At 37.0% G+C, this 72089-nt stretch overlaps 1 protein-coding gene, 1 long non-coding RNA gene and 1 other non-coding gene across 3 annotated transcripts; 1 reads left to right on the forward strand and 2 right to left on the reverse strand.

Moving 5' to 3' along the window:
- Window positions 1-2011: 2011 nt before the first annotated feature.
- Window positions 2012-4721, reverse strand: LOC141601790 (uncharacterized). The gene is made up of 3 exons (XR_012524367.1): window positions 4350-4721; window positions 4193-4255; window positions 2012-2117 (listed from the first exon to the last, which is right to left on the reverse strand). It is a non-coding gene; the product is annotated as an uncharacterized LOC141601790 (long non-coding RNA).
- Window positions 4722-16679: 11958 nt separating this feature from the next.
- LOC141625500 (small nucleolar RNA R71) lies at window positions 16680-16786 on the reverse strand. Its single transcript, XR_012535283.1, has one exon. It is a non-coding gene; the product is annotated as a small nucleolar RNA R71 (small nucleolar RNA).
- Window positions 16787-27013: 10227 nt separating this feature from the next.
- Window positions 27014-31741, forward strand: LOC141608716 (uncharacterized). Its single transcript, XM_074428062.1, has 8 exons — window positions 27014-27241; window positions 27462-27621; window positions 27767-27852; window positions 28517-28626; window positions 29344-29409; window positions 30241-30350; window positions 30433-30498; window positions 31235-31741. Exons 1-8 carry the CDS (start codon window positions 27147-27149, stop codon window positions 31634-31636), a joined length of 1095 nt encoding a protein of 364 aa, XP_074284163.1. The 5' UTR covers window positions 27014-27146; the 3' UTR covers window positions 31637-31741.
- The last annotated feature ends 40348 nt before the right edge of the window (window positions 31742-72089 follow it).

Below are 72089 nucleotides of genomic sequence, written 5' to 3' on the forward strand. Positions count from 1 at the left end.
TAGGGGTAAGATTCGAAGTCAAATCCACAAGGATGTCAAAGATAGAGTTTCATAGGTTACCAACATCAAATTTTAAGGAGAAGCATGATGAAGCGAGGAAAGGAGGTGTGAACGGTAACGCTTATGGTCAAAGAAGAAAGGGGATTAGACAAGAAGGAAATGCCGGGTATACAAATCTCAAACAACAACATCATCCCAAACCGTTCCGAAAATTTCCTAACCACAAAACTTATAACCGCATAACACCCAAAGACTTCATCAAAACACTTATGTTATTTCATCCTAAGTTATTCCATGAAATGAGGTACTTTACTACAAGTGTGATCTCATCACTCCAAATCCTCAAATATCCACAAACAACTTCCACAAGATCAAGGTCAAGGTTTCAAACAAAGCTATACTCATATCCAACCAGTGTCATCTATAAGTTTCCCAAAATGGTAGAATCCTCAATCAAGGATCCTAATTCCAAACTCTAAATTCCCAGAAAGGACTTCTCAATTATTCCACAAGGTTCTCATAGAGGGTAAGGTAGTAACAATTCAATCTAAAACTCCTTTCATAAAAGTTCACTCTACTACACACTCTTTGAGAAAGATGCCTAATCACTGAAGTTTGAAAAATCCATAGGATCTCGAGTCCTTCTATCCTTTTACTTATTACGGATTCCCAAAAGCGGAACTACACTCAACTACATCATCATCCCATCATCTCAAGTACTCAATACCACTTCAAAGTTTCTAAAACCATAAATTGAAACTATGTCCTTCAACTTAACAATTGGCGTCAACCATACCATTATCCTTTCTAGTTACTAAAACAAGCGCGAAGACTTCTGAATAATGTAGCTTAGTCTCACTCTCATACCATACCTCAAATATTAATCAAGATCATTTACTTAGACAAACTAATAATCCCACAATTAGCATTTGTCATATGGTAACATACACATTAAACCCTCATATCCAAAGCAACTACGAAAGCCAATCACAAACTCGACTTACTTAGTCAATCCTACATCCTCAAATCCACCATTCAATCTCATCCATTTTAAGTCAAGTACTAGGCACTAGCATCCCAAGACACGTCTCACTACACTTCCCAAGCCTTTCCAATCCCAAACATAAACAACAAAGCCAAGTTCTATAACCTTAGTAACATAGGCAATTCACACCTACACACAGAATTCCACTAATCAATTATGCTCACTTTATGTCAAGAAACTAGGTATAAGAATTACCAAGTATGTCTCACCACACTACCTAAGTCTCTCTAACATCACAACCACTAAACCAAGATTATGGGTCAAATACAAACAAACTCCACAAAGCCAAAGTATCCAACCAAGATTATCATCCCACAAAAGAAAGAGAACTATCTAAAAGGCGTCAAGGAGGACAAGTAAGGAACAAAGGACAAGTTAGGAGGGTACAAGAGTAGCTTCCAAGGAAAAAAAAAGAGAGTTTAGAAGAAAGATAGCCACCAAGAGGTAAAGAATAAGGCAAGGAACACAAAGACGGAGGAATATCTTCGAGGAAGAAGAAGCATTCTTCAAAGATTGAACAAACCTTCAGTTTCCGGCACTAGGCACCAAGTCTTGATCTCCACATAGGTAAGTTCACGGTCATTGATCAAAGGGCACAACAATTATTAAATGACAATGAACAAACATGTTAGAACCTAACAAAGAGCAAACACACTACAGACTACCACCTTTGGTCCTTAAGTCTACCCATCTCTCATTCATTATTCAAGGTCAAGTTCAAAATTAAATTTGGGGTACACGTGTGTGCGTCAGGAGCAACAAAGGCTCTGATACCAACTGTGAACCCCCGCTATAACGCGGAAAATATAACTTATAAATTCAAGCGGAAATTAGGAATTTTTTTGAAACTTTTAAAGTTTAAAGCGCGGGTTCATTAAAACCTAAAACATAACTAGAGAATGCGGAAATAAATATTTAAATTATACAAACATGGTAGTCAAGGTGAGGGAAAATATATCCCTCGAATGACAAATGATAAAAGGTGAGTCGAAGCAATTCTACTAAACCGACTACTAGTCCAAGGTGCTCGCTAGCTCACACGTCTAAACCCCACAAATGCATCTTCACAAACCTGTCATTCATGTAAACATGAAAGCCACAATCGTGGGAGTAACTCGGGTTCTCCCACCACATTATGTCAAAACGAACATAACAAAGAACATGAACAAATAATCATATTAGATAAGTTATGAGTGAATCGACTTATAACTAAACATGGGATCATACGTGTTTAAACCAACAAGGATAAAAGAAATGATGGAATAAACAAGTAAGTAAGGCATAAGCAACAATAAAATAAATGGAGAAGAAAGACAAGGAAACAGACACGACCACTTAGCCACGAGCACGTATTTCAAGGAGATATGACCAAAGTAACCATCCAAATAATGCAAGACATTTACTACTCTTAGACTATAATTTCCCCGGGTAGGACTACGATAATGATACGGTCCTAGTCTAAATCTGCAGATTCTCGGGTGTACATCCCGATTCGACGTGCGCCAAAGACAAACACCAAGACTCGGCTACTCATGGAGACCGAGTACCCCAATCGCCAGAACAACACGAAAGTGGCGGAAAGACTAAGATAAGACTCACTTGCCAGCACAACACAAGTGGCCCAAAACCACACTTGCCAGAACAGCACAAGTAGGCCAAACCCGTACTTGCCAGAACAGCACAAGTTGGGCGTAAATGCATGTCAAGCACATACGATGGTATTATGGCATTTCTACACGAATACGACTCACAAGTGTAAGACCAACACAAAGTGTAGACGGAGTATCCGACTCAGAGGCTACCTTGAAAGCATGTCCGAGATACCACACACAAGACTACATCCTAGACTCCAACCTCCTGGTATGACGACGATCATATCACAACTAGAGGGCCTATGGCTCACCCCTAGTGTTCGATAGGACCAAGACTCACACAACCGAACAATACTAGACATTATTAAGAATACAACTCACTACAAGTAACTATTTATAATAAATATCTCATACTTGCATTATGTTAATAAATATTCCATTTTATAATTTAACATGCCGGTTTAATACAATATAATAAGCGATAATGACTAATTTACGTTATGTGAAATCTACAGGATAAATGTGACCAACTCAAGCGACTCATTTATGAGCCCATCAAACAAGTCATAAAAACCCAATACTTGAAGTCACAGGAAATCCATCAAGTTAGTCATGCAAAGTCCAACCATGTAATCATGTGAAGTCCAACATTTAAAACATAACAAGCTCAAAAGAAGGAAGTATGTAAATTCCCCATATAAATTATAGTGAACCCACTCTATAAAATATAATGAGCGGTAAAGATTAAACGTTTCATTTCTCATTTACATGTTACTTGAACAAAGTATAAATAACCGATAATAAATCAATTAAATTAATACGGAACACGAGGCAAAACATAAACAAACCAAAATCCGAACCACCCATAAGCATATACGAGTCAACAGGGGAAAACTTTGGTCATGATACGAATAAAAAGCATAAACAACCATCATACACAAAGGATATATATATTTATAGAACTTGAAACGGTAAAACGGGCGCCATTTACTCATACGGACTCCGAATCGAGTGATTCAAGTGGCTAAACCACCTAATTTTTCGATGCCGTTCCATCTATCACATTTTCAGTGGCATTAGAGCTTGTCCCGGTCAGGTACGACAGGTATCCAGGCCAACACGGGTGGTTTATGACGGGTTTTTAAGCATGATTAAAACGTTATTCATCCATACAAATGATCCACATTCATACATGTATATACAATTGAGTCGGGCACAAGAAAATTAACTCAAACACATGTAAATCACACCCCAAAACAGCATTTATACGCCCAACAAGACATATATAAAAATATTGAAACGGTCTTAAGATAGATTGTTAAGCATGTAAAAGATGAAATTCACCCAATTAAACTACCTAGTTCATAAATATATTCCACCATGAATCCAAAGCTGCAACCTTTACTCAAATTAAACATGGAAAACATGTATAAAAACGTTTCAACCAACACCACATGAACAATTCGTAAAGACTAACAATTTATATCAACAAGGAACAATACACAACATACAAACACACAAATTGACATAATACCGAGTAACCCATCACCGTTACCTCATTAGCTCTTCAATAAGCATGTTTCCAACCCAAAGCTACTCCGGTTGCCCAAATCCGCAACTTGGCACACAAATAAACGAAATTAACACGGGTACTCGTGCCCTAAAGGTCACGACCAGAGGAGAAATATGGAGAAAGTTGAGACCTTTCTTACCTAGAAAGATGGAGGACGGAAAGAGGAGAAGATAGATGCGAAAATCACTTGAATCGGATAAAAATTGAGCAAGTTATGGGTGTTTTAGTGGAAGAGGTGTAAGATGCAAAAATGGTGTTTGTGTTTGTGGTGGTGTTGCTGAACTTTGTTGTTAGGTGGAAGAAGATAGGCTTTCAAGCATTTATATGGGTGGAGGGAAGAACATAAGAGAAAGGTCCATAGTTGCCTTAGGCCCAAATTGACATTTTGGGTCGATATTACACTAGAAATACGCCTTAAGCTTACTACAACTCAAGACGGATATTTTTATCAACATTAATATTATTATACATGTAAAGTCGTATTTTATAAAAACGGATTTAAAAATATAAATAAAATAATAAAATGGCTAATTAAATTATAAATGCCAACACGGAAAATTCGTGGGTGTTACAGTCAACCATGGCATCAATATGCGGCAGCGGGAAGGGATCTTTTGGGCATGCCTTGTTGAGATCGGTGAAGTCCACGCATACTCTCCACTTCCCATTCTTTTTGGGCACTACCACTACGTTTGACAGCCACACTAGATACTTTATATCTCTTATTTTGTTTGCTGCCAGAAGTTTGTCCACCTCCTGGTTGATTACCTTGTTTCTTTCAGCTGCGAACTTTCTCCGTCTCTATTGGATAAGCTTGCATCCTGGATCTACAGTCAGCTTGTGTGTTATGATAGATGGGTTTTTTCCTACTATGTCGTCATGGGACCATGCGAAACAATCCATGTTGGCTTGCAAGAACTTGATTAGGTGTTGCATGGGGTCGCATGTGCACGCTGCCCCTACTAACACCGTTATTTCAGGATGCAGCTTATCCAGGTTGATTTGATCTAGCTCCTCGGTCGGGGGTTCGATGTACTCATCCTGGACGTGCTGCTTCTGTAACTGCTATGCTGGAGGGCTAGCTGTGCATTTTAGTGCCTTCTTATAGCATCCCCTGGCTTCCTCCTAATCTCCACATATCTTTTCTATTCCTCAGGGTGTGGGGAACTGCTCACATTGATGATATGTTAAGGGGACCGCTTTCATCAGATGCAGCCATGGTCTTCCATGAATAACATTATAAGTGGATGGTCCATCGATGACCAAGTACCTTACTTGCTTGTTGATTCTTCCTGCGTAGGTTGAGATCATGATTTCTCCTAGTGAGTTGGCTGTTTCCCCACTGAATCCCACTAGTGGGATGGTCTTCTTCTACAAGTCCTTCTCGTTGAATCCCATGTTTTCTATGGTTTTCAGTATTATCAAATTGACTGAGCTGCCAGTATCCACCAGGACCTTCCTAACTGTGCAATTGGCCATCGACAATGTTATGATAAGTGCGTCGTGGTGTTCCTGACTATCATGGACATCTTCTTCATCGAAGGCGACAGCAGGCAGGTCGTTGTGGGAAACTTTGCAAGAGGTTTTTGGCCTGTCACCCTTAGTCTTGGTAGCGTGTCTCTTTGCTGCCGAATATGTCAATCCGCTTAGGTCTGAGCCGCCTGTTATCACGTTTATTATTTTGGTGAATGTAGGCCGTGTGGAGGGCTTAGCCTGTTTTGTGGAGCCTACCTTATCTTACTGCTTGCCCCCACGTGGTAATAGGTGGCCCAGTTCTCCTTGCTCGTATAGGCGCTTGATCTCCCTGCGCAAAGTGTAGCAATCCTTCGTAGTATGTCCGATATCGCGATGGAACTCGCTCTTTTTTTTGTTATCCTTCCTCCAAGCTTGCCCCTCTATTGGCGGCCTAGGCCATCTCACCCCGTCTCCCATTTCCCTTAGTGCTTTCAGAATTCCCACAATACCGGTTGTGAACCTGCAGCAGGGGTCACTGTCCAGGACACCTCACATCAGCAAGCAAGCCAAGGCAACACCACACCCATCTCAGGAACCAGCCAAACTGAGCTAAGTTTAGTGGCCAATAAGTATGAGTACAAGCCCAACCACCAACTGTCACCATGGCCAGCTGGTTAGTCACTGAATTAGGCTCAGAAAAGTCCTAGGAGTCCAAGGAAAAATCACAATGCAAGTCCCAGAAACCCAAGCTGGACAGATCTGCAGCAAATGACAAACAACAAAAGCAACCTTTTCATTTCTGGCTAAACCATGAGGAAAAATCACTCAAAGAACTTTTGGCTTGTCTCACCATCTACCAGATACAACCTAGAGCCATTTTTAATGCCAAGGACTCAATCGTTTCGTCCTCAAATGCCTACATTCAACAGAAAAGCCAGCAATGCAACAAAGGACCACAGCCTGTCACTGTCACCTGCATTTCTCTTTTGTTTTCATTCCAGTTTACAATTAAGAGCTTTTAAACCATTGTAATATTGTATTTGGACTCTTACCAGCATGTGAGGAAGGATCCTGACCCTTGGATGTAGTTTCCTTTCAAGTTTGTAACCTAAAAAGGCCTATATAAGGACCTCAACTCAGACTGTTGTAAGACAGCTGTTTTATGAATGAAACCTGAGAAGTCTCTCAAATTTAAACCTCTTAATCTTATGCTTAGTCTGTAAATTAGAGTCAGGCTTGATAATAACATGTGCTTAGACTGTGGTTATTGATTAAGTACCTGTTAGTAGAGTCTAAACTTTCCTGTGCTGAGACTGTGGCTAGTTTAGCTTTGCTGTTTGCTTCAGTTGAGTCTTTCCTGTGTTAAGCTGTGGAACTTCTTAACTCAAGTATCCAAAATTGTTAGCTTAATTCCCTGTGAGTATTCTGCGGGTTTTCAGTTGATAATTATATCCAAAGTTCCCTCCTTTCAGTCACTATCCCAGAACTGCTTCACTTACAGTCCATTGTGTCTGTCAGTCAGTTCAACTGAGTTTTAAAAATACTTTGAGTCTTCAAAAATTCCTGGAACTTTACTCAGAGTTAGTTCTTATATTAAAGTAAATTACTACCAAGTTTCATGATTTTAGGAGGTCATTTTACAATTTTAGTAATTAGCACAGGTTTATTGCATTCCTGAGAAATTGTCTTTGGTTTGCTGGTTTGGTTGCTGTATTTGTCTAAACCCTTGGACATTACACTGCAAATTGGTAATCAGAGCAAGGTCATAACACAATTCCACCTTGTGTTAGTCTTGGGGACGGAAAGTGAGTTCATTTTTACCCTAACTACAACAAAACCACAAAAATAACCCATGAATGAAGAGAGATTTACTGGCATTGAGACCAGGGTGGAGCAGATAGCAGGAAGGATTAATGAGTTGGTAAATGTTGTTAACACTCTTGCAGAAGGGATTCCTAACCATGATCCAAGGAGACCACCCCACAGAGGCAGAGGCAGGGGTAGAGGCTTTGTTGGAGCAGGAAGAGGACAACAATACTACCAAGATCAAGAGGAAGATATCTCAGATACTGATGAATCTATGGCAGAGGGCATCTACATGGAAAGAGACAAAGATATAAAGGTAGAAATTCCTGATTTCCATGGTAGTCTAAACCCTGAAGATTTATTAGACTGGATTAGAACTGTTGAGAGAGTCTTTGAATTTAAAGGATATACTGGACAGAAAGCTTTCAAAGTTTCTATCCTTAAATTCAAAGGTTATGCCTCACTTTGGTATGAAACCCTGAAAAGCCAGAGAATTAGAGAAGGCAAGGAACCCATTAAATCTTGGCTAAAACTTAAAAAGAAATAGAAGGATAAGTTTATAGCTAAAGATTACACACATGACATGTTTATTAAGTTAACCCAGCTGAAACAAGACCAACAATATGTTGAGTCTTATCTTAGGAGCTTTGAACAACTTACCCTACAATGTGAGATCACTGAAAAGCCTGAACAGAAGATTGTTAGGTTTGTTGAGGGCTTAGATCCTAAAATTGCTTTAAGGGTTAGAATGCAGCAAGTCTGGTCCTTTGATGAGGCAGTCAACCTGGCATTGAGGATTGAAAAGATGGGAAAAGCCAAGGTCACTGCTTCCAAACCCCTTACCAGACCCACTTTCAAACCTTTTTCTGGGGTTAGGATTGGAGAGATCCCAAAACTTGCAACCCAACCAACACCAGACAAGGGGAAGAGTCATGTGAGTTCTAAAACCAACCCACCTGTGACTGATGGGAAGATTAAATGCTTCCAGTGCCAAGGGTATGGCCATTTTAGGAGAGACTGTCCTTCTAAAAGAACCTTGACAGCAATGGAGGTAGAGCAATGGGAGAGGGAAGGTTTGGTTCAGTATGAGGAAGATGAGACCCTGATAATAGAGGAAAAGGAGACTGAAGAAGAACTAGAACAGGAGCAAGTTGTGGTCCATCCTGACACAGGTCACAGCTTGGTCTTATGAAGGGTCATGCATTCCCAACACTCACCTTTGGAAGCTGATCAAAGGTCCCTGATATTCAGAACCAGATGCACAGTCCAGGGAAGGGTTTGTAACCTGATCATAGATGGGGGAAGCTGTACGAATGTGGCATCAAATGCCATGGTTAACAAGCTCAACCTGACAACTGAAGAGCACCCAAACCCTTACAAGTTGAGATGGTTGAACAAGGGAGCAGAAGGGTGGACAAACAATGCTTGGTCCCATTTTCTATTTGGAAGGTGTATAAAGATGAAGTCTTGTGTGATATTGTCCCAATGGATGCCTGCCACCTACTCTTAGGGAGACCATGGGAGTATGACAGGAATACCACTCACCATGGGAAGGACAAGATCTATAGTTTCAGACACGAGGGTAAGAAGGTCACCCTGACCCCATTACCACCTAACCAAAGGAACTATGGAAGTCCAAGTATGCCAGAGAAGGGCAATGGTGTGCTATTTCTTTCTGAAGCAGCCATGATCAAAGAAATGAAGCAAGAACAGCCTATCTGGGTGTTACTATCTAAAGAAGTGAGCAAGGAAGGGAGTCCTGAGACACCTGCTGAAGTTAAGCCATTAATTCAGAGGTATAAGGAAGTGTTTCCAAAAGAGCTGCCTAGTGGGTTGCCACCATTAAGAGGCATTGAGCACCACATAGATCTCGTTCCAGGCTCAGTGCTTCCTAACAGGCCAGCTTATAGATGTGATCCAGCTGCTACCAAAGAATTACAAAGCCAAATTGAGGAACTTATGAGCAAAGGATTTGTCAGGGAATCTCTCAGTCCTTGTGCAGTCCCTGCTCTACTTGTTCCAAAGAAAGATGGGACATGGAGGATGTGTACTGACAGCAGGGCCATTAACAACATTACTGTCAAGTACAGGTTCTCAATCCCCAGGTTAGATGACATGTTAGATGAGCTCAGTGGTGCCATGATTTTTTCTAAGATTGATCTCAGGCAAGGGTACCACCAGGTCAGGATAAGAGAAGGAGATGAGTGGAAAACTGCCTTCAAAACTAAACATGGACTGTATGAATGGCTTGTGATGCCATTTGGTCTTTCTAATGCACCAAGCACCTTTATGAGACTAATGACTGAGGTGCTAAGGCCATGTTTAGGCAAATTTGTAGTGGTCTACTTTGATGATATCCTGGTATATAGCAGCAGTGAAAGTAAACACCTGAAACACCTTGAAGCTGTGTTCAGGATCCTCAAGGAACAAAAATTGTTTGGCAAGCTGGAAAAATGCACTTTTATGGTTGAAGAAGTGGCATTCCTAAGGTACATTGTCTCTGGGAGGGGAATTACAGTTGATCAGGAAAAAGTTGCAGCCATTCAATCATGGCCAACTCCTAAGACAGTCACTAAGGTGGGGGGGTTTCATGGATTGGCCTCATTTTATAGGAGATTTATCAAAAACTTTAGTTCGGTTGTTGCTCCAATTACTGAGTGTATGAAGAAAGGAGAGTTCCAATGGACTGAGAATGCTCAGCAGTCCTTTGAGAGGATTAAGAAATTGATGTGTGAGACTCCTATCCTGAAATTGCCAGACTTTGATCAACTCTTTGAAGTGGAGTGTGATGCCAGTGGTGTAGGCATTGGTGCAGTCTTAGTCCAAGCTCAGAAACCTGTAGCTTATTTCAGTGAGAAATTGAATGGGGCTAAACTGAAATATTCTACCTATGACAAAGAATTTTATGCAATTATCAGGGCAGTCATGCATTGGAGTCATTATTTGAAACCAAAACCATTTGTGTTGCATTCTGACCATGAAGCTTTGAAGTATATAAATGGCCAACACAAATTGAGTCACGGGCATGCCAAGTGGGTGGAGTATTTACAATCATTCACTTTCTCCAGCAAGTATAAAGAAGGGAAGCAAAATGTAGTGGCAGATGCTCTATCAAGGAGACACTCCTTGCTGTCAACTATGGGGAACAAGGTTCTTGGTTTTGAATTCATGAAGGAAATGTACAAGGAGGACCCTGACTTCTCTGAAGAGTGGATCACACAAGTGGAGGGGCATAAGGTTCCAGGGAGCAGATATCTGCTCCAAAATGGGTTTCTATTCCAAGGGAACAAGCTCTGTGTGCCAAGGGGTTCCTACAGGGATCTCCTGATCAGGGAAATCCACTCAGGGGGCTTGGGAGGACATTTTGGTGTTCAGAAAACACTGGACATATTGCAGGAACAATTCTATTGGCCCAAAATGATGGGAGATGTCCAAAGTGTTCTCAAAAGATGCTCAGCATGTCAAATGGCTAAGAGTTCTTTCCAAACTGGTCCATATACTCCATTACCAGTGCCAAACAAGCCATGGGAGGATGTAAGCATGGATTTTATTGTTGCATTGCCAAGGACACAAAGAGGCAAAGATTCAATCATGGTTGTTGTTGACAGGTTCAGTAAAATGGCCCATTTTATGGCTTGCAAGAAAACAGAAGATGCTGCAAGTATTGCTGAGCTATACTTAAAAGAAATTGTGAGGCTTCATGGAGTTCCAAAACCAATTGTTTCAGATAGAGATACAAAGTTCATGAGTTACTTTTGGAAAACTCTATGGAAGCTGCTCAAGACCAAACTGTTGTTCAGTACATCTCACCACCCCCAAACAGATGGCCAAACTGAGGTCACCAACAAAACCTTGGGTAGGATTCTGAGATGTCTTGTCAACAAGAGTCTAAAAGATTGGGACATCAAATTGGCAGCAGCAGAATTTGCCTTCAACAGATCACCATCAACTGCTACTGGTCACAGTCCTTTTGAGATTGTCTATGGGATTAACCCCTTAATGCCTATAGACTTTTCCTCTGTGCCATGGAATGAGATGAATCATGATGCTAAGGCCAGGGCAGAACAGCTGCTGAAACTCCATGAAACTGTGAAAAGGGAAATTGAGAGAACCAATGAGAAATACATGAGACAGTCCAAGGTGCATCAGAAGAAGAAGGAGTTTGTCCCAGGGGATTTGGTCTGGGTTCACTTAAGAAAAGAGAGATTTCCAGCAAGAAGAAAGAACAAGTTAATGCCAAGAGCTGATGGACCCTTTGAAATTGTTGAGAAAATTGGTCCAAATGCCTACAAAGTGGATCTACCAGAAGAGTATGAGGTGCATGGTACTTTCAATGTAGGTGACCTAAGTCCATATTATGATGATGTTGAGGGGGAGGAGTCACCAGGCTTGAGGACAAGCCCTGTTCAACCAGGGGAGGTTGCAGCAGGGGCCACTAACCAGGACACCTCACATCAGCAAGCAAGCCAAGGCAACACCACACCCATCTCAGGAACCAGCCAAACTGAGCTAAGTTTAGTGGCCAATAAGTATGAGTACAAGCCCAACCACCAGCTGCCACCATGGCCAGCTAGTTGGTCACTGAATTAGGCTCAGAAAAGTCCTAGGGGTCCAAGGAAAAATCACAATGCAAGTCCCAGAAACCCAAGCTGGACAGATCTGCAGCAAATGACAAACAACAAAAGCAACCTTTCCATTTCTGGCTAAACCATGAGGAAAAAGCACTAAAAGAACTTTTGGCTTGTCTCACCATCTACCAGATACAACCTAGAGCCATTTTTAATGCCACGGACTCCATCATTTCGTCCTCAAGTGCCTACATTCAACAGAAAAGCCAGCAATGCAACAAAGGACCACAGCCTATCACTGTCACCTGCATTTCTCTTTTGTTTTCATTCCAGTTTACAATTAAGAGCTTTTAAACCGTTGTAATATTGTATTTGGACTCTTACCAGCATGTGAGGAAGGATCCTGACCCTTGGATGTAGTTTCCTTTCAAGTTTGTAACCTAAAAAGGCCTATATAAGGACCTCAACTCAGACAGTTGTAAGACAGCTGTTTTATGAATGAAACCTGAGAAGTCTCTCAAATTTAAACCTCTTAATCTTGTGCTTAGTCTATAGATTAGAGTCAGGCTTGATAATAACCTGTGCTTAGACTGTGGTTATTGATTAAGTACCTGTTAGTAGAGTCTAAACTTTCCTGTGCTGAGACTGTGGCTAGTTTAGCTTTGCTGTTTGCTTCAGTTGAGTCTTTCCTGTGTTAAGTTGTGGAACTTCTTAACTCAAGTATCCCAAATTGTTAGCTTAATTCCCTGTGAGTATTCTGTAGGTTTTCAGTTGATAATTATATCCAAAGTTCCCTCCTTTCAGTCACTATCCCAGAACTGCTTCACTTACAGTCCATTGTGTCTGTCAGTCAGTTCAACTGAGTTTTAAAAATACTTTGAGTCCTCAAAAATTCCTGGAACTTTACTCAGAGTTAGTTCTTATATTAAAGTAAATTACTACCAAGTTTCATGATTTTAGGAGGTCATTTTATAATTTTAGTAATTAGCACAAGTTTATTGCATTCCTGAGAAATTGTCTTTGGTTTGCTGGTTTGTTTGTTGTATTTGTCTAAACCCTTGGACATTACACTGCAGAACCCGTACTCGGCCAGCATGGGGAGTTGTTGATTCTCCTCCCTATTATCGATTCTGTTTACTCCTCTGCTGTATGGTTTGTATCTCTCTTCCTTCTTCCCAGTGGGCTGTTTCGTGCCTGACTTTTCCACAACTGATGTACTGGATATGCTTGGCGTACTCGGTATGCTTGCTCTGGCGAGCATATCCTCTTCCAGTCTGATTGCTGCTGTGACTTTTTCCTGAAGTGCCTCAAAGTTGTGGCATGGATGCATTGTCATCAATTTATATAGATATGAATCGTGGTGTAGGCCCTTCTGAATGATTCTACTGCTGTTGACACGTCACACTCTCGTACCGCCACCTTTTCGTTATTGAACCTGGTGTTGAATTCTGCAATCGTCTCGTTGACGCCTTGGACTATTCAGTATAAATCACCAGCGTGCTTTTGTGGCTTCCGGGTAGCAAACTGTTGAGTGAACGTGTTTACCAAGTCGGCAAATGTTGATATTGACCCGTTAGGTAGACTTACGAGCCCTCGGAGCGCTGGCCCTGATAATGTTGATCTGAACCCCTTGCACATGCAACCTTTCTATACATGTCCAATGGTTGTTGCTTTCATCATTTTTTGTTTGTATTGGCTTACGTGATCGAAGGGGTCCGTTCTGCCGTCAAAGAGTGTCATATTTGGATTATTGAACCCTTTCGGCATGGCGACAATCGATATTGCGTCCACGAATGGCGAGTCTGCGTAGCTATCAGGGTGTGCCTTCTCAAGTGGATGTGGCATCCCTGGTACCCTGCTTAGCATCTTCCTCAACTCCAGGTACTGCTGGTTTGTCAGGCTGTCAGGGTCTGCATTGCGGCTGCTAGCTGGTTGCTGCTGATTCCGGATGCTGCTTCCTGGCCAGAATTCTCCAGGGTTCTGATTTTGTCCGTTATCCAGGGGGGTTGATGTTTTGTGTGTCCCCAGGTGCCAGCCTACCTGCAGACTGCTTACGAATCCTGCGTCAGGTGTCTGGTTAGTCATAACGAAATTACTGGTTGGAGCATTACCTGGTATCATCTATGCGTTGCTGGCAGGCTGCCAGCTATCTGGTGTTAGATATCTGATGTGACCATAATTAGCGCATATTTAGCCCCCGAATTAGCCTCGTTCCCATGCTTTTTAGTGCATATTTGGGTCATTTATTATCTTTAGTTCTTTGTTTTGCATATTCTTTGAGATTTTGATCCCTTGGTAGGAAAGGAGTAAGAATCTTGCATTTTCATGGCAAAACGAGACTAAATTGATCGAATCCAATGACCAAGCATCAAGGAGAGACAAGATTAGAAGGCCTTTGTACATATTATAGTAGATGAGCAATGTTGAGAAAGGATCCTTGAGTCCCCAAGGAAATCCCCAAGGAATTTATGAAGAAAAGGGAAGAAAAGAAGAAGAAATGTTGCTGAGGTACAATCCGTGCGGTTTCTCCACAATCCGCCCGTCCTCCACAAGCACAATCCGTGTGTTTTCCTCCAGAGACGCTCAGATTAGCAGCCACCAGAATCCGCCCAGATTCCCCTGAAGACGCCCGTGTTCCACCGCCAGAATCCGCCCGTCCCGACTCCAAAACGCACGGATTCTCAGACAACGCAATTTTCGTCTTCTCCAAGCTACAAAGAAAGAAGCCCTTCCTTCGAAAAATACCGGCTCCTCCCTGCTCAATCTAAAAAGTGTAATTACTAGTTTAGCCCTTAGTTAACCCTAATGCATCCCCCTAATTTCCACTATAAATACCCCATTAGTCTAATTAGAAGAGCATGTTCTTCTTATCAATTCTTAGAGTAGTTAATATCAATCAAATCTCTCTTTAGTTTTGTAATCAACAATTAATCAAGTTTTAATACAAGTTTTATTTCCTTAATCTCTCTTTTGTTCATCCTTTATTTTGGGTAATTGAAGATTATTTGGGTTATTATTGGGAAATTGGCAACCTCTCAATCAAGCATCAAGTACTTCTTTTATCTTTGCTTTATTATTGGAATCATTAGTAGGTATAATCCTCTTAATCCCTTTTTAATTATTGTTAATTACTTTCATTTGTTCATCATGTTTCATTTTGTTGGTATGATTGACAACCTTGCTAGCATGATCAACATGATAATGAGTGAGTAGTCTCTTAGCTAGGGTTAATGGGTGATTAGGGGAAACCAACATGGGGAATGATTCATGCTTAAATTAATATGCTTTCATGTTTTATTTGCTTGCTTGTTTTGATCTCAACTCATGCACATGTTATGTTTGATGAAATGCGAGCCTATGAATCCTTGCATTTTTTACCCATCACCTATCTTTTCAATGAGACTTGTAAGACATAAACCAACTCGAGTCTCATTAGACCATGCATGTTGTTGAGTAGGGAAGATTAAGTCGACTTGTAGGTGTTGTACAATGTAATCGATTCGGCTCCGGGACCCAAACTCTTCTAGGATTGTAAGATATAACCCAACTCAATCCATCACAACAATAATTGATTGCTTATAATTTGAGAACATGTTTGTATGATCAATTCCCATGATTCCCCTATGACCCCATGACACCCTAGTGCTTTTTATCAATTGTTTACAACCCTTTTAATTCATCTTGCTTGTTTATTTCCATTGCTATTTTAGTTAGTGACCTTCTACATCAACCCAAATTGTGACACCCCTAAGACACCACTAGTTTCAATAGAAATCTCATCTCAATTCCCGTCCCTTGGGATCTGACCTTTACTTGCCTCTTTACTAATTGTAGAGTTGTTTGTGAAGCTATAAATTGTGTTTTGATTCGGACGTGACCCAACGACCACACTTATTCAATTGTGAACACGAAACGGACCGATCAAAAATGGCGCCGTTGCCGGGGACGGTGTTAACTTGATTTAGATTTCCTTATATTGTTATTAGTTGTGTCTTTCTTTGCCTTGGGGAAGTAAAACTCCTCAAGGTTTGTTCTAATTGTTTTCAAGTTGTTTGATATTTTGCATGTCTAGAAGGTCACAAGGTGATTTGTTACCTTTTGATCGTGAAATTGAAAGAACTTTGACAACCAATAGGAGACTTGCTAGGAGGAATTTGAGAGGTATTGGTGAGGTTGTAGATATTTAACCAACTATTGAGTTCATCAACCCTTTTGCAAGAGAAGGTGAGGAGAACCCATTACAAAATACCACCCAAAATCAACCTACAATGCCTAAGTTTTCATCACATTTCGTACCCACCGAGGAGAACCTACCCAATGGTATTCCCACACCACAACATCTAACCGGAAATTTTATTGCTAAATCCGCCTTTATCCAATTAGTCGAAAGGAGCCAATTTGGGGGGATGCCTAGTGAAGACCCTCATTCTCATATGGAAACCTTTTGTGACTATTGTGATGCGATTTCTCAAACCGGTGTAACTCAAGACCAAATTCGATGGGTCTTATTTCCTTTTTCTCTAATTGGCACCGCGAAACAATGGTTGAAGGGCCTTGATAAGGCCACTCTCGGAATTAATTCTTGGAAGAAGTTGGCTCTAGCTTTCTACAAAAAATTCTACCCACCGGAAAAGACTAACATGCTAAGAGCTCAAATTACGGGTTTTAAGCAAAGGGATGAAGAATCTTTGTATGAAGCTTGGGAGCGGTTCAAGGGAATTTGTCGCTCATGTCCTCACCATGGACTTAGCGAATGGTTCTTGGTACAACAATTTTGGAACGGTTTATATGAAGATTCAAGGAACATTCTCAGCATGGGATCAAATGGAATGTTCACCGAAGTTGATGACAATCAAACATGGAACAAAATTGAGGAAATGGCGGTCCATAACTCACAATATAGTAGACCTTGCAAGGCTACTAGAGGAGGAAAGCATGAAGTGGACTCCGTTACTCAATTGGGTGCTCAACTTAGTGCTCACATTGACACAATCAATTTGAAGTTTGAAAAAGCTATGGCTAGACTTGAAGAAGTCTCAAAATCACCAAAGCATCATGTTAATGCCATGATGGCATCTTCATCAATCCCAAGTGGGATATGTGAGAATTGTGGAACTTTGGGACATGACCAAAGTGAATGTAGGGGAACAATTGAACAAGTGAATGCTTTCCAAGCATATAAGAGTGGTACCCCTTATTCCAACTATTACAATGAAAACACCAAATTCCATCCAAATCTCTCATACAAAAGCCAAAATGTTCAAAACCCTCAAACAACATACACCCCACCTCCCATGAGAAACCAAAATCAAAGACCCTTTTACAACCAAAACCAAGGTTACCAAAATCAAAATCCATACAATCACCAAAATGACCAAGGTTTTGATGTTCAAAAAGCGGTCCTCCAAATGCAAAAGAATCAACAAGAATTTTTCACTCAAATGCAAAAAGATAGTCAAGCAAAAGAAACCACCATCAACAACATCCTAGCTCACACCAAGATGTTGGAAACCCAATTGACTCAACTAGCATCTTCAAGCTCACAAAGACAAAATGGGCAATTACCACCTCAAAGTAATCCCCCAAGACATGAAACGGTTAGTGCCATTCACTTGAGAAGTGGTACAAGGTATGAAGCACCGAAGAAGCAAGTTGAGGATGAAGTTGTGGAAGCTAGTGATAAGGAAGAAATTGTGCAAAACTCCAAAGATGGAGAATCATCAAAAGAAGAGATTTCAAAGAAAAATGAAGACAAGGTCAAGGAAAAGGAGCCCATTGTGATTAGACTTCCTTTTCCAAGTCGTCAAGCCAAGCCCAAATTTGATGACCAACTTGGAAAGTTTATGGAAATTGTGAAGAATTTGGAAGTCTCGATTCCTTTCACGGAATTAATCAATCACGTGCCGGCCTATGCGAAATACATGAAAGACATCCTCACAAAGAAGAAGTCAATCCGGAAACTTGAGACTATCGCCTTCACTAAGGTGAGTAGTGCAATACTTCAAGGGAGTTCACCTCCAAAACTAAAGGATCCGGGAAGCTTCTCAATACCGTGTACCATTGGCGACACCACGATCAACAAAGCCTTATGTGATCTAGGGGCTAGTGTGAGTGTTATGCCGTACTCGGTGAGTAAAAGGTTGGGGATGGGAGAGCTTAAATGCACCAATATCACACTCCAAATGGCCGATAGATCGACGAAGACACCATTAGGGATATGGGAAGATGTCCCCGTACGAATTGGGAAGTTTTTCATCCCGGTGGACTTTGTCATTGTTGATATGGAGGAAGATTCCAACATTCCAATCATTCTAGGAAGACCTTTCTTACACACCGCGGGTGCGGTGATTGATGTGAAACATGGCGAGCTCACTTTAGAAGTGGGAGATGAAAGTATAACTTTTAATCTTGACAAGACTATGAGAGCTCCTCGTTTGCATGAACCGTGTTTCATGATTGATCATTATAGCCGGAAGGATGATAGGAAGAAGTCGGAACTCCAATGGAAGAAGAAAATTGAAGATGCTCCATTCAAAGAGCAAGTGAATTGTGACAAGGAAAGCTTGCAAAGCTCATCAAAATCAAGCAAAGAAGAAGAGGATGGCCTCATTGGCCAAGAAGAAGAAATGGGAAAGTTGTCTCCACCAAATCAAGAGATTTTCAATGATCAACTTAATGAAGTTTGTGGTCTTTGGGACGACGAATTTGAAGGGATTTTTAATCCCTACATTGGTAATGCCATCGATCAAGACCGACAACAAGGGCCAAGGTCTATTGAAGAGCTTTATAACGATAATGAACAAGCTTTTGATTATTTATTCAAGGTGTTGAAGAACATCAACAACACCTTGAACATGCCCCCTTGACATCTCATCAAGAATGAGAGTTTGGTGGAGTCCTCCCTAAACCACCATTTGTAAATATTTCTAACTCCCTAACTCGCATTTCAATTCTTGTATTGCATTTTTTGTCATCTTTGGATTTTTATATACTTTGATCAAGATAATTGTCATGTTTGAGAGAAGTGAGGGAGGGACTAATGATTTCAATTGATGTGTAGTGCTTTAGCTTAGTGTGGGGATGGCAATTACCTAGGCTATCCATGCCTTAGTAGTGCACCCATAATGAAGAACACGAGATATGAAGAAGAATGGAAGAATGACAAGGGATATGCATTGTACACGGATGGAACTGAATCCGGGTACAAAGGGGTCGAATCCGAGCGGATTCAGGAGAATCCGCCCGTCTTCAGACAATCCGGGCGTGTTGGGTAGAAGACGCACGTCCCTCTGAGCTGAAATTTTGAAATATTTTTGACTGTAAGCGAATCCGGGCATCCTGAATCCAAATCCGCCCGTCTTTGAAAATCCGCCCGTCTTCTTGGCTGAGGAAAACAAGAAAAATCCCTGTAAAGGAATCCGCCCGTCTTCTGCAGAATCCGCCCGTCCCGTGTCTGCGAATCCGAGCGTCTTCACTGAAAGACGCCCGTCTTTAGGCGAGTTTTTCCCAACCCAGAAAAGGCAGAATCCGCCCGTCTCGAGCAGAAACCGCACGGATTGCCCCTGCAGTTCGAATTTTTCGGGCTTTATAAAACCCCTCCCACATTCATTCCTTCATTCCTTCATTCATAACACTACTCATAAACATCAAAACCCTCATCCTCTCCATCACAAAAACAAAATCCCTCAACTACATTCACCAAAATCAAATCAAAACATCCTTTTAACAACAAATCAATCACTCCTTTTTCAATAAAAATCAAAACCAAGCACAAAATCTTCAACCTTTGAGTCGATTTTTGAATTCATAAAGGCAAAGCCTTTCACCTTTAAATCGATTTGGGTACACTACAAATTGAAGATTTTTCACTCTTTTCTTGGTTAATTCATCAATGGCAAGGACTAAGGGAGCAACAAAGGCAACAAAGGCAAAGGCACCAAAGGAAAAGACACTTTCATCAAGGCAAAAGAGTCTTCAAGCAAAGAAAGCATTGGCTATGGTGGTAGCAAACCCAAACTTGGAAGTGCAACAACAACAACAACCTTCTATGGGAGCAACAACATCTACTACTCCGGAAATTGATCAACTTTTGCACTATCCGGAGGTAACTTTTATTTCCAAAACCCATAGAGACACTTTTGCCAAGTTTGCTAGAAAATCATTTCAATCCACCAAGTTTATTTGTGAAGATACCTTAGATAAGTTGGGTGTCCTTGATCAAACTAGAGCCTTCTTTAAAGCCATGGGGTTGGAGAAATTGTTTGAATCAAAAGAATTGACATACCCCTCCCTTACCTTGGAGTTTTTGAGTTCTTTGAAAGTCAACAAAGTTGAGACTAGGGAGAACCTCGAGTTTCGTCTAGCTAATGTTAGTAGATGCATCTCCTTTAGGGAAATGGGTGAAGCTTTGGGTCTTAGTGATGAACCGAGTTATTTTAAGAATGTTGGAAAGTATGACCCCGACCCTCTTTGGGAGGCAATTTCCGGAAGGAAATTTGAGGACTTTCATGCGAGTCGTGCTCTTTTAGTCCACCATTTGGGCATAAGAGTATGGCACAAGGTCATAGGAAACACCATCATTGCAAGAAAAGATACCAACCATTTCACCAAACTTGATTTTGTTCTTCTTGAGTCGACTTTGAACATTGGAAGAGTACACACCAAGCCTTTCAACTCTTTAAGGCTTTTGGTAGATAGATGGCTCAACATTGATTGTGGAAAGAAAGGCACTACCGTTATTGTGAATGGCGGCCTAGTCACTATCCTAGCTAAATACTTTGACCCTAACTTCAACAAAGATAATAAGTATGAGGCGAAAGAGGGTGGTCATCTTGTTGATATGCATACTATGATACACAAGTACAAGTGGGTTGCCCATAACCCTCTTGACACCAAGTATGGATGGCTCACTAGTGAAGCTAGATCGTTTACTTTGCCTTCAAAGATTTGTCGTCTAAGCGTCCACCGGACCAATTATCTACTTCCCCTTTCAAAAGAGGCCGAGTATATTATCCGACAACAAAAGGGTGAACTTGAAATGCCCTCCTCTTCCATTGTCACACCACCCTACCCTTTCGAGTACCAAGAGTTCAAGCCCGATGGAGTTGAAGCAAGAAATGATTATTTGACTCTTCTCATGCAAGCAATGGACAAGCAAGCCTTTGAGGATCGGAAAAATGCTTACTTAGCTCAATATCCACCCCTCCTACACTTAGCTAGGCAAGGACTACTTGATCCATCATGTCCTTTGCCTAGTTGGGCGGATAGAGAAGTCCTATTTCCGGGTGCATCTAGGGTCGTTCCGGGTGACAATGAGGTTGTCGGTAATGAAGAAGTTGATGATAACATTGATGAGGAAGCAAGTGAAGAAGGAGAAGAGGATGATGAGCAAGATGATGAGCAAGGTGAAGAAGAAAGTGAAGAAGCAAATGAAGAGGGAAGTGGCAATGAGACCACTTCTAATGAGGAAAGTGATGGTAGTGATGATATGATGGAAGATTAGCAAGCTTTGGAGGCTCCTACCCTCTCATGGTTTGTCTATTTCTCTCTTTGTTTTAATTATTTTCTTGATCATTGTTGGAGTAGTCCTAGCACCATAGAGGACTCACACCTCGGTACCATTGAGGTGTTCTCATTTTATTGTTCCCACTTTCAAAATCCAAAATGACAAATTCGTTTCATGCATTGCATAGTGTGTGCATGAACTATACCCATCCTTAGGACATTAGCAATAGTGTCTAACTCGGTTTGGGGAAGTTAATGCATACACAACGGGAGGTAATCTAAATTATCCTCTCCGTCATAAACAAAAACCATGCATCATGTAGTGTAGATTAGTGTAGATTGCATTTAGTGTAGAAATCATGCATCATCTTTGCATAATTTCCCATCATTTTGGCCATTGAGGACAATGCCCATATTAGTGTGGGGATGGGGAATTCTAACACTTAACTCTTATTCAAAAATCCAAAAAAATTGAAAAATTTCGAAAATTATAAAAATTTGAAAAATTGAAAACCCAAAAACATGTTTATTTCCTTTTGTAGTGTAGTCTTGTATATATTGTCTTGTATATATTGTGTTTATCCTTGTTCACATTGATCGACTACGCCACATCCGAGACATGAGGATATTGAAGACCGCATGGTATGATCTTTCCAATCTCCTTTTTCCTCTTTATGTTAATGACTATGTGGCTTTATTTTGATTGATGCGGTATAACAATGTGAACTTAGGACTTGCATTTAGTTTATATGTCATATTAGTTGGTAAAACCACTTGCATTAGGATGTTTATAATAGTTGCATCATAGCATGTAGTTGCATTTAGATAAAAGTTTTGAAAAATGCCTAATTAGGAACTTTGACAAGAGCAACTAAGCCATTACAAATACTTTTTCAACTTAAGACTTTGCCTACTAGAATGGTTGTAAAACACCCTAGATAGTGTCATACTAGTGTCTTTTGACCCATGACCCAAAGCCTAGTCAAGGGTTTGCATGTGAGTCACCTATCCAACCCCGTGATGCGATGTGGACTTGGTTAACTTGTCTAGGTGACCTTGATTGACCTTGTGGTAAGACAACCCAAAAACACTTTCTATCAATAAGTTTGAAGTGCTCATTTCGAAGATTTTGTTATGTGGAAGTAATTTAATGCCAAGGAAACCTCAAGCGTTATGAATTGTTGAATGTTGAGAAATTTAATTGTTTTGATGGAGGCGTACCACTTCGATGTGCTTTGGAGCGGGATCCATTGAATTGGGCCCCCACACGGTTGTGAATTCGACCGCCCAGAGACAGAGTGACTATCACCCCGAAAAGCTATTGTCTAGAGGTTAACCGGTTGCCTAATAAGCGATTGGCGAAAGCAAAGGACACTAGCCCGGAAGGGACAAACCCCATCTTAAATTTTTGAAATGTGAAAGTTAAATGAGGTCAATTTTTGAATACTAGTCATATCCACCCGTTGTGTATAAAGATTTGAGCATTTCATTCCCAAAAAGCCTTTTGTCAAGCCACTTTGTCGAGCTTGGGACGATCCATGACCTTTACTTTTGTAGAGAATTCGAGACTTGTCATGTCATATGCTACTAGCATCATAGGGATCATCATTCCACCACCATCCGATCGCTCTTAACGAAAGCATTTAGAAATTGAGGACGAAAGTAGTCTAGTTTAACACCATTTGGAGGTGATTTAGTGCCATCCTCTTAGCCTTAGTAATTTGTTGAACTAGTATTTGTGAAGGATTATATGCTCTTAAATTTGTTCCTCTTTAGTGCCTCCGCCGCTTGATGAGGAAGTGGCTATTCCTTTTGCAGATGCATCCATTATGTGATTTTGTGTGCTTAATGTTTGGCTGTGTCGCCATTTTGGCAAGACCCACCTTGTCTTGCAAGAAGGCATCCTACCTCATGGTTGTCTTGTTGTGAGTTGAAGGGGCGGAGTGAGACCCGCTAATTGTCTTATATCGGCTATGTTATTAGGTTAGTTTAAATAATGGTCCTAGTCTTTGTCACCTCTTTACTCGGGACGATCAAAGGTTCGGGTTGGGGATATTTGATGTGACCATAATTAGCGCATATTTAGCCCCCGAATTAGCCTCGTTCCCATGCTTTTTAGTGCATATTTGGGTCATTTATTATCTTTAGTTCTTTGTTTTGCATATTCTTTGAGATTTTGATCCCTTGGTAGGAAAGGAGTAAGAATCTTGCATTTTCATGGCAAAACGAGACTAAATTGATCGAATCCAATGACCAAGCATCAAGGAGAGACAAGATTAGAAGGCCTTTGTACATATTATAGTAGATGAGCAATGTTGAGAAAGGATCCTTGAGTCCCCAAGGAAATCCCCAAGGAATTTATGAAGAAAAGGGAATAAAAGAAGAAGAACTGTTGCTGAGGTACAATCCGTGCGGTTTCTCCACAATCCGCCCGTCCTCCACAAGCACAATCCATGCGTTTTCCTCCAGAGACGCTCGGATTAGCAGCCACCAGAATTCGCCCGGATTCCCCTGAAGACGCCCGTGTTCCACCGCCAGAATCCGCCCGTCCCGACTCCAAAACGCACGGATTCCTATACAGAGCAATTTCGTCTTCTCCAAGCTACAAAGAAAGAAGCCCTTCCTTCGAAAAATACCGGCTCCTCCCTGCTCAATCTAAAAAGTGTAATTACTAGTTTAGCCCTTAGTTAATCCTAATGCATCCCCCTAATTTCCACTATAAATACCTCATTAGTCTAATTAGAAGTGCATGTTCTTCTTATCAATTCTTAGAGTAGTTAATATCAATCAAATCTCTCTTTAGTTTTGTAATCAACAATTAATCAAGTTTTAATATAAGTTTTATTTCCTTAATCTCTCTTTTGTTCATCCTTTATTTTGGGTAATTGAAGATTATTTGGGTTATTATTGGGAGATTGACAACCTCTCAATCAAGCATCAAGTACTTCTTTTATCTTTGCTTTATTATTGGAATCATTAGTAGGTATAATCCTCTTAATCCCTTTTTAATTATTGTTAATTACTTTCATTTGTTCATCATGTTTCATTTTGTTGGTATGATTGACAACCTTGCTAGCATGATCAACATGATAATGAGTGAGTAGTCTCTTAGCTAGGGTTAATGGGTGATTAGGGGAAACCAACATGGGGAATGATTCATGCTTAAATTAATATGCTTTCATGTTTTATTTGCTTGCTTGTTTTGATCTCAACTCATGCACATGTTATGTTTGATGAAATGCGAGCCTATGAATCCTTGCATTTTTTACCCATCACCTATCTTTTCAATGAGACTTGTAAGACATAAACCAACTCGAGTCTCATTAGACCATGCATGTTGTTGAGTAGGGAAGATTAAGTCGACTTGTAGGTGTTGTACAATCTAATCGATTCGGCTCCGGGACCCAAACTCTCCTAGGATTGTAAGATATAACCCAACTCAATCCATCACAACAATAATTGCTTGCTTATAATTTGAGAACATGTTTGTATGATCAATTCCCATGATTCCCCTATGACCCCATGACACCCTAGTGCTTTTTATAAATTGTTTACAACCCTTTTAATTCATCTTGCTTGTTTATTTCCATTGCTATTTTAGTTAGTGACCTTCTACATCAACCCAAATTGTAACACCCCTAAGACACCACTAGTTTCAATAGAAATCTCATCTCAATTCCCGTCCCTTGGGATCCGACCTTTACTTGCCTCTTTACTAATTGTAGAGTTGTTTGTGAAGCTATAAATTGTGTTTTGATTCGGACGTGACCTAACGACCACACTTATTCAATTGTGAACACGAAACGGACCGATCAATATCCTAGCCCCTATGGGACTATTCTTTCTCGTGACGGTACTACTGTCAGATCTAATCTGGTAACCAACTCGGCTGAGAACTGTCGTTGTTGATTCATGCTGCCTGATGCCCCCCGTGAATACTCCCCTACTAGGGCCTGGTTTCCACCTTCTGTGTTTGCTGGCGTGTTTGCTTGCTTCTTCATGAGGTCTATCTGTGTCTAGAGCTCCCTGTTCCTCCTTGTTGCTTAGGCTTTCTGCCTTCCTCTGATCTTCTCGCATACTTTCCACTACTTTATGCAAATTGTCCATGCCGTTAAGCAGGGTCTGTGTTGGGCTTGGTGGTGGGGTGAGATTCGCGCCTCCTGGTCCCTTATCTGACTTAGAGTGCGTTCCTGCAGTCAGAGTCTTAGGAGGTAAGATGGCCTTAGCCGCGGGTCTGACTCTTGACGTGTGTCCGGGTGCCTGAGCTTGAGCCGTTGAACCCGGATTCTGGATGGGGTTTGGTGGTATCGACGACGGTTGATTACCTTCTGACCCCGCTGGCGATGCTGATGTTGCGTTCTTGCTTTCGCCCATTCCGTATTGAGTAATTAACGATGACGACCACTACGCCTCACGGTGGGCGTCAAAATGTTTTGGTATTTTTCTACCGAATTAGGTTAAATTAGGTCAAAGTTGTCTTATGCGTTATTTGTGAGATTAGTGATGTTTGTATGGACAATACGTAAGTGAATAGAGATGCGAATAAGAGATTAATACGAGAGCTTTGGTGACGTTGAAAACCCAATGAGGAAAATGACCGCGGGAAGGGGACGGTACCCTTCCAAGGATTGCACTAGCTTTGTAATATGAAGAACGAATACAATAATGGTCGCACGGCTATCTTGCTAGTTCAATGTCTAGGGTTTGTATGTGTATGAATGAATACTCTTTCTTCCTCTCTTTACCTTATATATAGGACATAAACCCTAGGTAGGGTTTAGGTCGCTTGCATGATAAGTTAGCCGACCTACATCCTCGTTGGGCTTCTCTCGCTGCCGAGTGTTAGCTTGCTAACTAAGGCCCAATGCCCTTCATTCTGCCAGAAGCCCATTTGCACGCTCCTTGCTTACGGGCTCCTCAAGGCTGTTAGTCCATCCATCCCAGTTCGTCCCCATACTCCTCTTAATGGACCACTTCTCTGCTTGGTCCAATATGCAAATTTTGGCCCAAACAACGTTTACGATTGCGGAAAGAAGATCGTCTCCATTTCCTTTGTGTCCATTTCTCTTGTTAAGAATTATAATATTATATATCTCAATTTCACTCATTGAATCTTTTTTATTTTTAAGTTAGTTTACAACCATCGATCAACTTAGAGTTTAATCCGGAGTCCGGGCCATTGAAAGATCACAAATTCTTATTTTAGACGGGTTATTTCCCGAGTGAAATAAGACGGATCAAATGTAGCCATTTTACGGTAAAATGCTACTATTTTTTGATAAAATGTTACCATCATTTTTAGGGTAAAAAATGATAACTTTAGTTATAATATTTTGTCAGTAAATGGTTACAGTCTATTAGAAAAATAGTGATATTTGACCCGTTTTATTTCAGACCGCCTGAAGCAAGACTTATTGTTGAAAGATAGATAGACGTTGATAAAAAGAGATGGAGAGGATGAGTATTGGCATACTAAGCCCACCACTTTCCCGCGCTTTCTTTTCCACATTCACCGAGATATAGCGGCAAATGAAATAAGAACGACCATAGTGTCATCGATCACCAACCGTCAAAACGCAAAAGAATCGAGAGAAGTAAAGACCATGTGTGGGAGGTGCCGCTGCTCCCTCCGCCCTGACGACCTCCTTCGTGCCTGCCACGTCCCTACCTCCTCCGTTCGCCACGTTGATATTAGCCGGTATTAACTACATCTCCTCTTTCAATACATACGGTGGCAGAGTTAGAATTTGAAGTCATACGTTATTATTGATTTTAGAATTCAAAGTTCAAATGCCATTAATGATGGGGCTAACTATCAGGATGATTGGAAAGATATGATATACTGTCCAAAGTTATAATATATCGCACTAAATACTAGTCTTGATTTTTTTTGAGTGTTTAATTAAATCTTTATTAAGGTATCGGCCGATGTATAATGTGTCTCCGGGGTCGTATTTACCGGTACTTCGTCGCGATGATGGAGGAGACGATGGTTACTCGGTAGCTGTTCACTGTATGAAATGGGGGTTAGTTTCTAGCTTCACCAAAAAGGATGAGAAACCTGATCACTATAGAATGGTATCTTTTGATTTTCCATTTTTCGTATTTCTACAAGATTTGAAAAGTAGTATTGGCATTTCATTATTTAAAATGGACGGTATTTATGAATTACAATTGATTTATTAGGTTGATGTTTTTTCTGAGTTAATTTGGAAATGTTCAGTTTAATGCAAGATCAGAGTCAATTGGTGAGAAGCCCTCATTTCGTCGATTGATTCCGAAAAATCGGTGCCTTGTAGCTGTGGACGGGTATGCTTTTTCTACTCGACAGGTTTTTGAGTTGACAAACTTGTGATTTCTTTCATATGCATTGTTGCTCTAGGGAAATCAATTGTGAGGTCTATGTTTTAGAAATGTGTGGTTCGTTGTTTGATTATGGCTATTAATTCTTTGAGATTGTGTTATGTACGTCTCTTTTTCATTATGGAGAATATGTGGGTGATGTCTTTCACTAGGATTTCATGTTGATTACTATTGTCAATTGAAAGGATAAATATTCGTTTGGAAAGATTAGACACAGGTGCGTGTCGTTTTTATGAAAAATATTTGCATATTTTGGCTTAAAATGAGGTGTCTGGGTGTCATACCCATGTCCGAGTGTCGAGTGTAGTCATCGATACGCGAGGGAATAAGAAAAGTCGAAGTTACATAGGTTTTCTGCTTTTTTAGGTGATTGTCACACGCTATTTTATGCATGTCTTTGTGTTAATTTATGTCTGGTTTATGTCGTGTTCTGTAATCTGTACCCCAATATTCCATTTGTATTGTCCTTATTTCTGAAAAAGGGAATTATAAATGAATCGGACACTAACAAATATTGCTGTGGGATTAAAGATTGGCCAACATTGTATTGTAGCCCTGTAACTGTGTTGTTATTGTGTGTTTTATGACGGTGACTTCACTTTCCGTTTAGGTTTTATGAGTGGAAGAAAGGTCCTAAGAAGCAGCCTTACTACATTCATTCAAAGGATGATCACCCTCTTGTGTTCGCTGCTCTCTATGATTCCTGGAAAAATGCTGAAGGTGAACCCTATTCGACACTTTATTTGCCAACTGTAGGGTTTATTTTGAAGGCATGTTCATCATGTCCACTTTGCTGGCTGTTGCATAAGGTGCATTTGTTTCCTTAATGCTATATTTCTTGAGTTGTGCATTTGCTACTCATTGTTCCGTGATAATTGTTACTCCATATATAAGTTGTGCTTAAATATCTGAGATAAAAAAAATTGTTCCATAGACAAAGTTATCTTGAGTTTTTCGTAATGTAGAAGTACTGTAGAGTTGTGACACATGGGCTAGAAGGCTCGTAAAGCTTATATTAGTTAAAATACTGCAGGATTCAACGAGTAGTCTATCGTAGGTATAACGCAAGTAATCTTACATGCTGTAGGAGTACGCAATCCTAATTGTTATTTTTGTCAAGCACATATGTCTGTCTTACCACACTTCTGAAGATGGAAGCTTAAGTCTAACTCCGAAGGGATACTCTCATTGTCAACTGGTTTTAGGATCTTTTGCCATACAAATCTGGAATGTTAAGAGGTGCAACTATTTGAATCGGTTACATTAACTGATTACTTTAATTATGATATTTATTTTCTTAACTCATTGGGTCACAGCTCACATTCAATGTCGGAGCTATTACTTAGTTTAGTCTTTTCAACTATATACAAGTTTTTCGTATTTAACCATCCTAAGTACATAACTATCTACCATGCTGTTATACTTTGATTTTGGCAGGGGAAATTCTATATACGTTCACCATTTTAACTACTGAGTCTTCATCAGCTCTGCAGTGGCTACATGGTAATTTGTCTGTTAAACCTTGATCAAGTATATCTCTACATGGTTTTGCTTTCTCCTCGAGTCGACTTGTTCTGTATTTTTTAGTGTTTGTGCTTATCTTTATTATCCAAGTAATGTAAGTTGAGTTTAGTGATCAAAACTGTCTTGAGCTCTTACGTTGTATTAAAAGATTTTGAGAAACTATCAAACATTGGAGGGACATGAAATGCAGATGTTTGTTGGATATTTTTGCATCGTTTAAAAAAAAACTACTTATGCTCTATGTAGCAGATTTCATGGTAGGATTTAAATTCTCATGAACTGCGAACTTACGTTTCTGAAGTTCCTATTACTTTTATACTCGTTCATGTTGTATATTGAGAACCTGTGATGCTCGGACTCTTCACTTACCCCGAAGGATCCGGTGGACACGACCCGGACACGCATCCGGACATGGATCCCTTGTCGGATCCTTCTATGAGATATCGGATCCTTCGGTGTGAGTGTGTTTTGTTCTTACCCTCTGTTTTGTACAACAACCCTATATCAGGAGTATTCTTGAGATGAATTTAATGCTGTAATAAAGTCTTCATTCATATTAAACATGAAAAAACTATTTTTCCTTTCTTTTCTTTGGTTTTTTAACTAATAATCAATTTTTCAGAAAAAATAAAAATTCGCTGAGTCCAAATTTAAATTTGGATCCTCGTATCCGAGTCCTTGTTTTTGAGATTTCAAGGATCCGACACTCGGATCCTCATATCCATGTCCGAGCATCATAGTAATGAGAACAGCATTGAAACATGCCAAATTTAAAAGGCAGGTCTTTATATTTTTTGGTTGCTGTGGCAGACAGGATGCCTGTTATTCTCGGAGATAAAACCTCAATAGATGTATGGTTGAACGGTTCTTCAAACGCCAATTACAATGCAGTGCTTAATCCATATGAGAATCCTGATTTGGTAAGGTTGTTTAGATATACTATGTTTAGCATGTATCCAATCAAAATATGATTGACGGATGTTGAACTGAAATGATTCTTAGATCTGGTACCCGGTGAGCTCAGCTATGAATAAGGCATCATTTGATGGTCCGGAGTGCTTCCAGGAGGTAAGGCTAAATCATATTGCTTTTCTTTTGGTATAGTGAAGTCATTGATAAACCTTATTTAGGCAAAACACAAAGCAACAAGAATCTAACTTCTGAGGATACTGATTACTCCCTCCGTCTCGGTCATTTGTTGTCCTTTGGTTTTGGCACAAAGACAAAGAGAAGGGGAGTGGGCCAATTACTAATTGACAAGTGGAATAAATTGAGTGTGAATTATCAAATTACTCACCAAATTCATTCTTAAAATAGAAAGGGCAACAAATGACCGGAACAGAGGGAGTATATATTATCATCCACCTCTGCTGAATGACACAAAGTGGACAATAGTTTAAGTTGAATACATGCCTTATTTACTAAAGCAACAACCAATGGAGCCTTGTGGTTGACTCTTAGCCAAAACTGACGATGACCTCACATTAACTGTAGCAAATATACTTAATATACAATGAAAAAAAAAAAAAAAAAACTAAACACTAGTTTCTGTAGAGATTGAGTTGATTAATAACTGAGTAGAAGGTACTTGTGCTATCTCCTCTTTGCTCTATGATCCTCCACAGCTTGTGGGCTGCTCATAAATGTATTGATGCATATCATAATGGCATTACTTCTTCTAGCTCAATATGATAACCATGTGTCTATGCTCAGCCTCCCTGCTTGGTGTGGTGAATTTTAGACAAAACGTGGGAAGGAGTCGGAAAAGGAGGAGCTTACTGATCATATATGCCACATTTTGCAGATTAAATTGATAGAACAGTGTAATCCTATCACAAACTTTTTCTCAAAAAAAGGCACTGGCGGTGATGGAGAAAAATCAAGAAATATAGTCAAAACCTCCGTCGAGAAGTCTGATGTTACCGACCATAAGTACAGTAGTATTATGGAGCCTGAGACGCAAAACCGTTTGAAACTTTATTCTACCAGAAAATCTGATAGTGAGACACAGACAAAATCTGATGTTTCCACTTACACTAGATCTGAAACCAAGGTCGGGGGAAAACGGGACATTGAGGAAATCCTGGCTGATTCAAAGCCGAACGCTAATGAAGCTGGTAAGGCAACTCAAACATCAGTCAAGGAGAATAGTAAAGTTAAGAGTAGGGCTAAAAAACAGGCTACACTTGGCTTGTACTTTACGTAAAGCTAGAAGACTACTCGACTTAGTTTTGTTATGTGGTTGTATAATAAAGCAGTATCACGACATTTGTGTTCGATTTCTGCTGTTGAGTTCCTTTTTTCCTTGTCTTAGAACTTTGCTTTACCCTCGATCGTTTAGGCCGGCACAAAAGCAGTTATTAAATGAAATTTTGGATGCACCAAAACGACCTGTCGGTTATGGTTAAAACATAGCCACTAACTAAGACTCTCGTTATCCACATCCTTTGATTCCACTGATAGGATCATGAAAAATCCATAATCTCATACCCGCACTAATAATTCGACGCAATAACATGATTTGAATAAGTGAGTTTTGCGCCCGGGCTACGACCGAGACCTTGAGGAAATGGGGCACGGGACCTTGGTTGTACACGTTGATATTTGCTCTGGAAAAAGTGTGGTTTGTGTAGCCAGTAGCCACAGACAAATTGGGTCCTTAAATAACCACGTGACTAGTTTTAAACCAGTACCAAAGTTGGCTGGTGTGAGTGGTAAGGGCTCTCATCTCTTAAACAAGTGGTCAGGGGTTCGATTCCTGATTCTTGCGAATGAAAAAGTCAAACTTGGGAGGGCCAACCTATCAATTGCTTTCAAGATCCTCCGAAGAGATTGCCCAACGGTAGGGGATACTCCCCAAACACCAAAAAACTAGTTTTAAACCAGTGTAAATTGCACGGATATGCTGTTTAAAATATAATTGTAAAAAGTGTAAAAGAAAAGTGGTTAAGTTTTGTTTCAAGTCATGTCTATGATTTTAGATTTGCATTATTGATTCCTTTGTAATCAAGAGATCATACATGACAGATTTAAAAATAGCGTAGTAATTTTAAAAATACAACTCTCCTTCAAGGTATATACTCCCTCCAATCCAAAGTAATAGTTACATGGATAATGAGATGGCGTCACCGGGTGACACTCAAATTGGGCGCCACCAAGGATATTGTAGTAAATTATATAGGGTTTTTTCATTTTCTTCTCATAAAGTTTGAATTTTAAACTAATTAGTAAAAAGGGTATTTTAGGAACTATAATTACATAATTAATTATAAATTTAACAATAATTAGAATTATTAGAATTTCCACGATTTTTGCCACGTTTTGAGGGGAATAACAACAAACAGTATACCGGCTTGTATAGTAGAGAATAATGCATTCAACAATCTATAAAAAAACACAAATTATGCCGATTGCCTTGCTCATTCGATATTTCGATTAAGAAATGATGTAGTATTTGATGCACGGAGAAGGTAGGGGATACTACCTACCTACTGTACTAGAGTTCCAACGTCAAAACGCACGCAGTAAGATTGATAATATTAGTGTCTTTTTCGTCGAGGATTGTATTGAATTTTCGATTTCCTTGAATTGTCTTGTAGATGAAAAACGAAGTAGATGAAGAAACTTAATCAAGGATGAAGAAGGTTTAGATTAAATTATATTAATAGTAAATAAATTATTTTGGTGTAAAATGTTATAGGTTAATTTAGTTTAGTTAGAGTTTTATTTTAATTGAATAGAATACAAAATTACAGATACACCCTTAAAATTTTGGCGCGACTACGGAAAGTAATATTTTATTTTTTTATTTTTATTTTTCTTTAATTAAGGTGGCACCGAGATTCGGCGCCACCGGGTGGCGCCCTATCGCTATCCTAGTTACATTAGTCTTGACACATTTTTTAAGAAAATTAGAAAAAAGAGGGTATTGTTGGAATATCACAAGTGGCAACTTACATTAAATTTAAAAATAAAATGTATACATTGTAAATAAGGGGAGTATATAAAGACTGTTCAGGCATATTTTTTGCCAAAAAAGGAAATGTGCATTTGGTTTGGATCATCCATATAAGGGAAGTGAAGCCTTTGGTCTGAATAGGTGAGAGTACACTTGTGAAAACATGACCCGACTCGTAAACTCGACCCGTTTTTTTATGGTCAAAGACCCGTAAATTTTGTCTCCCGACCCGAACTCGAAATGACCCGTTTTTTTAAGGTCGATACCCAACCCACCCGTTTGACTCAATAGGTCAAAGATAATTAAAAATATTATTAAAAATATAAAATTTTTATATTATATTTGAAATAATAAATATAAAAAAAATATTATTTTAATATTTTAAATTAAAAATTAATTTAAAATTAAATTTTATATAACTTATATATTATTAAATAATAAATAATTATTATAATAATGAATATAATAATATCATTAATATTAAATATGATTTAATTTTAAAAAATATTTTTTTTGGCTGAAAAATGATAAAAAAAAAAGACCTAATAAACTTTTTCTGACCCTAGCCCTACCCGATACCCGTATTCGACCCGAACCGTATCTAACCCGATCTGTATAACCCGCCCTACCCTCACAAGAATGAAATAAGAATCTTATAACTCGCGAGCAATAATAATAAACAAAGAACTCTTGTATTAATCCTCGAATTTTAAGTTGAAATCTGTATACAATGACCCCTATTTATACAAAAATAGGACGACATAGAGACATCTAGAAACGTCTTAAGCAGCACGCCTAAACCGATGATGGCAAAATTGCCTTATTCCGACCTTGCTAAGATTAGGAAATAAAACACCAAAAAAGTAAACAACTACCTAATATTTATTAGCTAGAACAAGGAAAACTGAAATTAGGAAACTAAGTGTAAACACCAGCTTGCAAAATCGTGTATGTAGCTTCACCATCACCGACTTGGTTGCTCCCTTGAATTCCGTGTCCAAGCTCTCAAACCATCATGCTATCTACGCACCTCCATGTTATTATATTTACTAAACTCGAGCACGTTTTGAAACCTTTGGAAATGTGACTTACATTTCAAGAAATCAAGGCTTCATTTCATTTAACTCCAATGCTAGCTCCCGCATAATAGCAATTCTTAAACTTATTAAATATGTTTCTTTATGGTATGAAAATTTAACGAAACAAAGAAAGAAGGCTGGAAAAGCAAAAATCGAATCTTAGGAGATATTGAATAAGCACGCGATGAAACGATTCATCTTAAGGGATTATGAACAAGAGAATTACTTGTCCGTGACTGGTTTTATTAAGGAGTTCAAGTGGGTGTCGATTCTCTGCGATCTAATGAGAAACATGAGCTTAGACTAGCAAGGTTCATCAAAGCTTTAACACCTTCATTTGCAACAAGAGTTGGAATTCAGAATTACGAAGGGTTTCATGATGTTTGTAGATTGGCTCTAAAGTTCGAAAAACATGATAAAGTAAGGAAATCCTATGCTTATTCGAAAGGAGAAAGTACAAGTTCGAGTTCTTATTCTAAGCCACCTCAAAGCAAACATAAGGAGGTCCAAAGAGAAGAAGTGAAGGATAAAACTAAGAGTGGTATCGTGGAGAATAAGGGGAGATCAGTGATGCGTTGTTTCAAATGCCAAGACTATGGACGTATTTTGAATGAATGTCCATAAAAACGTGCTCTAACGATTCAAGAATTGTGTGATCTTATCCCGAACTTTGTGCTATTGTAGATACCCATTATCTGTTGAATCCCCATAAACACCCGATGATTATCGGAATACAACATGCTTAGGAATCGCTACGTTTGATCGACAGTTTGTATAACTATACGTCGGAAAACTCAAAACGATTTCGAAAATAAAACATTTTCAAAACTTTTCAAAAGTACCTGGAGTGTTTTATGCACGACGACGGGGGTCGCAATGACACTAACTAGAGTCAGAACCGACACCGAACCAAAAACCAACTCGAAATTCAAATCCCGACTCCAAGAACGAGTCAAACACAAAAAAAAACAAACATCACAAAAACTTCCATGCTAAGTAAACACGGTATACTTGATGGTCAAGTACAACAATCATGACATCCAAAACTTAGGATAGAACAAACCATGATTCCAAATGCGTGATAGTGACAAGACAGGTCGATGACCCGCGAATAGGCTCGCGCCTCTTCGAGTAGCCTATAGGGGCTACGTCGCTCAAAACGCACACAACCACACAATTATCTATAAATACCCATCAAATGCCACCATTTGAAGGTACGCGAGCGTCCGCCCCCTCTTTTCTCCCTTAAATTTCTAGACCTCGACTTCCCGAGTTAACAAACGACACGTATTTTCGACCTACCGATCGAAAATACAAGCCTTACACATTGTTTGGTACCGTCATCGTGCATTAAATCACTTGACCGACCATTTCGACCAACTACACCATCACTAAACAAAGCAACACTCCTTACTTTATAAAAACGGTTTTAAACCGAGTTTTCCGACCTAAAAAGTTTTTACACTTCCGTCGATTTCTCGTCAAGCAACCTAGCATGTAAGTATGAGGATGTAATTAATCATTTTCTTTCATGTTCTTTTATCTGTTTTTATGACCTTAACATGCTAAAACATGCATAACATGGTCCAAAATACGGATCAAATGAGCCAAAACTGAGTTTTGACCTGAAGCAGGAGCCCCTAGCCATAACTAAGTGGATCGCGCCTATTCTGGCTGTCCAGGTCAGAACCCAAATGTATTTGCGTTCATTCTTTCCATTTTATTTTACAATCGGTTTTTACCATTTCAAGTCATTTTTATGACAAATCTGAAAGAATTCATTAACCCTAAAATTAAACTCTTTAATTATTTATCTAAAATATTCATTGATTTAGATGATGATCTTATGCATGCATAACAAAATATAAATAGATAAGTAAAGAAAATGTTCCATACATTGATAAAATCGGTTTTAAGGGTAAGAACACCTTTCTTACTTGTTCTTGAGCTTAAATATTGGATGATTCCTTTTGTCCCAAATATATGAGAACCTCATATCAATTGCACCAAGACAACCCCCTTAAAACTACTAAATAATTAACTAGATTAGTTTAGTAGCTATCCTTAAAATATAATCTAATATTATTTTGTATTACTACTTCTAGTAATATGTATATTAGATATTAGAACAATTAACTTTCTAAAACTTATTTTAGAGAAAAGAGAGAAGAGTAAGAAGTGAGAAAATGTGTAAGAATAAATGTAAAAAAAAAAATAAGAACAATTCTTATCATATGGGGGTGGAAAAACTGGTGGGTAGGGGGATGGCCATTGAGCCAATGTATGCCATATCCCTTTTTCTAATTGTTCTTATCAAAGATACTAGGGTGTAGTTTAGGTTTTGTAGGTAATGATTGTGTTTACCACTAATAAAACAATCTTAACCATTTCACCTAAACTGCCCCATAAAACCGGTGCCCTTAGGTTAAAATGGAGTCAATTTTATTTTTGTCAATTTGTCAATTTTGTCGTATAATGTGTGACATGTAACATGTAACATGTAACATGTTATTAATAATATTAATGCATATTTAAAAATTAAATATCATTATATATTAATTTAATTATATACAACAATTGACTAGTAATTCACAATTACAAGTAAATAAAATGGTCCATGTTAATATAATCTACAACATATTACAATTATAATTAACCGTTGTTCTTAATTTAATTGTTTCATAAAACAATATTTTAGTAATATAACATCTTAATGAAGGAAATGTAGATTCATATACATATTAACATACTCATATATGTCTAAATTAATTTGTCATAAAATTAAAACGGATTTTATGCATGCAAACAAATAATATAATAGAAGAGAAGTCATGTCCTTACATTGTTGATTTCGGATTTAAGGGCACAAAAGAGATCACCTTTCTCTTTTGATCTTGAGCTTTTCCTTATGGATGAACAAGATCTAAGTATAAGATCTCTCCCTAGGAATAATACCCAAAGCTAACTCTTAATCTAATTAATATTATTTGATCTAGTATAATATTAATCTAGTGAAAAATTGAACCAAAATATTTGGTATTTGAGTTCTCAAAACCGGTTGAGAGAAGAGGAGAGGAAGAGGAATTATTTTTATCTCTCTAAAAATAATTATTTGAGTGAATGAATAAATTATCTAACCCACTATGCCATATAGTGAAAGATAAAATAAAATGAAAAAGAACCGTTGTTCTTTCCAAGGGAGAACCGGGTAGGGTGGAGGGAAATGGCCTATGCATGGCCTTTGTGCTCTTACACAAAAGGCACTAGGTATGCATGCCTATATTAGAGAAATGATGATGAATTCCACTAATCTAAATTAACATAATATGTTAATTATTCCCAATAGTTCGGTCCACATTGTAATATGGATTCCATATTATTTTTGTCAAATGTCAATATGTCACATGTCATATGTAACATAAATTGTTTATGTATTTTTAACATATTAAAAATCAACGTATTAATAAAAATACGTCATATACAAAAACCGACTTAGTAATTCATAATTACTCGTACCAAAATATTTTACCGTTTATAAATCGCATTTATAATAATTCATTCAAATCCAATTGTTTCTTTAAACAATAATTTCATCCGAGTAATGATACAATTTGATTACTCAGACCGTATCTCATTTAATCACATTTCAATTTGATACGTAAATTTTACTTCCAAAATCGTCCGTCAATTTTTCAAGTAATTTAATTAACTCGTAACATTATACGATTAATTAAATGATCAATTAAGAGTATCGCCCTATAGGTATGACCTAGGGGGTCAACTGATCACCACCGTCACACGACAGTAATGTCAAACTCTAGTCAGCCAATCATTACCGATATATGTTGACCAGTTGACAGTAACAAAATTACTTCCCAATTGTATTCTCTAAAATGAGATTTAATAATGATATTTAAATCACATGATCGCACTATTGTTGAGGACACATTTCCCAACAATCTCCCACTTGTCCTCGACAAGTGTGCGTCACCAATTCTCTTGTCCTATTACTATCTCCCACTCAATGCAAGGTGTCTTTCAGGTCGTACTTGCAAGTGATCATATCAAGAGTGGTTTCCTCGATCTGGAGAATAACTGATTGACCGGATTTATCCACTCTGGATACCTTCCGAGCGTGGCCACGCATTTCCAGTTCATTACTCCTCGAGTGGCCCTGAGATATTGTTTTAACCCTGACAAGGGGATGGACAATTCCTATCGCACTCATTCCCTTCGACTAGCCACAGCCATCATAACCCAAAATATGCCCATTTGACCCCATTTACGAAGGTCGTAGTAACACAAATCAAAGTTAATCTGAAACTGTGCCATCTTAGGTGAATAGTCTTTAGTCAAAAGAATCGACTCATTAGAATACTATAGCAGCTCTCGCCACGACCAGGCTATATAAATTTGCCAGAACTCTATAAGCGGTCATTTAGGCCCGGCAAAATGTTCCTAAAAGTCTGCCTATGTGATCGACTAGTCATCTCACATGACTCTATGGCACTTGAACTTGCCATCAATCGCATCACACTCTAGTCACTTCGAGACGTCACCTCATACAAGTGACTATGGGCGAATACAATGTTAATCCGTGTTCACTTTAACGGGGTTCAATTGTCACTACAACCCGTTTGGATGTAACAAAGTATAAAAGGAGTTTTTAAAGAAAAACTCGAACGACAAATGCGATTATCACATATGAATAGTCAATGCCTGATTACTATTTCATATTCTATAATCTAATTTAATCTTGTATGTAGTTGTTCATTTCAATTCAATTGAAATGACATGACTGTTCATGTTTAGCCTTTGAGAAGGCTTTGGTTAGTAGGTTTTATCAACTTCTTGTACCTAACTCAACCTTACTACATACTCGCTTTCCTTTGTAATGTATACATTTGCATTACAAAACTTTCTTAGTACGTGTCGAGATCCAATCAAGACATAGGTCCTCTAGCCTAAGAATAGCTCCCATTGTTTTCACAGTGTGCGGGACTCATCCTTTTGCACATCTCATGATTGCAAGTGTACTCAATTTCCGTTATAAATATCTCTCATTGTTCTTTATTGCCTAGAACGATTCTAGAAAATCTACTTCTTAATTAACATTGCCACAATGGTTTCTTAACCATCCTAATGTGTTTTGATTATGGTTTTGTCGGAAACCATGCGCAATCTCAATTGTCAATTGTCACTTGTGTAATACCCTTACACAATATTGCATCATAAACACTTTGCATCATAGCCTTAATGCTTCTGCAAGCACTTAAGGGTAATCTTTATGGCTTACTTGGCAAAGATTACTTAAATTCGATTTTGAAAACAATTCATCATACTCAAAGCATGTGAAGTGTTATACATCATTTCCTTTTAATTGATTCGACAGCGGAAGCAAATGAAATCAATCAAATATGTTCAATTTAATTGAACTAGTCATGAATCTTATCAACATAAGACTTCTTACTGACGCTAACATCATGTGGATTTATCTTCATAAATCCGGACATTCAAGATGTATTATAATACTCCAAAAGTCTTAAATCATTCTCAATGATCAATATGTCATCCACATATCGGACTAATTAAAATTTCCGTAACTCCCACTAAACTCCATGTATAAACACAACTTCTCGACTTATCGAGAAATGTTTTACCACATGATCAAAAATGTTGATTCTAACTCATTGATGTCCTACTTAAGACCCTCTCTTAAGTTTCACACTATCTTAGGATTGCAAGAATCTACAAAACTCATGACATGTATTGAATACATTCCTTCTTTTTAAGAAGTGGGTTTTAGATTCACTTGCTATGTATTTCATAATGAAACACAATCACTAAGAAGATCCAAGTAGACTTAAGTATTTCAATTAGTGCAAAACCCTTTGCAACCAATCTTGCTTTGAAATATCTCTTTATTAGTGCAAAACCCTTTGTCACTAATCAAGCCTTTTATTCGGATTCTCATGGCTCTAAGCCTTGTATTGAGTTGTGACTTAAACACTCTTATGTAAGTCATTCGTTCATTACTTTCTAGAAGTAATTAACTTGAATCAAACAATTTCTTTTGTAAGTTATAAGCTCTTTACTTTCTTAAAAGTAGCATGAATTCATCATTTTTAACAAGTGACGAATTTAACCTCCTAGGTTTTGAAGAAACAATGTCTTACACAAAACGTCTTATGTAGCCAAGAAAGACCAGTTTCTTGCGACATAACATTGTAGCGAAGAAAGACCAGTTTCTTGCGACATAACATTCTCTGTGGCATTCTTTGTGGCTCTTGAATAATTTCTCCCACTCTGTCTACTAAAAATAAACTTGTATTTTAGAAAGACAGCTTCATGAGCCGCAAACCCGTCGTACTCGTGATAATTGAAAGGGAAAAATGAGCATTTGTTTCTTGTGATAACTTACAAGCATGGTACCCTTACCATTTCATATCTCATATGTTTTGATTTAGTGGAAAAATAATTTAGACAAAAATGATAAAATCCCCAAAAGGATTCAAGTGACTCAAAGTAACTTGATTGAAGTTCAAACCATATTGAATAGCGTTTGAATTCTTATCCAATCACACATTATTCCATGATGCGTGCTAAGAGAGATTAACTTGTGATACTATATCACATTTCCTTTGGCTTAGCTTATATCAAAGTCTTCACTTTGATAATCCCATCACGACTAAATCGTGATTCCTTGAACTTTTGAACTTCTTCAAAGATTTCTCTATTTACCTTATTAAGTGAACACACTAGTGTCAACTTAAATCGTTGGTAAAAGAAAATGATCAACCTATTTTGGATCAATGATTTACAACCTCGATCTCCTTTTCAACCAAAAGGCACGAGACATCTTGCTTTGAATACAAGATACGCATATACCATTAACGATCTAATGGTTTCAAGAGTACTTGATAACTCTTTGCGTTCATCATTCCAAAATTTAAGGTTTAATCTTGGGTTACCAATTTGAATCTTACATCATCTACATGATATATCATTCTAGTTTGTTTTAGAATATAATCACCTTGATAATGGGCTAGCCATACATCAAATCGTGGTGTATAGGGTCACAAAAGTGAAAACCCTTTTTGTATTTTAACAAGTTTATATTCTTATTTAGAGTTTATGCACTTAATAGTCACAATTAAGTACAACTTTAAATCCAAAAACTAGATTGAGTACACAATTACTCTATCTCTCGACATTATTGTTGCTAGTCGTCATATTCTAATCATCCTATGTATCAAGTACAATGATGAAAACCTCCTTTGGTTTCTAATATTGACGAAGTGGTACTAGCAAAATTTATGTTTAATCAAATAAACATTTAAAGAAGAAGGTCCCATTAGATGTCCCACAACTAACTTGTTGATTCTTCAATAATTCGGGCGCTTTCCTTTTTGTGTCCAACATTTAAGACAATGGAAACTTTATTGGTCGGGATTGATAGGTTTAGTATCGTCATTCCTCAATGACTTTACTTTCAACATTACCTTGTATCAATTCCATTATTATCTTTACTTCTTGAACCTCGTCCTCATCTTAACGGTTTAAGAGAATGCTCCCACTTATTTCAATGAGTCTTTGCTTTGAGAAGCAAAATTGAATTCACGAAGATCACTCTTCATTAGTTCGTTTTAGTCTTAAAACTTTCATTGAAGTGGTTGCGTTATTTTGGTCAATTACGAATTCTTGACAAAACTAATTACCAAAACAATTTATCGCTTCAAGGTACTTAATTCATTTAAGTACATGAAAAATAATCCATTGTAAGTAGATGTGTTAGTCAAGAATCAAAAACCTGTTTGATAATGAATAACTTCAATCTATACTCTTTACAAGAGATCCTTAGCAATGGTTCATATGAGGTTTTAGAAGCAAATTCATATTTGTCTTTAGTTACGATGTTTTAATGGAGATTTGAGTCAAAATCGAAATGATATCGTATATGAATTGTGGTAAAGAAATAGAACAATATAAAAACGGAATAGTGGAAAACTTAACATTTATTGTTTTATTAATACTTGAAAAACAAGTATAGCATTTACATAGTGACCTCTACCCAACTATGATAAATGATTCCAAGACCCAAATTCATATTGACTTAGGCACGGTGGGGCCGATACATCCTTTATCAATATAACTCGGTGGATTAACGTTTAATCGATTCTACTTTTAGAACTCTTGGTCGATAACATTACATTAACAATTATCTATAGCCCAAAACACATCGACAAGGGCACGGTGGGGCCGATACATCCCTTATCAAATACTTTTGTTGAGTTCAATCCAAATTTCGAATAAATGTGTCCATGATCCAAACCCATATTAACTTGGGCACGGTGTGGCCGATACATCCCTTATCAACATGAATTCGGTGGATTAACATTCATCACCCACTTCCCCTACGTAACAAGGTTTGTACCCCGGTAGGGCCGAGCGCACTCCCTCGCGAAATAGGTTTTCATGGTTTCTACTATTTGGTAAGGCTATGTCTCAATTAATTGTTTTAGCGAGAGGTCATGTCAATTTATTATCTATCACGTTTTAAGTGAACTAAAGCGGTGAACTACGATAATTTTAATTGACACGGTCGATAAACTCGATAAAATGACAATGCATGTTTAGTTATGGCGATTTAGCGATGCATGTGACATAAAATAAAAAGCAAGCATAATAATAAATAAATCCTAGTATGGCCTTTCCTAAAATAGAAAAACTATTTATCTATTACATATTCGGAAACCAACTCCATTGGTCCCTTGAACTTCGGTTGTGGCACGCATCTCGATGTAACACCGTCTTTATGTATCGCCATTCTTGAAGAAATCCGTCTTTTGGAACTCCGGAATGAATAAAATTACATAATAAATTACATAATTTCCTATTATACATTTGTAACTAAAATAAAATAAATCTATTAAATTACAAAACGGTGATACGAGATCACAATAAAATTACAACCGAATCGATATTCCCATACATTTCGGGAAATACCAATTAAAATCTAAGGCCATACTAAGTAAAATTACATAATTCAAAATTACATAAATTAAAATTATGACAATCATAAAGAAAATGCAGCATGATAATATGTATGAACATGCTCAATTTTATGCTAAATCGCCTTTAATTAGCCAATATCGTATATTACTCGGTTTTTACGGATTTGCGTGATTTCAACATTTTATAATCACAAAAATACATAAACTCATATTTATGCATAAGTTAATTACCCTAACCTCTTAGGACTCAAAATTTAGTCTTCACTAATAATTTGACCATAATTAACCCATATTTTATAAAATTGTTCATAAATGGACCAAAATTACAAAAATAAGCTATTAAACTTCAAATAAATCACAAAATTTCAAATAAATTTGAAATTTGAAATTTAAACTCATGAACATTCTGGAAAAATTTCCATGACACTCATAATGTTCAAAAACCTTAGGTTAAAAATTTCGAAATTTTTCCAGAAAAACAATGTTGCGGTTTATCGATTTTAATAAAATAATCACAAAAACATGGAAAAATTATTTTCATTAACTTTTCAATTTTAGATCTGAAAAAGATAATAAAATGCAACATTAGACGTTTTTCCTAAGTCATAGATTATGTTTTATTAATTTTCCACTAATAATGTCACTATTTATGCTATTTTTCTTCAAAAATCCATAAATCATGCAAAAAGACTTCTTTATAGCCAATTATTTTACACACATCTTGTAACATTGCATGTGACAACATATTAATTTTCTATGACCAGATTCGAAATTTAACTCATATTAACCTATTTTTCACTTAAATCCGAATTTAATAATGAAAAATTCATTTTTCGAGCATAACAAGTCCAAAAATTATGAAAATTTACAGGTTATCTCAGAATAATATATGTAACAACATATCCAAAAACCAACTTAAAATTCGAAGTATAGCTAATTTTAGACCAAAAATGACATTTTTACTCATAAAATCATATTTAAATGCCATTATTGTAAAATATGAACAATAAAATCCGTAAAATTAACCAAAATATCCTAAAACATTTTAGGACCAGAAATATTAACATGCATGGATTAATTTCGTGATATATCATAATAACACAAATTTTACAAGTTTTATATGTTATTCTTACAACTCGGAAAAACTTTAAACCGATTTGCATGCAAACAACCGTGGCTCTTGATACCGATTGAAGGAAATGTAGATTCATATACATATTAACATACTCATATATGTCTAAATTAATTTGTCATAAAATTAAAACAGATTTTATGCATGCAAACAAATAATATAATAGAAGAGAAGTCATGTCCTTACATTGTTGATTTCGGATTTAAGGGCACAAAAGAGATCACCTTTCTCTTTTGATCTTGAGCTTTTCCTTATGGATGAACAAGATCTAAGTATAAGATCTCTCCCTAGGAATAATACCCAAAGCTAACTCTTAATCTAATTAATATTATTTGATCTAGTATAATATTAATCTAGTGAAAAATTGAACCAAAATATTTGGTATTTGAGTTCTCAAAACCGGTTGAGAGAAGAGGAGAGGAAGAGGAATTATTTTTATCTCTCTAAAAATAATTATTTGAGTGAATGAATAAATTATCTAACCCACTATGCCATATAGTGAAAGATAAAATAAAATGAAAAAGAACCCTTGTTCTTTCCAAGGGAGAACCGGGTAGGGTGGAGGAAAATGGCCTATGCATGGCCTTTGTGCTCTTACACAAAAGGCACTAGGTATGCATGCCTATATTAGAGAAATGATGATGAATTCCACTAATCTAAATTAACATAATATGTTAATTATTCCCAATATTTCGGTCCACATTGTAAGATGGATTCCATATTATTTTTGTCAAATGTCAATATGTCACATGTCATATGTAACATAAATTGTTTATGTATTTTTAACATATTAAAAATCAACGTATTAATAAAAATACGTCATATATAAAAACCGACTTAGTAATTCATAATTACTCGTACCAAAATATTTTACCGTTTATAAATCGCATTTATAATAATTCATTCAAATCCAATTGTTTCTTTAAACAATAATTTCATCCGAGTAATGATACAATTTGATTACTCAGACCGTATCTCATTTAATCACATTTCAATTTGATACGTTAATTTTACTTCCAAAATCGTCCGTCAATTTTTCAAGTAATTTAATTAACTCGTAACATTATACGATTAATTAAATGATCAATTAAGAGTATCGCCCTATAGGTATGACCTAGGGGGTCAACTGATCACCACCGTCACACGACAGTAATGTCAAACTCTAGTCAGCCAATCATTACCGATATATGTTGACCAGTTGACAGTAACAAAATTACTTCCCAATTGTATTCTCTAAAATGAGATTTAATAATGATATTTAAATCACATGATCGCACTATTGTTGAGGACACATTTCCCAACACTTAATTACTAAAACGAATCTCATTTAATCGAATTACAACAAGATTCATATTCTTACTCACATACGTGAATTGTTCAATTTTAAGGAATTAATTAATCTGTATCAATGTACAATTAATTAATTTTATCTATTAAGGGGATCGTCACTCAAGTGTGACTTTTAGGGATCAACTGATCACCACCGTATAAACGACAGTAATGTCAAACTCTAGTCAACCAATCATTACCGATTAATGTTGACCAGTTGACTTATAAAATGAATCATCCCTTTACGTATTCTTATTATGAGTTTCAATAATGTGATCGCACTATTGTTGAGGACACGTACTCCAACAAAATCTTTTTAACCATAAATTATGTTCACCCTTGGTTTCTCATACCATGACGGTTTTATCCGTGTCTCGGTGATAATATTTGGTTAATTACCTTTTAAAAGGTATTTTAAAACCTTTTATTCATTTGTTTACATTTTCAATACAACCACATTAGTCATACATGCATAATCATTCTTGGTTTTACATACCATGTCGGTTTAATCCGAGTACGATGATAAACTTTGACTAATTACAAAGCAATGAACTTAACATATTTAGTTCATATCAAACATTTTTATATCCATTTTCACAAAAATATTCATGTCAAGCTTGCAAAACCGAACCGGCATCGAATATTGTCAACTTAATGACGATTATTCAAGTCTCGTTCTTCATATTAGCACAAAAACGGTCTCAACGACCTTTTCAACAAAACAGGTTTTTGTTGGAATATGTGTCATCCGACAATAATGCGATCACAACTGTTGATCATGATGATCACATGTTTAAGTCTCATTTTAAAGAATACAATTGGGAAGTAATATTTTTATCACAACTCGGTCCACACATATCGGTAATGATTGGTTGACTAGAGTTTGACATTACTTGTCGTGAGACGGTGGTGACTTGATTGATCCCCTTAGGTCATACCTAAAGGGTAACACTCTTAATTGATCATTTAATTGATCGTATGACGATACGGGTCAATTAAATTACTTAAAATTGACGGACGATTTTGGAAGTAATATTTACGTGTCTCATTGTAATTTGATTAAATGAGATACGGTCTAAGTAATCGAATTGTTTTAATTACTTAGATGAAATTATTGTTTAAGGAAACAATTGCATTTGAATGAATAAATTATTATAAATACAAGATGTTGTGATTTATAATTGGTAAAATATTTTGGTACAAGTAATTATGAATTACTAGATTTTTGTATATGACGTATTTTTATTAATGCGTTGATTTTTAATATGTTAAAAATACATAACAATTTTATGTGACATGTGACATGTGACATATAACAAATTGACAAATTGACAAAGATAAAATGGAGTCCATTTTATCCATAAAAACCGAAATAATGGGGATGATTAGGAATATATTATGTTGATTATGTTAGTGGTAAACATAATCATTACTTCCTAATCCTAACCATGCAACCCTACTTAATCTTGTGAAGACAACCTTGTGCATGCATTGGCTCCCTTCCTTCCCCTTCCACCCGGTTTTTCTAGAGGAGAAAACCATGGGTTTTTCTCATTATTTTTACCATATACACTACCAATAGTGTAACATCCCGTAAATTTGAAGACCTTTATTATATTTTAAAAGTAATATTTTAATCTATTTTAATTTAATATTAATTTATTTGAAATAAAATTTATTTGATAAAATATAATCTTATTTTATTTTGAAGAAATGTAATTATTTTTGATAGTTTAGAAATGTTTAAAAGGGATTTAAACTATATTTAAACATTTTCCTTTAATAAAATAGATTTCGGATAAAAGTCGTAAAATTGGGATTTTCCCATTTCTTATGGTCGTCGGGTAAACGAGTTTGGATATTGGGCATATGAGTACTTAATCTTTTAGTAAAATCTTGTTTAAGAACTTTAATTTTCTCGAAAATCGCATTCGACGAATATTTCTAATTTCCGTCGAAACGAACCAAAACGTAAACAATTGAAACTCACCCAAACACCCTACCCCAAACCATGCACCCTCCATCCTCCATGGGTCTCCTCTTCATCTTTCATTTCCTCAATTCTCATTCTCTCTCTCTCTTCCTTTCACCAAACACCAAATTCATCTCAAAAAAAATCCTCCTTACAATCCCTAAATCCTTCATTCCTCCACCAATTTGCATAAAAATTATATATTCGGAATCCTCTTTTCATCCTTCATCTACTAGTCAGCTTTATTTTCATTTCCCCCAATTTTTGTTTAAGACACTTTTTTTAGGGTTTCGAATTTAAGCTTAATAATTGTGTTTTTGTTGTTCTTATAGGTGAAGAATTTAAAGATGAGTTAGGTGACTCATATGTTGTTGAAGATGAAGAGTAATTTTGGGTTTTAGAAGCTTTCTCAAGTTATTACTTGTCTCTTTGCTAGCTTAAGGTAACTATTCCGAGTTACTCGACGAATTAATGTCACATTAGTAGTTGTATTTGTTGTTTGTTGTTGTTGTTTGTTGTTGTTGTTGTTGTTTGAGACGATCGTGTTGATAAATGAATGAATGGAGTAAGATGAGTATGTTTATGTTTAATTTATGTTACCCATTTGTATATTATTGTTTGGAACAAATTTGGATGAGGAATTATGTGTTGTGACAAGTCCGCGTGTTGGCTGGAACGCGTCAGTACCAGACCGAGACGGTTTCCAATGTTTCCAAAAATATGACAGATTGAACGGCATCGAAAAATTAGGTGGTTTAGCCACTTGAATCACTCAATTCGGAGTCCGTATGAGTAAATGGCGTCGTTTTATCGATTAAAATTTATAGAAAAGTTTACCCTTGTGTGAGACGGTTATTTATGCTATTTTATTATGCGAGAATTTTGTGGAATTAGTTATTTTGTAAGTTGGAATGTTTTTCTTTATGTTGATAGTGTTCACATGATAGAAATTGGAAATAGCATGAGAATGATATTGTGATGAATTTTGTGATTTGGGCCAAAGTAGGCCAAGACTCTGAGCTGAGCCAGATTGACCGAACAAGTTTGGTCAAACTAGGTTTAAACCGGTCAGCCTCGATTTGACCGATGACCCGTCGCGGGACTCGGGTCGAGGGTTTGTCTTTGAGGTGAGATTGGTTGTTATTGGATGTTATATGTTATGCCTTGATATTTGTAATTATCATTTCACATGTTGGTTGTTGAATGCTTTGGATGCCTTATGCTTGAGTCTTGTTGCCTCTTTGCCATTTTAGCTTGTTCTCATGGATTATGGTACTGTTGGTTAGCTGGAATTTGGATTATTATTGATATTGGAGATATTGTTGGATTGTCAGCTGAATATGCTCTTGCGTAGTCTTTCATATGCTAGGGTGTGTATGATCATTTGTGTGTGTGCAAGTTTGGACTCTTTGCCCCTCTTATGGTTAATTGGGTGTCCTACTTGTCTTGTGTGGTGTGGGCTAAAGTATTCAAGCTGGGACTAGGTCCTAGGTGAGTATTTCGGCCTTCGTCATAGATAGGCCCTTATAGTCTTTGACGAGTGTATGTTCACAGCTTAATAGCCTTTGTGTCTTAGCTTGGTGGGCTTATATCCAAGTTAGGGTATGACCTCCTGACGTACTCTTAGAAGTATGTGGTCAGCTTAAGTACTAGCCAACCCTTTGGTGGACTCCTTAGGGGTACTCATGTGTGTGATCATGGGTCTTGGATGCGGTATTTTCCGCATGTCGCTAGGTCTGCAGCAGTTTAGGACTAGGGTGTTTACCTTACCTCGTGGTATAGACTCGAGTTCTGAGTGACTATTGACTGTCCTAAGAACTTATGCCTGTCTCTAGATATATTGTCCTTTCTTGTTTGATGATTCTATGAATTATAGAAGGTGAGATGCAAGCCGGCTATGGTTGATAGAGTTTGGATTCCTGGATGTTATGTGATTCACATGATAGTGTAGTATGAGTCGGTCTAGTATTCACATGCTAGGACTATGTGTTGTTTTATTGTTGTTCACATGATAAGCACAATTGTCTAGCATCTATATGCTAAGGCTATGTGTTATTCATATTCATATTCTTATGTTTACATGTTATATTAATTATGACATTTCGTGGCTGGGAGAACTCGGAGTTACTCCCCACTGACTGTGGCTTTCGTATTTGTATAAAATGCGATTGACAGGTAGGTGATGCATATATGGGGTACATGGACGAGCTAGCGAGCAAAGTAACCTTGGGACCTAGATTGGCTCTATCTTATTGTGACCCTTAAACACTTTTTATGTCATATACTTTTTAGGGACATATGTCTCCCTTTTTCATATTTGGGTTGTATAACTTTGTTTCGCGACTTTAGCGATGTTTTATTTATGAGATTTACTTTAGACCTTGCATGTTTGACACCTTCCCATTTGGATATTTTTATAACAGGTTCAGGTTTCGTTTTCGACTTTTGAAAATTACAGGTTTTTACCCAAATGAACCTATTACAAACATATCCATGCAGTTTTTATCTAGAATTATGTGTTTACTTTTCCGCAATGAATGAGGGTGTCACAAATAGTTAGTGTATCCATTATTCATTATTCAACATCTAAAAATAAGAGTTTTAGAGAGATAAAAATCTTCCTCCTTCTCCCTTCCTCTCAACCGAAATTATTGAGAGATCAAATAATTTTTGGGTCAATTTTATACAAAAATTAATATTGTTCTAGTAATAATAATATTAATTTTATTAAGTTGTTACTTTGTGTATAAAACCTTGGGAGGGATTCTCTACTTGAATCCTTGTTCATCCACTAAAGGAAGCTCAAGAACAAGTGGGTAGGAGAACTCACTTGTGCCCATAAAATCCGAAATCCTCAATGTATGATGATGATTTCTTCTTTAAATCTTTTATTGTTTGCATGCATAAGTTCATCTTTTAATTTTATGACTAAATTAAAATCATCACATATATGAATATGTTAAGTATAGGGATATAGATTTCTAACAAGTGGTATCAGAGCGCCTTGGTTGTTTGCATGCAAATCGGTTATAGTTTTTCCGAGTTATACGATTAACATATAAAACTTGTAAATTTGTGTTATTATGAAATATCACGAAATAAATTATGCATGTTAAAGTTTCTGATCCTAAAATGTATTTAGGATATTTTGGTTAATTTATGGATTTTTATTGTTCATCTTATATAATAATGACATTAAAAATGTGATTTTATGATTAAAATGTCATTTTCGGACTAAAATTAGCTAAACTTCGAATTTTACAGTGGTTTTTGGATATGTTTTCACATATATTACTTTTAGATTACCTGTAAATTTTCATAATTTTTGGAGTTATTATGCTCGAAATATGGATTTTTCATGATAAAAATCGAATTTAAATGAAAAATAGGTTAATATGAGATAAATTTCGAATCTGGTCATATAAATTTAGTATGTTGTCACATGCAATTTTACAAGATGTGTGTAAAATAATAGGCTATAATGAAGTCTTCATGCATGATTTATGAATTTTTGATGAAAAATAGCATAAATAGTGACTTATTTAGTGAATAATTGCTAAAACATACTTCATGACTAAGGAAAAACGTCACATGTTGCATTTTATTATCTTTTTCAGATCTAAAATTGAAAAGTTGATAAATATAATTTTTCTCACGTTTTTATGATTATATTTGTTAAAACCGATAAACCGCAACATTGTTTTTCCGGATAAATTTCGAAATTTTTAACCTAAGTTTTTTGAACATTATGAGTGTCATGGTATTTTTCCAGAATGTTCATGAGTTTAAATTTCAAATTTTAAATTTATTTGAAATTTTTGTGATTTATTTGAAGTTTATAGCATTTTATTGTAATTTTGGGTCTATTAATGAACAATTTTAAGAAATATGAGTTAATTATAGTCAAATAGTTAGTGGAGACTAATTTTGAGTCCTAAGAGGTTAGGGTAATTAACCTGTGCATAAATTTGAATTTATGTAATTTATTGTGATTTTAAAACGTTGAATCACGCAAATCCGTAAAAACCGTTAAATATACGATATTGGCTCCTTAAAAGCGATTTAGCATAAAATTGGGCATGTTCATACATATTATAATGCTGCATTTTATTTATGATTGTCATAATTTTATTTTATGTAATTTTTGAATTATGTAATTTTACTTAGTATGGCCTTAGTTTTTAATTGATATTACCCGAAATGTATGGGAATATCGATTCGGTTGTAATTTATTGTGATCTCGTATCACCGTTTTGTAATTTAATAGATTTATTTTCATTTAAATTACAAATGTATAATAGGAAATTATGTAATTTGTTATGTAATTTATTTATTCCGGAGTTCCTTGAAGACGGTGTCACTCAAGAAGACGATACATAAAGACGGTGTTACCTCGAGATGCGTGCCAAAACCGAAGTTCAAGGTACCAATGAAGTTGGTTTCCGAATATGTAATAGTTAATTAGATTTTCTATTTTAGGAAGGCCATACTAGGATTTATTTTATGTTTTGCATTTTATTTATATGTCGCATGCATCGCTAAATCGCCATAACTAAAACATGCATTGTCATTTTAATCGAGTATATCGACCGTGTCAATTAGAATTATCGTAGTTCACCGCTTTAGTTCACTTAAAACGTGATAGATAATAAATTGACATGATCTCTCGCTAAAAATAAACAATTGAGACTTAGCCTTACCAAAGAGTAGAAACCATGAAAACCTATTTCGTGAGGGAGTGCGCTCGGCCACACCGGGGTACAAACCTTGTTACGTAGGGGAAGTGGGTGATAAATGTCTATCCACCGAATTCATGTTGATGAGGGATGTATCGGCCACACCGTACCCAAGTTGATGTGGATTTGGATCATGGACACATTTATTTGAAATTTGGGTTGAACTCAACAAAAGTTTTTGATAAGGGATGTATCGGCCACACCGTGCCCTTGTCGGATGTGTTTTGGGCTAAAGATAAATGTTAATGTAATTTTATCGACCAAGAGTTCTAAAAGTAGAGTCGATTAAAGAGTTAATCTACCGAGTTGTATTGATAAGGGATGTATCGGCCACACCGTGCCCTAGTTAATATGAATTTGGGTCTTGGAATCATTTATCTAGTTGGGTAGAGGTCACTAGATAAATGCTATAAAACTTGTTAAAATTAAATTTTTACGAGTATTATTATTTTGAAAACGACATATGTTTTATTCCTTCTATTTTGTTTTGTAGACCGCTTTTATTTCTCATAACAAATGGCCAATCCAAACGCCAACGCCACGCCTCTCACTAATACTTCATGGCTTCGATCCTTCATGGATCGATGTAAACTTGAAAAGAATGGGTCAAATTTCTCCGATTCGGATGCTCAACTCAAATTAGCCGCCCAAGGTGACGACAAGCTTCGTTACCTTACCGAGGCCTCTCCACCCGAACCTAACACTAGGTCGACCGCCGCAACTAGGGAAGCATATGAGGCTTACCATAAGGAGTCCGCCGCAATGAAAAATGTGTTGATCTTTGCAATGGAGGCGGATCTCCAAAGGAGAGCCTTTAAGATGGGCACCGCTAATGAAATCTATTCCAAGCTTGTGACAATGTTTTCACGAACTCCGCGGATCGTCCAATATGAGGCGGCCGCGGCATTCTTTGATCTCGACTTCAAAGAGGGCCAAAAGGTTAGCCCTCATGTGCTCAAATTAATGGAGCTAGTCGAGACCTTGAAGATTCAAAAAGTTGAAATCCCCAAAGAACTCATTGTAGATAGGATTCTACACTCCTTGTCCAAAGTCAAAGCGTATGTTCAATTCCGGGTGAATTTTAACATGCAAGACAAGGACGTGTCTCTTGAAGAGTTGCACAAGTTACTTGTGCAAGTCGAAAGAGACATGGGGTTAAATGTGAACCCACCTAAGGATGTGCTTAACATTAGCACCAAAAGTAAGGGGAAGTTCAAGAAGAATGGGAAGAAGGGTAAGAAGCAAGCTCCCACTTTCACCAGAGCTAAGACTTATGAAGCTAGCACTTCCAAGATCAAGAAGGGTCCTCTTGATAAATGCCATTATTGTAATGGTGTTGGACATTGGAAAAGAAATTGTTCCAAATATCTTGGTGACATCAAAGCTCGAAAGATCACTCCAGTAGGTAAATGACTATCCTTTCTTTTATGTTTCTAATTCAACTATGGTATTGTGATACAAAGTTGTGATAATGTATCCCCTTTTTATTGTAAATAGGGCCTCCACCAAGCAAGGACAAGGGAAAAGAAAAGCAAGCTTGAGAAACCATCGAGAAGCTAGGAGTAGCTTCCATGAAGCTTGTCTTTTTTTAATTTTTGTTTCGGATTTTAGAACCTTTTGATTTCCGTGTTCGACATGGAAATGTATTTTGGATATTGGTTGTATTTTGGATAATGGTGGCTTGGTTTGCAACCCAAGTCACCCGTTTTATCGTATTTTATCCTTGTTCTAAAATTCGTCTTTATCCCCTTGCTCATAGAAACATATGATCATTCACTTAAAGTGATCTAATAAACAACTATAATGATGGGATACATTATATGTCCACAAGCTTAAGGCTTGTATATGATCAATTATAAAGTGATGATTGAGTTGATGAACTCTCCTAAAGGAATGTCAATCACAAAGTACACTTATCAAATTTAAAACAATTAGTCAACCTATGTGATAGTCCTCCTTATACTTCAAAATCATCATTTGTGTCTCATAAAGCTATCTTTGAATCTCTAGTGTATTTATTCTAAAGATAGAGTGGGAGAAAAATGAAGACACAAAGAAGAACACAATGCAAATTTGTGTACTTGAGTAAACATGATCTACAAAAGAATGATTGGTATACTTATCTAGGGAGTATACTTAAATAGATGAGATCTATGGTCTCGAATAGATGAGATCTATATGACAAAAGAGACCAAATGAAGTAATCAAAAGAACATGTTCTTAAGATAACTACATAAGGACACCAAAAGAAAGTTTTGGATGAAAATGACTAATGAAAAGTGTCAACGAGAAATTTGGCTAGTTTATGAACAACGTATGACCAAGAGTTTTCAATATTGATATTTACTTAAGAGCCTAAATGAATCGAAGTTACATCCTAGAAAATAAATGAGATTTATGACTAGAAGTTGCAAGGATTGATATACCGATATCCACAATAGCTAAGTTAAGTATTAACCACGCTAATGTCATTACTTAACCTCATTATGAAAATAAAATGGTTAAACCTCCTTCCGAAAAGGGTATTTTGAAGGACGTGTATTAGATATTATTCATATTTATATAATGACATTGCTACGCATCATTATAAAATGAATGAATTAGAGATTAAAATCTCTTTCCATAAGGTTAAGATGAGACCTCTTCAAAATAGGTATTTTGAAAGGATATGACGAGAACATATATGGTTTTATCTTAATAACTTGGCAAAGCAAAATATATTTCAATTCTTGAAAATGTGTCAATTGAGTAGTCAATTACGAAACACGTGAAATTAAGTGGGAGTTTAGAAATTATCATGTGAAGACATGGAATTTAGTGGGAGCAATCATCTTGTAAAAGTTTATAACTCATTACTCATTGAGAATGACGAGCTAATACTTTCTTTCACAAAGAAGTATTTGAGTTTTCAATTCTGGATGAAAATGGACTATGATGAATCCAATTACATCATGAGATGTTGGATAAGTATTGAGATATATACATCGAATCAACGAGAAACATAGGTTATTCATGACAATGAAAATGGAATTGCCATTAGCAGTCATGGTCGTTCATTGAACCTAAGAATGGTTGATCACATGATTATTAGTTACTAATGTTTCCGCCATTAGAATAATCATGCACATGTCCAATAATGAATCATATGCATAAGAACATGATGGATCATTGGCAAGCCATAGAAGAAACGTCATGAATTCTCGAGGAGAATCCGATGAGCGATTTCAGTGTTGGACAGAACACTCTGTTATGTGTCAAGAGGTTGCACATATTAAAGTTCAAACAACACGTAAGGATTTATGAAAATCCTAAGCCTTTCAAGCTAAAAGGAGAAATAAAAGGTTTGGAAAAGTACTTAGTTGAAGTAAGAAGTTACTCAAAACTAATATTTTCTAATAAGCCAGGACTTGTGAGAAGTGCTAGGCTAATCATCTTGACAATTGTTGCAAGACTCTGCAAAATATTTACCTAGTGCATTGTGAGTGGGTGGAGTACTTGATCAGTACAAGTTACATCATTCACCGCAAATTCATTGGTTATGTGATAATCGACAGGAAGTTCTTTCAAGATAAAGAATCCAAACAGAGGTTGGGAACCTATATGTACTATGTGAGGTTCATGCTATGAGAAGATAACATGAACGTAAAGGAAAATGCGATTATAAGAAGTTTGAACACATGGACACATGGCATGTTAAACTTCTATTGCAATCAACAAGTGTTTACACACTTACGATATGCATCACAAGGTTGTAATATGGTATTGACTACCCGAATGTGATGTCGACATTTGTCGTTTGAGTTATTATTAACTCACCTTATACTTTGTTACATCCAAACGGGTTGTAGAGACAATTGAACCCCGTTAAAGTGAACGCGGATTAGCATTGTATTCGCCCATAGTCACTTACATGAGGTGACGTCTCGAAGTGACTAGAATGTGATGCGATTGATGGCAAGTTTAAGTGTCATGGAGTCATATGAGAATGACTAGTCGATCACATAGGCAGATTGTTAGGAACACTTTGTCGGGCCTTATGACCGCTTATAGAGTTCTGGCAAATTTATATAGCCTGGTCGTGGCGAGAGCTACTATAGTATTCTAATGAGTCGATTCTTTTGACTAAAGACTATTCGCCTAAGATGACACAGTTTCAGATTAACTTTGATTTGTGTTACTACGACCTTCGTAAATGGGGTCAAATGGGCATATTTTGGGTTATGATGGCTGTGGCTAGTCGAAGGGAATGAGTGCGATAGGAATTGTCCACCCCTAGTCAGGGTTATAACAATATCTCAGGGCCACTCGAGGAGTAATGAACTGGAAATGTGTGGCCACGCTCGGAAGATATCTATGATAGATAAAATCCGGTCAATCAGTTATTCTCCAGATCGAGGAAACCACTCTCGATATGATCACTTGCAAGTACGACCTGAAAGACACCTTGCATTGAGTGGGAGATAGTAATAGGACAAGAGAATTGATGACGCACACTTGTCGAGGACAAGTGGGAGATTGTTGGAATATGTGTCCTCCGACAATAATGCGATCACAACTGTTGATCATGATGAGCACATGTTTAAGTCTCATTTTAAATAATACAATTGGGAAGTAATATTTTACTGTCAACTGGTCCACACATATCGGTAATGATTGGCTGACTAGAGTTTGACATTACTGTCGTGAGACGGTGGTGACCAGTTGATCCCCTTAGGTCATACCTAAAGGGTAACACTCTTAATTGATCATTTAATTGATCGTATGACGATACGGGTCAATTAAATTACTTAAAATTGACGGACGATTTTGGAAGTAATATTTACGTGTCTCATTGTAATTTGATTAAATGAGATACGGTCTAAGTAATCGAATTGTTTTAATTACTTAGATGAAATTATTGTTTAAGGAAACAATTGCATTTGAATGAATAAATTATTATAAATACAAGATGTTGTGATTTATAATTGGTAAAATATTTTGGTACAAGTAATTATGAATTACTAAGTCGATTTTTGTATATGAAGTATTTTTATTAATGCGTTGATTTTTAATATGTTAAAAATACATAACAATTTTATGTGACATGTGACATGTGACATATGACAAATTGACAAAGATAAAATGGAGTCCATTTTATCCATAAAAACCGAAATAATGGGGATGATTAGGAATATATTATTTTGATTATGTTAGTGGTAAACATAATCATTTCTCCCTAATCCTAGCCATGCAACCCTACTTAATCTTGTGAAGACAACCTTGTGCATGCATTGGCTCCCTTCCTTCCCCTTCCACCCGGTTTTTCTAGAGGAGAAAACCATGGGTTTTTCTCATTATTTTTACCATATACACTACCAATAGTTAGTGTATCTATTATTCATTATTCAACATTTAAAAATAAGAGTTTTAGAGAGATAAAAATCTTCCTCCTTCTCCCTTCCTCTCAACCGAAATTATTGAGAGATCAAATAATTTTTGGGTCAATTTTATACAAAAATTAATATTGTTCTAGTAATAATAATATTAATTTTATTAAGTTGTTACTTTGGGTATAAAACCTTGGGAGGGATTCTCTACTTGAATCCTTGTTCATCCACTAAAGGAAGCTCAAGAACAAGTGAGTAGGAGAACTCACTTGTGCCCATAAAATCCGAAATCCTCAATGTATGATGATGATTTCTTCTTTAAATCTTTTATTGTTTGCATGCATAAGATCATCTTTTAATTTTATGACTAAATTAAAATCATCACATATATGAATACGTTCAGTATAGGGATATAGATTTCTAACAGTTTTGACACCCTTTTGCAAACAATTTTACAAACAATTTCATAAACATTTTCAATAACCAGAAGACACCCCTTTGGGTGGTCGTCTGCTTCGCGCCTAAACAGGCCCTCTGATTTCCAGTTTTCAAATCTGGGCAGGCTCCCTTACATCGCCCTATGGCTCGCGCCTCAATAGACTGTCTGATGCAGGTCCTATTTCCTTTCCAGCACTCGTCTAGGACGGTCCCGACTTCGGTTAACCCGAATACAAGACGGATCAGATTAACAAGTCCGCATTTTACTTTGCATTTACAAAACGCTTTTCTAAGACAAATGGATCACGTTATGCATGTTAGAAATCTATATCTCATTACCTTAACATATTCATATATGTTTCAAATTTAATTTGGTCATAAAATTAAATAGATCTTATGCATGCAAATATAAGTAAAAACAAAGAAGAAATCATCATTCTTACATTGATATTTTGGATCAAAGGGCACAAGAGAGTTCTCCTACTCACTTGTTCTTGAGCTCTCCTAATATGGATGAACAAAGGATTCAATTATAGAATCCCTCCCAAGGAATAATACCCAAGATAACCTCTTAATAAAATTAATATTATTAATACTAGAACAATATTAATTTAAATAAAATTGACCCAAAATATTTTTGTCCTCTTAGAATTTTCGGTCAAGAGGAGGAAGAAGAAGGAAGAAATTTTTATCTCTCTAAACTATATTTTTAGATGATGTTTTGAATGAATATTACTCTAACTATTGAAGTAGTGTAATAGGTAAAATTATAGAGAAAACCCATGGCCTTTTTCTCTCAACAAAACCGGGTGGGGGGGGGGGGGGGGGGGGGGGGGGGGGGGGGGGGTTTATGGCCAATGCATGAGCAAGGTGTTCTTCACAAGAGGCACTAGGTATGCATGGCTAGGTTTAGGTAAAATGATTATGTTTTCCACTTAATTAATCAACACAATATTTATCCTAAACCACCCCATTATTTCGGTCCATTTGAGATAAAATGGATTCCATTTTATCTTTGTCAATTTGTCACATGTCACAAGTCATGTAAGATTGTTATGTATTTTTTTAACATATTAAAAATCAACGCATTAATAAAAGTACGTCATGTACAAAATTGACTTAGTAATTCATAATTACTTGTACCAAAATAATTTACCAATTATAAATCACAACATCTTGTATTTATAATAAATAATTCATTCAAATGCAATTGTTTTCTTAAACAATAATTTCATCTAAGTAATGAAACAATTCGATCACTTAGACCGTATCTTATTTAATCAAATTATAATGAGATACGTAAATATTACTTCCAAAATCGTCCGTCAATTTTAAGTAATTTAATTAACCCGTATCGTCATACGATCAATTAAATAATCAATTAAGAGTGTTACCCTTTAAGTATGACCTAAGGGGATCAACTGATCACCACCGTCGCACGACAGTAATGTCAAACTCTAGTCAGCCAATCATTACTGATATGTGTGGACTAGTTGACAGTAAAATATTACTTCCCAATTGTATTCTTTAAAATGAGACTTAAACATGTGATTATTATGATCGACAGTTGTGATCGCATTATTGTCGGAGGACACATATTCCAACAATCTCCCACTTGTCCTCGACAAGTGTGCGTCACCAATTCTCTTGTCCTATTACTATCTCCCACTCAATGCAAGGTGTCTTTCAGGTCGTACTTGCAAGTGATCATATCGAGAGTGGTTTCCTCGATCTGGAGAATAACTGATTGACCGGATTTATATACCATAGATATCTTCCGAGCGTGGCCACGCATTTTCAGTTCATTACTCCTCGAGTGGCCCTGAGATATTGTTATAACCCTGACTAGGGGTGGACAATTCCTATCGCACTCATTCCCTTCGACTAGCCACAGCCATCATAACCCAAAATATGCCCATTTGACCCCATTTACAAAGGTCGTAGTAACACAAATCAAAGTTAATCTGAAACTGTGCCATCTTAGGCGAACAGTCTTTAGTCAAAAGAATCGACTCATTAGAATACTGGTAGCTCTCGCCACGACCAGGCTATATAAATTTGCCAGAACTCTATAAGAGGTCATAAGGCCCGACAAAGTGTTCCTAACAGTCTACCTATGTGATCGACTAGTCATTCTGATATGACTCCATGGCACTTGAACTTGCCATCAATCGCATCACACTCTAGTCACTTCAAGACGTCACCTCATATAAGTGACTATGGGCGAATACTATATTAATCTGTGTTCACTTTAACGGGGTTCAATTGTCACTACAACCCATTTGGATGTAACAATGTATAAAGAAAAGATAAAAGACAAATGCGATTATGAACATGAACAAAAACAACACTATTATTTCATTTCAAAATCTAACATAAACTTGGTACACGTTTAAGTCCCATGGACGCAACATGTCCATCATGCTTGGCCTGCGATAAAGGCTTGGTGAGCGGATCGGCTATGTTGTCATCCGTCCCAACCTTACAAATCGCAATTTCCTTTCTTTCAATGAAATCTCTTATTACATGATATTTTCTAAGTACATGTCTAGATTTATTACTAGACTTAGGCTCTTTAGCTAGGAAGATCGTCCCACTATTATCACAATAGAGAGTGATGGGATCATTGGCGGTAGGTACTACTCTTAGACCTTCCGTGAATTGCCTGATCCACACAGCTTCCTTGGCGACTTCGATCTTTGCAATGTACTCAACCTCCGTTGTTGAATCCGCAGTCACAACTTCCTTGAAGCTTCTCCAGCTAACGGCACCACCATTGAGCATGAAAACGAAACCAGCTTGTGATTTCATGTCATCTCTATCCGTTTGAAAACTCGAGTCCGTGTAGCCATTAACACGGAGCTCGGTGTTACCTCCAAACACTAAGATAGAATCCTTAGTCCTTCTCAAGTACTTAAGGATGTTTTTTACGGCTATCCAGTGACTCTCACCTGGATTTCCTTGATATCTACTCGTCATGCTCAAGGCATACGAGACATCAGGACGTGTGCATATCATGGCGTACATGATTGATCCATCAGCGGAAGCATAAGGGATCAACTTCATGCGTTCAACATCATGGGGTTCGGAGGGAGATTGAGACTTGCTCAATATAGTCCCAGTTACCATACGTACCAATCCCCTTTTGGATTTGTCCATGCTGAACCGTCGAAGAATCTTATCAACATAAGACTCTTGACTTAGTGCCAATATCCTCTTGGATCTATCTCTATGGATCCGGATACCTAATATGCGTTGTGCCTCTCCTAAATCTTTCATTTGGAAGTGGTTACCTAACCACTTCTTAACAGAAGACAACATTGGAATATCATTTCCAACGAGTAGTATGTCATCGACATACAAGATTAGGAACACAACATTGTTCCCACTAAATTTCATGTATAAACATGGTTCCTCAACACTTCGAGTGAAACCATTCTCTTTTATAACATGATTAAATCGCTGATTCCAACTTCTAGATGCTTGCTTAAGACCATAAATGGATCTCTTAAGCTTGCACACTTTGTTAGGATTCTTAGAATCAACAAAACCTTCGGGTTGTATCATGTACACCTCCTCTTCTAAATGCCCATTTAGAAAAGCGGTTTTGACATCCATTTGCCATATTTCATAATCATGAAATGCGACAATCACTAACAAAATCCGTATGGATCTTAGCATGGCTACGGGGGCGAAGGTCTCATCATAATGGAGACCTTGGACTTGGGTAAATCCTTTTACCACTAGCCTAGCTTTGTAGACATCATTATGTCCTTCTATGCCATTCTTGACTTTGAAAATCCATTTGCATTGAAGAGGTCTTGCCCCTTTAGGCAAATCTACCAAGTTCCAAACTTGGTTTTCATGCATAGAATCCATTTCGGACTTCATGGCTTCAAGCCATAAGGAGGAATTAGGACTAGAGATTGCGGCCTTGTAGGTGGCGGGTTCGTCACTTTCCAAAAGCAACACATCGAGTGTTCCATCTTCTTCGATAAGTCCTACATATCGATCGGGATGGCGAATAACATGGCCCGTTCTTCTAAGTGGAGGAGAGACAACCGCGTTAGATGACGAAGGAACATCTTCTTGCGTCTCTACATCGGTTTGTGGCTCTTGAACTTCATCAAGTTCAAAATTTCTCCCACTCTGTCTCTTAGAAATAAATTGACTTTCTAAGAAGACAGCCTCGCAAGACACAAACACTTTGTTCTCTTGAGGTTTGTAGAAGTAGTAACCTCGGGAGGTCAAGGGGTAACCTACAAAGATGCATTTTTCGGATTTTGGGGCAAGCTTGTTGTCAGTTTTTGCCTTGACGTAAGCGTCACATCCCCAAATTTTCATGTAGGATATGTTAGGAACTCTTCCTTTCCACATCTCATATGGAGTCTTTTCGGTTGTCTTTGTGAGACTATTATTCAAGGATCTAATTGCGGTTTGAATCGCAAATCCTCAAAACGAGTTTGGTAGCTCGGTTTGACTCATCATTGATCGAACCATATCAAGTAGGGTTCGATTTCTCCTTTCGGCAACACCATTGAGTTGTGGTGTTCCGGGTGGAGTAAGTTGTGATATGATACCACAACCTTTCAAGTGTGAATCGAATTCAAGGCTAAGATATTCTCCACCACGATCGGATCGTAGTGCCTTAATTCTTTTGTTCAATTGGTTCTCTACTTCGTTTTGAAATTCCTTGAATTTCTCAAACGCTTCACTTTTATGCTTCATTAAATAGATATACCCATATCTACTCAAGTCATCGGTGAAGGTTATGAAGTAGTCATAATTTCCACGAGCGGTGATACTCATTGGTCCACACACATCGGTATGTATGAGTCCTAATAGCTCACTTGCTCGTGTCCCTTTACCACTAAAAGGATTTCGAGTCATTTTGCCAAGAAGGCAATATTCGCATGTTCCATATGATTGAAAATCAAATGGTGTAATCACATTAGTCGAAATTAATCTTTTGATGCGATTCTCGTTTATGTGACCTAATCGACAATGCCAAATGAACGATTCATTTGGGTCACTTGATTTGAGTTTCTTTGATTGAATGTTATAGATATCATTAGTCGGATTCGAGGTTTCTAAAATGTAAATGCCATTAATGGAAGAAGCTTGGCCTATAACCAAATCATTCCTCGAAATAGTACAACGATTGTTCTTAATGACAAAACAAATCCGTTCATGTCTAACATAGCGATAGAAATAATGTTTTTAGAGAGTTTAGACACATAAAAACAATTATGTAAATACAACTCAAATCCATTAGACAAAGCTAATACATAAGTTCCTTTGGATTCGGCCGCTACTCGAGCTCCATTTCCAAGGCGTAGATCCACATCTCCTTTGCTAAGCCTCTTCACGTCTCTTAAACCCTATAAATGATTACAAAGGTGAGAACCACAACCGGTATCCAGTACCCATGTCGTAGTGGAAGTATAATTTATATTAATAACATAAATTTCCTTAGGAATTTTACCTTTTGGAATGATGATTCCTTCCCTTATATTTCGCAAATATACGGGACAATTCCTAAGCCAATGTCCCATGCCATAGCAATAATGGCACTCATCTTCAACTTGCTTGAAGTTTTTTTTTCCCTTTCTTTCCCTTCTTCTTGAACCTTTTGCCCTTTGAAGCAAGAACTTGATTGCTTGAGCTCCCACTAGTTTTGGCATCTTTATCTTCCAAGGACAAAGATCCTATAGATTTTATGAGGCGGTCTTCCTGAGACCGGCTCATAAGAGATCTTGTAGGAGGTTTTGAAAAAGTGATGAAGTTTAGGTTTCCATCCGAACCAATCCCAAAATGAAGTTCTCTAGTAGTGTCGAAATCATTGTTGAAGCAAACGTCGTCAAAAACATTGTGGCAAGACTCAATAGTTATCGGTGTAGTAGCGTTTGATGGATTCATTGTAATGAACTACAAATATGGAGAAAAGGGAAATATTAACATTTGTCTTTTTAATATCATACTTGTAAATAAATTAACAAGATATGAGCATTTATATAGTGACCTCTACCCAACTAATATAAATGATTACAAGATCCAAATTCATATTAACTTGGGCACGGTGTGGCCGATGAAACCCTTATCAATATAACTCGGTGGATTAACGCTTTAATCGATTCTACTTTTAGAATTCTTGGTCGATAAAATTACTCTAATATTTATCTATAGCCCGGAACACATGCGACTACGGTCACGAATACTTCCATTGAGCTCAATCCAAATTTCGAATAAATGTGTCCATGATCCAAACCCACATTAACTTGGGCACGGTGTGGCTGATGAAACCCTCATCAACATGAATTCGGTGGATAGACATTTATCACCCACTTCCCCTACGTAACAAGGTTTGTACCCCGGTGTGGCCGAGTGCACTCCCTCATGAAATAGGTTTTCATGGTTTCTGCTTTTTGGTAAGGCTATGTCTCAATTGTTTATTTTTAGCGAGAGGTCATGTCAATTTATTATCTATCACGTTTTAAGTGAACTAAACCAGTGAACTACGATAATTGTAATTGACACGGTCGATAAACTCGATTTAATGAAAATGCATGTTTTAGTTATGGCGATTTAGCGATGCATGCAACATATAAATAAAATGCAAAGCATAAATTAAATCCTAGTATGGCCTTCCTAAAAATAGTAAATCTAATAAACTATTACAAATTCGGAAACCAACTCCATTGGTCCCTTGAACTTCGGTTTTGGCACGCATCTCGAGGTAACACCGTCTTTAATGGATCGTCTTCTCGAGTGACACCGTCTTCACGGATCTCCGGAATAAATAAATTACATAACAAATTACATAATTTCCTATTATACATTTGTAATTAAAATAAAAATAAATCTATTAAATTACAAAACGGTGATACGAGATCACAATAAATTACAACCGAATCGATATTCCCATACATTTCGGGTAATACCAATTAAAAACTAAGGCCATACTAAGTAAAATTACATAATTCAAAAATTACATAAAATAAAATTATGACAATCATAAATAAAATGCAGCATTATAATATGTATGAACATGCCCAATTTTATGCTAAATCGCGTTTAAGGAGCCAATATCGTATATTAATCGGTTTTTACGGATTTGCGTGATTCAACCTTTTAAAATCACTATAATTACATAAAATCATATTTATGCACAAGTTAATTACCCTAACCAACTTAGGACTCAAAATTAGTCTCCACTAACTATTTGACTATAATTAACTTATATTTCTTAAAATTGTTCATTAGTGGACTCAAAATTACAATAAAATGCTATAAACTTCAAATAAATCACAAAAATTTCAAATAAATTCAAAATTTGAAATTTAAACTCATGAACATTCTGGAAAAATACCATGACACTCATAATGTTCAAAAACTTAGGTTAAAAAATTTGAAATTTATCGGGAAAAACAATGTTGCGGTTTATCGGATTTATCAATTATAATCATAAAAACATGAGAAAAATTATATTCATCAATTTTTCAATTTTAGATCTGAAAAAGGTAATAAAATGCAACATGTGACGTTTTTCCTTAGTCATGAAGTATGTTTTAGCAATTATTCACTAATTAAAGTCACTATTTATGCTATTTTTCATCAAAAAATCATAAATCATGCATAAACACTTCATTATAGCCTATTATTTTACACACATCTTGTAAAATTGCATGTGACAATATACTAAATTTCAATGATCAGATTCGAAATATTTCTCATATTAACCTATTTTTCATTTAAATTCGATTTTTATCATGAAAAATCCATATTTCGAGCATAAGAACTCATAAAATTATAAAACTGTACAGGTCACCTAAAAATAATATATGTGAAAACATATCCAAAAACCACTGGAAAATTCGAAGTTTAGCTAATTTTAGTCCGAAAATGACATTTTTATCATAAAATCACATTTTTAATGCCATTATTTAAATAAAATGAACAATAAAAATCCATAAATTTCCAAAATATCCTAAATACATTTTAGGATCAGAAACTTTAACATGCATTATAGATTTCGTGATATATCATAATAAACACAAATTTATAAGTTTTATATGTTAATCGTATAACTCGGAAAAACCATAACCGATTTGCATGCAAACAACCAAAGGCTCTTGATACCGCTTGTTAGAAATCTATATCTCATTACCTTAACATATTCATATATGTTTCAAATTTAATTTGGTCATAAAATTAAATAGATCTTATGCATGCAAACATAAGTAAAAACAAAGAAGAAATCATCATTCTTACATTGATATTTCAGATCAAAGGGCACAAGAGAGTTCTCCTACTCACTTGTTCTTGAGCTCTCCTAATATGGATGAACAAAGGATTCAAGTATAGAATCCCTACCAAGGAATAATACCCAAGATAACCTCTTAATAAAATTAATATTATTAATACTAGAACAATATTAATTTAAATAAAATTGACCCAAAATATTTTTGTCCTCTTAGAATTTTCGGTCAAGAGGAGGAAGAAGAAGGAAGAAATTTTTATCTATCTAAACTATATTTTTAGATGATGTTTTGAATGAATATTACTCTAACTATTAAAGTAGTGTAATAGGTAAAATTATAGAGAAAACCCATGGCCTTTTTCTCTCAACAAAACCGGGTAGGGGGGAGGGGGTTTATGGCCAATGCATAAGCAAGGTGTTCTTCACAAGAGGCACTAGGTATGCATGGCTAGGTTTAGGTAAAATGATTATGTTTTCCACTTAATTAATCAACACAATATTTATCCTAAACCACCCCATTATTCCGGTCCATTTGAGATAAAATGGATTCCATTTTATCTTTGTCAATTTGTCACATGTCACAAGTCAGGTAAGATTGTTATGTATTTTTTTAACATATTAAAAATCAACGCATTAATAAAAATACGTCATGTACAAAATTGACTTAGTAATTCATAATTACTTGTACCAAAATAATTTACCAATTATAAATCACAACATCTTGTATTTATAATAAATAATTCATTCAAATGCAATTGTTTCCTTAAACAATAATTTCATCTAAGTAATGAAACAATTCGATCACTTAGACCGTATCTTATTTAATCAAATTATAATGAGATACGTAAATATTACTTCCAAAATCGTCCGTCAATTTTAAGTAATTTAATTAACTCGTATCGTCATACGATCAATTAAATAATCAATTAAGAGTGTTACCCTTTAGGTATGACCTAAGGGGATCAAGTGATCACCACCGTCGCACGACAGTAATGTCAAACTCTAGTCATCCAATCATTACTGATATGTGTGGACCAGTTGACAGTAAAATATTACTTCCCAATTGTATTCTTTAAAATGAGACTTAAACATGTGATTATTATGATCGACAGTTGTGATCGCATTATTGTCGGAGGACACATATTCCAACAATGCACCATAAACCTAATTCGGTAAATGGATGTTTAATTTCTGTCTTGCATGTAAATCAACACTAAATCCAACTTGACATCGATTACTTGATATTTGGATAAACAACCGACATAGTAAGCTTCACATGTTAGGTTTAAACTGTGGGATTTATCTGTATGCATCCCCTTAATTTGAAGGATTATAACGAAATTTATAATGATGAAACTAGTCATAAAATAAATTGCATAAACAAAATTGTAAAGGATAAAGAAATAACCTTCGGTCCTAGCAAAAACGGCCTAAGAACAATATCAAAGTTGATATTCGCCTATCAGTTGCACCCAAGACGATATGAGAAATGCCCTTTGATTTTGCTAGAATCGATCCAAAAATTAACTAATTAATTTTTAGGTTTTTGTGTTTTTTTTTTGATGAGATGGAGGCAAGAATGGGAAAAGAATTTGGTTGAGAAAAAACCCTACTCTCCTCTTATTGTCACCGAAATTAGGGTGAAAGAGGGAGATATTTTTTCTCCTAAATTCGGCCCATCTGACCGAAATTAATAAGGAGTATAATTTTCTTATTTTCGGTTATTCCAAAAATGTATAAAATGTGTTAAATATAAATTGTCATCTAGTGAGGATCGATCCCACAACCTCTTGGTTTGAGTACCCTCACTATTACCACTATGACACATTCATCTTGTTGATTAAATCTAACCGATTACATTTAAGTACGAATTAACATATTAATTCGTCCAAGCTAACATTATATACATTAATTAAATATAACTTATTATATTCAATTTTACGAATTGACAGTTAATTCGTCTCAACTAATATTATTTAATCTTCATTAAATAATTGTCTCATCAACACATTGACTAACTGTTTAGTCATATAAGGCATCAATATGATTACATTTCCATAACCACATCTCTCAAACACATCCTATAGGTGTGACCTTTAGGGACCAGTTGATCACCGCCATCTGTATGATAATAACGTCAAACTTTCTAGCAAGCCAACCGTTATTAGGTAATCGTTAATCAACTGATTAAAATACGAAGTATACCCTTGTGAACCTGTAAGAGATTTACAAATGTTATCACACTAATTTGTGGAGGACACAAGCTCCAACAAAATCCCACTTGTCCTCACAAGTGTATGTGCGATAACCGATTCTCATATCCTAAAATTTCTCCCACTCAATGTAAAACAATTTGCAAATCCGTATTCACAAAGGTCGTATTTTATAAGCGATCATTATCAAGAGTGGTTTCCCCGACTAGAGAGTAACTTAACTGATAAACGAATCATCATTCGAGCATGGCCATGCATTTCAGTTACAACTCCTCGAGTGGCCCTGAGAAATAACTATACCTGATAAAGGTTGGATATTTTCCTCAACTCGAATCCTGCCGATGTAAGCACAAAGATGAAATGACCCGAAAAAAATCTACTTAGCCTCCGATTCTGACAGACGTGAGAAAAGAAACCAAAGTCGCCCAAAAACTGCCTTAATCTCAAGAGACAGTCGATAGTCAAAAGAATCGACTCTAGGAACACAATGACACCAAATGTTTTTAAACATTTAGGACTCCATTACGTTGTCACAAAAATTTATCCTACGAGGTATCGTTATAATCTCGCATTTGTGATCGATCAGTCAACAGTTTGGCTTATGGCTCGTTGAACCCACCATCAATCGACTGCACAATATAATAGCCGAGTTATCACTCTTGTAGGCGATTACGGACCAAAACAAATATAATGTAATTCAGTTCACTTTGTGGCGTTCAAAGTTGTCAGTACAATCCACATGAAAAACAAAATATTATAATAAAACGATGAAGTTATAAATAGTATATGAAAAAGATAATGTATCAAATTCATAATCAACTACTACAACTTAGGAACACGTTTAATTCCCAAGGAAATAACGTGCCCTTCATGCTTATCAAAATTCAACGGTTTAGTGAGAGGGTCCGCGATGTTATCATCCGTCGCAATCTTGTCAATCACTATCTCTTCTTGCTCCACGTAATCACGGATCAGGTGAGCTTTCCGATGTACATGTCTAGATTTGTTGCTAGACTTTGGCTCCTTAGCCTGGAAGATGGCACCTCTATTATCACAATAGATGGTGATCGGGTCATTCGAACTAGGAACTATCGTAAGTCCTTGTAAGAATTGACGCATCCATATCGCTTCCTTAGCTGCTTCCGAAGCGGTATAGTACTCGGATTCGGTAGTAGAATCTGCTACAACACTCTGTTTGGAACTCTTCCACCGACCGCAAAGACACCATTAAGAGTGAAGACGAACCCGGACCGAGATTTTGAATCATCTCGATCCGTTTGGAAGCTAGCATCTGCACAGAATCGATTGCGCATAGCTTAGAATCGCCTCCATAAGTCAATACCCTATCCTTAGTCCTCCGTAGGTACTTGAGGATATTTTTAACAGCTATCCAGTGTGTTTCACCTGGATTCTTTTGGTACCGACTCGTCATACTCAATGCATATGCCACGTCTGGACGTGTGCATATCATGGCATACATGATTGATCCTATTGCAGATGTATAAGGAACATGACTCATGCGCTCAATCCCTTCAGGCGTCGTGGGTGACTGAGACTTGCTCAACTGCATCCCAGACGTCATTGGAAGGTTCCCCTTCTTGGAGTTGGTCATGCTGAACTTCTCAAGAATCTTATCCAAATAAGACTCCTGACTAAGTGATAACGTCCGTCGTGATCTATCTCGGTAGATACGGATTCCCAAAATACGTTGTGCCTCACCCAGATCTTTCATCTGGAAATGGTTCTTCAACCATTCTTTAACCGAAGATAGGAGAGGAATGTCATTCCCAATCAGGAGTATGTCATCGACATACAATATCAAGAATACAATCTTGCTCCCACTCGACTTGATATATAAGCATGGTTCTTCGACCGATCGAGTGAAACAATACTCTTTTATCACCTGGTCGAAACGATGATTCCAACTCCGAGAAGCTTGCTTAAGTCCATACATGGAACGCTTAAGCTTGCATACTTTCTTAGGACGTTCAGGATCTATGAAACCTTCGGGTTGCACGATGTACAACTCTTCCTCCAAATAACCGTTTAAGAACGCGGTTTTCACATCCATTTGCCAAATTTCATAATCATGAAAAGCGGCAATCGCTAAGATTATCCGAATGGAACGTAGCATGACTACAGGTGCAAAAATCTCATCATAATGCAATCCGTGCACTTGAGTGAAACCTTTTGCCACTAGTCGTGCCTTATAGGTATCTGGTTGCGCGTCTACAGAACGCTTTATTTTGTAAAGCCATTTGCACTGTAGAGGTTTTACCTTATTAGGTAAATCAACTAGATCCCATACGTTATTCTCATACATGGAGTCCATCTCGGATTGCATGGCTTCGAGCCATAGCTTTGAGTCGGAACAGGCAATTGCACCTTTATAGGTAGCGGGTTCATTACTCTCTAAGAGTAAAACGTCATTCTCCTCGACCATACCAATGTATCTGTCCGGAGGATGAGAGACTCTACCCGACCTCCTAGGTTCCTCAGGAATATTAACCGTATCATCAGTTGGAGGAACAACTTCCTCCATCTGTTCCTCGGTTGTTGGTTCTGGAATCTCCGATAGCTCGAAGGTTCTATTACTCGTCTTGTTCTCGAGAAATTCTTTCTCTAAGAACGTCGCACTAGCCGCAACAAAAACTCGATGTTCGGTAGGCGAATAGAAGTAATGACCAAATGTTCCTTTTGGATAACCTATAAAGTATGTCTTTACCGATCGCGGGCCGAGCTTATCCTCGTGTCTCCACTTGACATAAGTCTCGCAGCCCCAAACCCGAATAAAGGACAAGTTAGGTACCGTTCCCTTCCACATTTCATATGGAGTCTTGTCGACAGCTTTAGTCGGACTTCGGTTAAGTATAAGAGCGGCTGACAAAAGAGCAAAACCCCATAATGAATCAGGCACTACCGTGTGACTCATCATGGATCGAAACTTATCAAGTAAGGTTCGATTTCTCCATTCGGACACACCATTTAATTGAGGTGTTCCAGGTGGAGTTAACTGTAGAACGATTCCACAGTCTTTAAGGTGTTGATCAAACTCATTTGAAAGATATTCGCCACCCCGATCTGAACGGAGTGCTTTAACCTTTCTACCCAGTTGGTTTTCAACCCTGTTCTGGTATTCCTTGAATTTCTCAAAGGACTCAC

The sequence above is a fragment of the Silene latifolia genome, chromosome 1 (genome assembly GCF_048544455.1).
Source record: "Silene latifolia isolate original U9 population chromosome 1, ASM4854445v1, whole genome shotgun sequence".
Classification (NCBI taxonomy): Eukaryota; Viridiplantae; Streptophyta; class Magnoliopsida; order Caryophyllales; family Caryophyllaceae; genus Silene; species Silene latifolia.

Bases quoted from the DNA above. Each gene is read 5' to 3' on its own strand.
- LOC141608716 (XM_074428062.1), top strand. From the start codon at position 27,147: ATGTGTGGGAGGTGCCGCTGCTCCCTCCGCCCTGACGACCTCCTTCGT. The intron at 27,853-28,516 runs GTATGCTTTTTC...CTTTCCGTTTAG, and splicing joins TGCCTTGTAGCTGTGGACGG to GTTTTATGAGTGGAAGAAAG. The intron at 29,410-30,240 runs GTAATTTGTCTG...TTGCTGTGGCAG, and splicing joins AGCTCTGCAGTGGCTACATG to ACAGGATGCCTGTTATTCTC.